At 36.7% G+C, this 72,089-nt stretch overlaps 3 protein-coding genes across 4 annotated transcripts; 2 read left to right on the forward strand and 1 right to left on the reverse strand.

Moving 5' to 3' along the window:
• Positions 1-14,825: 14,825 nt before the first annotated feature.
• Positions 14,826-25,569, forward strand: klhl20 (kelch-like family member 20). The gene is made up of 12 exons (XM_082172389.1): positions 14,826-14,982; positions 16,180-16,546; positions 16,694-16,900; positions 19,146-19,304; positions 20,296-20,390; positions 21,006-21,121; positions 21,264-21,447; positions 21,577-21,720; positions 21,831-21,964; positions 23,326-23,534; positions 23,611-23,717; positions 24,193-25,569. Exons 1-12 carry the CDS (start codon positions 14,888-14,890, stop codon positions 24,275-24,277), a joined length of 1,902 nt encoding a protein of 633 aa, XP_082028515.1. The 5' UTR covers positions 14,826-14,887; the 3' UTR covers positions 24,278-25,569.
• A 366-nt stretch (positions 25,570-25,935) lies between these two features.
• cenpl (centromere protein L) lies at positions 25,936-29,754 on the reverse strand. Its single transcript, XM_082172390.1, has 5 exons — positions 29,673-29,754; positions 28,598-28,757; positions 28,259-28,510; positions 26,923-27,474; positions 25,936-26,827 (listed from the first exon to the last, which is right to left on the reverse strand). The coding sequence occupies exons 1-5, from the start codon at positions 29,687-29,689 to the stop codon at positions 26,753-26,755; spliced, it is 1,056 nt and encodes a 351-aa protein (XP_082028516.1). The 5' UTR covers positions 29,690-29,754; the 3' UTR covers positions 25,936-26,752.
• A 190-nt stretch (positions 29,755-29,944) lies between these two features.
• On the forward strand, positions 29,945-49,221 carry dars2 (aspartyl-tRNA synthetase 2, mitochondrial). Of its 2 annotated transcripts, XM_082172387.1 has the most exons (17): positions 29,945-30,538; positions 30,612-30,711; positions 31,175-31,241; positions 31,366-31,467; positions 31,566-31,661; positions 32,829-32,952; positions 33,053-33,099; positions 35,790-35,896; positions 38,413-38,482; positions 38,913-39,092; positions 40,117-40,224; positions 40,772-40,834; positions 43,854-44,006; positions 45,396-45,614; positions 46,786-46,896; positions 47,370-47,445; positions 48,756-49,221. In XM_082172387.1, exons 1-17 carry the CDS (start codon positions 30,355-30,357, stop codon positions 48,950-48,952), a joined length of 2,004 nt encoding a protein of 667 aa, XP_082028513.1. In that variant the 5' UTR covers positions 29,945-30,354; the 3' UTR covers positions 48,953-49,221. The 2 variants fall into 2 exon arrangements, with proteins under 2 accessions (XP_082028513.1, XP_082028514.1); XM_082172388.1 differs by lacking the exon at positions 48,756-49,221 and having other exon boundaries at positions 47,310-47,400.
• The last annotated feature ends 22,868 nt before the right edge of the window (positions 49,222-72,089 follow it).

Here is a 72,089-nt window from a genome sequence, read left to right on the forward strand (position 1 = left end):
ATACAATATCCATTACAATACTACACTTGCAGTGCATACAGTATACCATTTATTCACCTTAATAATGTACGTTGTCATTACTATACTTTTTTACGTAATTGGAAAATTAGTTTACTTTGTTACAATATACTTTTTTTCCTGTAACTGCATGCTTTGGATTCAGTGTTCTCCGTTTTTTTTATGCAGTGTCCAACGAATGATCGGTAGTGTTTATAATTTTGGCTCGCTTGTTTATACATTTCAGATCATATAATTTTATGATCTGAAAACATTGTTTGATTTTGAGCATAGATAAAATGATTTTGAGCCAATTGTTTAATTTTGCCAGAAGAGTCAGAGGTTCTCTGAATGTGGTTTGAAAATGTGGTGTATGTAAATGTAAATATGTATATATTCCACTATTCTATGTCTAAAATGCAGCATGAATTGTAAAACTGCATGACTTATGTGGTTTAAATATGCATTCAGGTGTAAATCTGCAAATTTTGTGACAAATCCACTGAGCCTTATGTTATCAAGACAACTGAGCCAGACAATTTGCCATTGGTGCAGTCAACATAAAGACTTTCCGGCATGGGATAATGAGGCCAGATAGATAGAAGCAAAGCAGAGTCATAAGGCTACCACAGACTTGAAGCTCTGCCTCGATTTCCTCTGATTTCCTATTCCTGGCCATCGCAGCTCTTGTAAATCATTCTCAATTCCCTTAAACAAGCCAGTTGGATTAGGTTGGTTTAGATCATAAACATTTGCAGGGCCAGACCACCCAGGGAGTGAGACTCAGGCCTGACCGCTGCCTCGCTGCAAGCCACGGCCCGGCCGAAAGCACAACACGCTCAGTGTGGTTTGTGTTTGCGGCACTTCCTGGACACAGAGAAAGAGAGAGAGAGAGAGAGACAGAGAGAGAGAGAGAGAGAGAGACAGAGAGAGAGAGGGCCCCATCTGCCATGGAAACAAAAACACCCCCCACCCCACCAACTTATTCACGGTCAGCCACCGATAGACTGTGACATAGATAAACACACTGGGCTCCACGGGCTCCATACTCCTCTGTCCTGTGCATTTCAGAAAGCCCTTTTTCATTCACTGCTCCTGTGGAAAAAAAGAAATCTGCCATTCACAAGGCTTTACAGGATGGCTTCACAGACATAATAATGCATGTAGAAACAGAAAAGGATTCTTGTTATGACAAGTGAAGGAACATAAAAACATTTTGTGTTGTTTACAAGAGAGATTAAGGATTACATTGGTGTGGTCTTGAGTATGGTGTGCAAGTGAGGCATTGCTTGACTCAAAGTATTGGGTTAAAAGAACTGAGGAATACGCTGATTTCACGCAGCCGTTATTTTGAAATCGAAAGCGAGGCTCCGGTGGGAAGAAAACCGGAAGTGTCGCCTTTAATGACAGGAGAGTCGTGAATGCGATGGCGTATTGTTGTGTTTAATGATGTTGTGTAAATTCAAAAAATGTACATACATTTCTTTCATACTTTAGACTATATACAGTGAAATTAATTTATAAATAAAATATTTTTTTTATATATAATTCAGAATGTAAAAAAAGAAGCAGGAGTGAACTATATACATATCCTATATTGAATATTAACATCCAATAGTGTAAATCGCGGCAGCAGCTTCAGATTGGTAATCCAAGGCATTGTTGTTTATCTTTACTTCCGGGGTTCTTCCCACCGGAGCCTCACTTTCGATTTCAAAATGGCGGCTGCGTGAAATCAGCGTATTAGCCTAGTTTGACAGAGTCTGAGCACATGGTTTTCATTAATGCACAATTGGACTCTGCTGTAGCAGGTCTCCCAGTGAGTGCTAGTTGACATGGAGGTTGAACTGTGAGAATACACATTCACAGACCCATTAGCAACTGATAATGGTGCATAAATCATGACCACACAACCGCTCGGTTAGTTCTGAACTGCAGCACTGTCTGTGAAGGTATTTATGATTGTTCATTTCTAAATAACGATGAGAAAAAATACTTATATGTCCAAATGGCATGGATGTCTTTGTGACATAAAATCCAGGATTTAACTTAAAGTCAGCAATTTGCATGCATTAATCTTATTTAGGCTTAGCCTATTTGTGTAGGCCTATGTGATTATTGGTGCTTGTGTGTATGTCTCAAATAGCAGCTTTTATGACCTTCCAGCTGCAAAAGGAATATGAACCCATTTTAAAAGGGATGATCTAATCGTTCACTCTTTTACACAACAGAATGACATTATTGGCAGCTTTTTAGTGTCACCTGAAGCATATCTACTCAACTTTTTAAAAATGTCTGTTAAATACCCAGCTGTTTTACAATTTTTACAATGTCTGATAGTGATAACAAGAGCTGAAAAATGTATATAAAAAGTAGTGCTTTATCTGGCAACCATGGGAATGAAAGTGCACCTTGCAGTTAAACAAGCCAACCACATTTTTGAATTATCACATAATTATTAACAAATGACAATTATTTCTTTCCTATTAATTCGTTCCTTCATTTTATTTAAATCATTTAATCACAAATTTATCATATCACAATTGAACTGAAATCAATGAACAAATGAATACAAATGAATGTATAAAAAATACACGAATTTAGGGGTTAAATTCCTAATACATATCTATTTTTCCCTGTAATAACCAAATATCGAATAACAAATAGGCCATCTCATGGCATTTCAACATTGAATCAATGTCACCTTCCTATCTGGGAACTAATGCCATTCCAAAAACATTCCGTTACACACAGTATTAATTGAGAAGGCTATCTATTCAAATCCAACGAATGACCGATGCCATTCCCAAAACATCCCGTTACAATCTATCCCTCACAAATCAAAGCTGGCGCTGCAGTGAATAAAGTCTATTCGAAAACCGATGCCAGCCACTCCCATTTTTGTCACCTGTAACCCACCTGTAACCATAGTAGCAGTGACTAAAGTAAATTATCAAAATGGCGACGTCTACACGAGTCTAGCCAATACAGAACGTGTTGTCCAGTGCGGTTACATTCACACAGAGGTGAGCCGTGAGCGGAAAATGCGGTTGTGAGAAAATGTTTAATAACCGTATTCGGTGTGAAAGTAAACAACACAAATACAGGACTGTCAACTCTATTGTGCTGCTGTGCGTTCGTTAATTCAGTAATTGTACGTAACCCCAGCTGGCTTCCCATGAAATAGCAGTATTTTACTGTAAACATCCTGTATATTCTATTGCTCCAGCATGTTTAAAATGTTTTTGGAGTTATTTGTTGAATTGAAGAAGTCTGTCCAGTTAGCTCTTTTAGCTGGTTATTGTTCTTTAAGGACTTCATTAATGCTGGTATCACATGCTGAAAGACTGTGCTCCCCAGAGATTTGTAATTTGTGATAACGGCACCGACAGCCATCATTAACTCGCTGGCTTTAAACACAGACTTTGCAGGGTGACACCACATAAAACCCTTCAGATTCCTTGTAAAGCTTAGACCATTCTCCACTCTGACATGGGTCCGGTGTGGCAGTGGTAAGACACACATCCCAGTTGTCCCAAGCTACAGGCCAGTCTGGAATGCTGCTCCCTTCCAGAGCTTGGGCCCCACAAGTGCCAGGCTCCCTGTGCTAGGTGAGTGTCTGTGGCAGGGTTTTGACTGTTTTACATGCTGTCTGGGCTTGGCTTGCCTCATATCTCAGTTGGTTAATGATTGCTATAACTCCTAATTGTGGCCAGGGTCCAGGCAAAGAGTCACAGGCCAGACCTGGGTAATGAAAGGGAGGAGAAGAGGGCATAGGGAGAGACAGAAGAAAAAAAAACTCTAATAAAGTAATGGATTACGGGTACAAATCATAAGAATAGTGGTATAAGTAATAAAACATGGATTCATGTTGTGATATTTTCTTTTGTAAAGACTAAATATGTTGAAATCAGTTCTGAAATGGTTTGCTCTCATTGTTCTGTTGTTTGTGGCTATTTATTTGAGAAGAATTGATCAAATATTTAGGGAAAGGACAAGCTGTAGATTTAATGTCACACAAGCATTTTCATTCTATACCCTGTATAAAAAATAATTTAATATATAATACAATATTATATTATATCATATTAATAGAACTATAACATAAACAAGGAGCATTGATATGGGTCAGATTTATTACAAGAACAGTGTGTTCTTCAAAAAAAAATATATATATATTGGTTGTAAAAAAAAAGTATACATATATTTTTTTGTATTTTAATTGCATTAGATTGTTTTCATAATAATAATAATTCTTCTTCTTCTTATTATTATTATTATAATTATTATTATTTAATTTCAATAATTTTAAGTCACCCTGCTGCCCATTTGGCTGAGCCCCCCTGGTTGAGAATCGAATTTACATGGCTTTTTTGTTAAATTCATTTTTTTTTTTTTTATGTCTTAAAGGTGCAGTCTGTAAGAATGACAGCTAGTGGTCGAAATAGGTACTTCAGTCCAAATTCAAAATATCGGAGCAGCAGGAAGGAGCGCAATTGACAATGAAAGCCGAGGAGACTTACACACTGTTGTAAGTTGATGAGTGGATTTATCCGCGTTTTAATATGCTCTCGTTCATCAAGATTTTTAGATGGATACCGAGGGTTTTTAGGTTGGGTAGAATCTGCAATTTCTGACCCAGTTTGTTTGCTGGCTGCAATATGCTGTGTTTCCTGCAAACTGGCATCCCAGGGTTTCGAAATACTATTGGGTGAATTGGCAGTGGGTGAGATCACCCAGACCAAAACCATAACAGACATTCCAACACGGAAAGCACATTTCAAAGTAAAATAACTGGCTGTAGGAAGTGTTTTTCAGAGAAACGAGTATGTGAACTCTGCATGTTTCCTAAATATCTGCAAACATATTATGGTATTTTTATGCTTTAGTAGAGTGAAAAAGTTACATACAGCAGCTTTAAAATGTCACTTTTTTTTCATTAATTCAAATGTTTAAAAAAAATATAAACAATTTTTTTAATTTTTTTGTTATATGGAAATTTCTATTAATTTAAAATGTAACAAGATCATTTTTTCAAAAAGAAATGTAGGCTACATGTCATGCGGTGCTTGTTTTCTTAAACTGTTGAAAACACCACGGGAATACTCATGAGGCAAACACTCTCATCTTTTATTTGACACTACCTTATCCTGCACATTATGTAGCCTACTTAATTTTTTTAAACAAATTGCAAATCTTTATAATTTGTTTTCAATATTATTTATTAAATCTAAAAGTACTGTTTTTCACTGCACACAGTGCACATCAGTCCACCCGGTTCCTGTGATCTCTGTGTGTGTCTGCCCTGCCTGTGTCCACCCTAAACCCATCGGTCTGTGAGGTCTGTGACCACACATGCTCCCCACGCCGCTTCAAACATCCCCGCTGTCTCCAATGCCGTGCCCACACTATCTCTCTGCACGTGGGGAGCCTGCCTCCAGGCACCGAACACCGGGACTTTCTTGAGAAAAATGAGCGTCATATCTTGCAGTGGCTCATTTCGGTTGGGGAATTTTCTTTTAATTATGAATGAGGCACATCTAAGCAGTGTTTAATCACTATTTTATGGCCAACTTGGCATAGTTGCGGCATCCTGTGATATCTCCTCCCACAGTGGCTGATGAGACAGTCGCTGTTCATTGGTGGTTGACTCGCGTTTATGCATAATTGTGCCTGTTTTATCCAGCTGGACTCTATCCATCTTTTAGACTGGGCTATATCTGGAAGAAAGAAATCTATAAAGCTTTGAGCAGATTTATAAAGGTTTGATTTATCCTTGGATGACAAGACAGGGAATAGCTTGCAGATTCCACGCCAAACACAACGGACATAATACTAGTGTGGTTTTGTGATGAATTTTCGATGTGTGGTTTGAGTTTTGTTGTATCAATAGAGCATCTTTCACCTGCCTGAATATTACTCTAATGTGTCTGTAATGAATTACTCAACATGCTTGGATCTGAACGTAGAAGATGAATGAGGGAAGACACTGTGTAATGATGACAGGTATAATGACGCCCCTCAACGACAATAATTATAGATTTGCTGTTCTGTATTTTTCAATGTCTAGTGCCCCCGGGCAAAACGCTGGTGTTTTGTCCCAAACACACTGAAGGGCTTTTGATTCTCTCTCGTCGTAATTAGACCGATGAGTGTCAGAAAAGTCCTCAGTGTCTCGTTGTGGTTTAATGGAGATTTCTTCTGCGGGCACTGTGAGCGAGCTGTCAGACTCAGACACCCAGCTGGCTGTCCTGAGAAATTTACTCTGTGGCCTCTGAGCTGATATCTGGCAGCATCTCCTCCATTCTCAGAGAATTCCTCATTCTCCCTGTAGCGGCTGCCAGGCTCGGAACACTGTCGGAAACGCTGCGGCTTTGGCTGAGCGCTGTGTGAGGTCCACCTTCACTGTGTGAGCAGCCTGCTGGCAGAACAAATATGGGTGGGACTTCTTGCCACACACACACACACACACACACACACACACACACACACACACACACACACACACACACACACACACACACACACACACACACACGCACACACATCCCACACACACACAGAGGCTTTCTCAAATCACACTTTAGGATTTCATTTACTAGGCTAATGAGGCCAGGGCTCAGACTGAGGCACGGTTAAACCATCTCCTTTTCTGCACTCCGCTGTGAACCAAATGCTTCTCTTATTACTGTTGAACGTGTTCAATCCTTCTTTTGGTTGTGGATTCGGATGTATATCACAATACAGAAGAAATTTCATTGCATCTTTAAGGCACCCATCTTATTGTCAGTTACTGGTCATTTACATTTATATTTATCAGACTTTTTTTAAAATCTGAAACAAACTACAGTGCATTCAGAGTTTACATTTGATCAACTAATGCATTCCTCTCAAATGATGGAATCAAACTTTTTTTTAAACTTGCATTCCTCTGAAATAACCTTCCGATTAGCCTACATAGCATATCTGCATATGTGATGGACATCGGATCTTTGCTCGCTCCTTTGAAGGTATCTTGAGTAAAACGACTCTATTTAACAAAGCTCATACAAAAGACAACCTGTTTTACAGAATACGGAAGTTTGTTACGCATAATCACCACCTGCCTACACTCAGACAATGTGATTAGACAATGTTAACGAATAGCCAGATAGCTAATGTTTACCATTAGCATTCAGTTCTAGCTCCATTCTGACAAATAGCTGCTACTTTTCACAATCCAATTAATTCTAATGTCCCACTATACATCATTATTTTTCAATCAAATAATCTATCCATCATTACATTTCAATCAAATAATCTATCCATTATTTTTCCAACAAGTCGATTGATATCGATAACAGACTGATTACTAAGGCCTGTTCACACAAAGGATGATACCTATCAAGGTAACGATAAACATGTGGGTCTAAAAAGAATAGCAGAGTTCACACCACAGCTATAACGATAACGGCACAGAGAAACGATATCGTTGGAATCACTTTCAGAACGATTTTATCTAGCTGATGAACGATAAAAACATTGATAGCCAATCAGAATCCATCCTGCTGTAATGAGCTTGAGCATTTAAAGTGACATACAAGAATAGACAGAACGATATCATCAGCTGGTGTGGATGCTAATAGTTCTAACTCTTTATTATACATATACCTGAGCAAACATTAGATTCAGTGTCTATTTTTATGCAACTTCTCCTTTAGTGTAAACGCACAGGGTGATGTTTGAAAAGCATCTCAGGATGACGCACGTCTTAAAATAATCATACCCAAACTGTAGTAAAGCCACCCAAGCAATGTTTTCATGTTTTCACTGTGGTCGTGCACCTTTGTGTTTATTATTGAGTTCAGGTGAAGTAAGATGTCCCCGGAAGACTATTTGAGATGGAACCATTTAGGTTTCTGTTGAAATAAATGTTTACAGCATTCCAAACATTTTGTGTGAGACAGTATGTGTGGTCCTGTCGGCACCTAGTGAGAGGTGATGTCTTGTAAAGGTGTGTTTCTGCGCGCCTGCTTGTTTTACCTGTGTGTGGCTACTCATATATATTCGGGAGAGAGAGAGAACTATGTCTGAGTCTGTGTGTGTGGGAGGATGTCTGCACATGTGAGTCTCATAACTTTTTAACCAAAGTTTACACACACACACGCAATTAAAAAAAGGGGGACAAAACATCTGTTTTAGCACTTACTGTACAATTGTGCACTTACATTTTTTTTTTTTTTGAGATTTTAAATACTCAGTTTTATAAGAAGACTGTGCTTTTTTCGTTGCGAACCTTTAATTTTAGGAAGAAAATATTTTTTATATATTCATTTGGTGTCTATTTATTCATACAAACAGATAGCACATGTGCTTGCATGTATGGAAAAGTAAGAAGGTTCCATTGAGACTGTAAAAGCAACACCATAAAATGTGGGGAAGCAATTGTGTGAATTAGGAGACTTTTATTATACAAAAAAGAGAAAAAATTGCCAAGTTCCAATGAAGCATCTTGTACAACTTTGCTTCAGTAGCAATTTTGATAGTTTCTTTTTGCACAGCGCCACTTTGTGGTCGGTTTGCGTATTGCATGAGAAGCAGACGGGTTGCGATTTGCATCAGTCTGCCTGCATAGGGGCCGAGGGGCCTGGGGACTGAGGAGGGCCCAATGAGGAGGGTCCGGGGATGAGAATTCCTGCCTGCTATGGCTGGTAGCAGCTTCCGCTCACTCTGGGAAATCATTTTAACTGGAGCCATCCTGTGAATCCCCACGCGGAAATAAATCATTTTTAACTAGCCCCCTCACACACCATACTACGGCACAGAATCAGGCATGTGTTTCAGCCCTCTTGGTGTGTGTGAATGTGCACATATGTTCTGGGTCTACACATGTAGCAGTGTCTGTGAGTGTAGGTGTGTACGCAGCTGGATCTGTCTTTTATTCCACTCCCTGGAATAATGGTTCTCTCCTACGCATGGGGTGCTTTATGCTGTCTCTGAATGAACACTCTGTGCAAAAGATAGCCTACTGTATGTCTGACAGCTTCTACCCCACATAGTATTTTTTCCATCTGTCTTGGGCCTAAAAGAAGGTAGTGCAATACACTTATAAATAACACATGCATGACAGTTGTGAGGACACTTTTAGTAGCTTTCATAAGCATGCGGTCATTCGCAAAGTTCCTGCCGAGCCGTATTTAAAAGTCTCTTAGTCAATGACAAGCACACATACATGGAAACCTGTAGGGTCTGACATTACTGTTAGATGGAAAGATTTTAGATATAGTTCACTTAAAAATGAAAACTATTTACCCGCCCTCACGTCTTTCCAAATCTGTACGACTTTCTTTCTTTTTGCTGAACAAGACGATATTTTGAAAGAAGACAGCAACCACACATTTTTGGTTACCATTTACTTTCATTGTATTCACAAAAAAGTGAGACTTTTCTTAAAACATGTTCACACAGAAGAAATAAAGTCATATGGTTTGGATCGTCATGAGGTTGATGTGGAATGATGACAGAATAAAAATTTTGGGTGAACTCTTCATTTAACCTTTTACCTCAATATGATCGTATTACCTGATTAAACAAAAACAAAAAATCATGTCATAATCCAAAATTTATGATAACGTGTGTAATTTTTGTGTTTATAGTCACTAAACGGAAATGTTTTCAAACAGGTTTCCTTAGCTTTCTCTGCTTGGATCTGTGAAAACCCTTGTCTGGACTGTCTGTCCATCTCTGCCTTGCTTTTTGTCTCTGTCTCTCTCTCTGTCTTGAATGTACGCATGGGAATGAGACAAGAGCAGGGTGCAGTGGGTTTGCTTGGCAGCTGGCATGCCACCTCGCCGACTTAATGCCAGTGGGAGTGAGACAAAGACCACCCCAATTCAGTGCACCATCCCCTGTGCTCATCGACCCACTGGACTATAGTACCAAACCAATGAAACTGAAACAATGGTAGATTGACTACAACTCCAAACTGTTGAACAGTTGTATATAATAGCAAATATTAAAATAAAAGTATTGGGGTTAGTATTAAAATGTAAAATAAAATATAAAATATACAAAATAAAACATAGAAATATAAAATATATTAAAGTAACACACACACACACACACACACACACACACACACACACACACACACACACACACACACACACACACACACACACACACACACACACACACACACACACACACACACACACACACACACACACACACACACACACACACACACACACACTTACACACTTAAATATTTGCTCTGCTGAGAAATGCCAAGTTTTTGGCAGTATAAACACCAGAGTGAGTCTGTAAAATATATTATTTGCTTTAACTGACCACATTTACAATTCACAATCATCCCCAAGAGAAAGATATGTGGTATCATATATGCATGTTATTGTCCACCTAGGACTGAGTTTATATTTTTGTACAAGTTAAATATATACTTTTTGTGGGTTACTAAATGGTTCCTGATAATTCAACGCATCTTTACCAGTTTCCTTTTTCAAACTGGAGCAACAGATAGAGCTTTCACTGCTTATGCTCAGACTGAGGGCTGTCATTAGTGGAGACGGTCAGCCAATCAATGGCTCAAATGTGGTCAGTTCAGGAAGGTGGATTTGCTCGGAGTGAGTGAAGCGGTTGGGACTTTCCAGACCTGACCGTACTGATGCTGCTCCCTCTCTGCCTGACCATATATTTGGCTTATTAAAAGTAATTTTATTCAGAATTAAAGGCAAGTTATTCTGTTGTGATTCTAAAGCCTGGTTGTTGACATAAGTTCATACTACAATGTGTATGTGTGTTACAAAATATGTTAACAGTTATTGATTATACATATATACACTACTATTCAAAAGTCTGGGGTCAGTAAGATATTTCTTTTAAAGAAAATAATTATTTCATGTTGCAAGAGAATGCATTCAACTGATCAAAGATGACAGTAAAGACATTTATAATGTTACTGAAGAGTTCTATTTCAAAAAATTCTGAAAACAAAGATGTGTCAGTTCCATAAAAATACTAAGCAGCACAACTGTTTTCAACATTGATAATAATAAGAAATGTTTCTTTAGCTGCAAATATTGGAATGATTTCTGAAGGATCATGTGTAAAGGCTGTTGAAAATTCGGTTTTGCCATCACAGAAATAGATGACATTTTAATATAGCTTTGAAGCTTGAAGATCCTGCCTTTCAGCATAATGAGCCTGGTTTCACACATCTGTGACTCCTGATTAATGATTGCCCTCTGGTGGGAGACTCAGACCATGCTTTCAGTAGCTTCATTCATATGATGCCTTAAAAGAAACCATAATCTCTTTTCTCTGTTATGATCTACAGTAAACTCAGGGTTTTCAACCAAGGTCCAGGGAAATGCATGGGGACATATCTACAGTATAACATTTCTGTAACACATTTCATGACATTTTAACTATTTTAATGAACATTATCTAGTGATGTGATATACGTGTTAATGTAATATAATTTTTTTGTTTAGGCTACTTTTTTATTTATATACTTTTAAACTATTTATTAATTTAACATTTATTGTTTTTAACATCTCTGGCTCCTCTGGATATATTTCTATAGTCTTATACACACACTACCATTTGTAAGTTTTTAAATGCACCAGGGCTGCATTTATTTGATCACAAATACAATAAAAGCAAGCAGTATTATTGTGAAAAAAAGAGAGTTACAATTAAAATATCTTTTCTATTTTAATACAATTTTAAATGTAATTTATTCCTGTGATGGCAAAGCTGAATTTTCAGCATTATTAGTCTTCAGTGTTGATCCTCCAGAAAACATTCTAATATGCTGATATGGTGATAAATATTTTTTATTATTGTTAATGTTGAAAACAGTTGTGCTGCTTAATATTTTATGGAAACCGTGGTACATTTTTAAGATTTTTTTATTTTTATTTTTTTTTAGGATTCTTTAATAAATAGAAAATTCAAAAGACCAGCATTTATTTGAAGTGGACATCTTTTGTAATGTTATAAACTTTTGATCAATTTAATGCATCCTTCCTAAATAAAAGTATTAATATCTTTCAAAAAAAGAGAAAAACAAAAATATTCCTGAACCCAAACTTCTGAAGAGTAAATGTCTTATTTCTTTGATATCTTGAATTCGCCACTTTATTGTAACGTAGCTATAGCATATAGTGGAACAACCTGGTAAGAATAAGTCCTTTGCCCAATTATAACTCAGCCCTTACGTCCTCTCAAGAGTGGGCCCTCCAGGTCCAGTGGCCCCTCCCCCCCACCCAAACCTCAGCTGCCCCACCTCCTCCTCCCGCTCACCCTCATGCTCTTTTCTCCTGGTTGCCTGGGCAATGCCTAACAAAGCCATCATTTCACCAATTTCCACAGAAACAGGTGCTGGTACAATGGCCGCTTCCTTCTGCACTGAAAGAGAAGGTTAGTGAGGTTCATGGGAACTCGGGCGGACAATCTCAGGGCTGTCCAAGTGTCGTCCTTAGGCTCTGACATAAAAGAAGGCTAATTTGTTGTCGCTGTTTTCCCAGGAGGGGGGGAAAGGAGGGGGACACACATTTTTTGGAGAAACAGACCTTGTGATATCAATCTCAGAGTAGCCGAGAGCTCTTTTTCTGATGTGCTTGACGTCCAGTGTTTTGCCTATGTAGAATGACACATGTTTTATGTGTATGGTTGTAAGTCAAAGAAGCCAGGACAAAAGCAGAAGTGATGTCATTGCTATGAGATGTTTCGTTGGCTATTTGATGCTGGGATCCACCTGCATTGCACACTATTCCTGGTCTCTTCTGCCTTCCTCACACCTCAGAACTGAAATCCAGGCAGCACTGCAAAGTCTGGATATTTAGGGAAGGGGAGGATCCTTTTTGCATAGTCTTAAATTATGATTTGTGGAAACGATTTCAGAAAACTTTCACAAATATGAGACAATATTTGAAATACTTTTCTCTCTCTTTTTTTTCAGCAGTTGAAAGGCCCTTCAGGTAAAAGTGAAAAAATTTATTAAACTTATTTTGCAATATGAAGATTCAAATGAATCACATTTTATTGTATTATTAAAATTATTTGTTTTATAAACATAAATACTAAAAACATTTTTAAAAAATCAGTTTAATTTTCATCATGAACATTAAGTTTGTTTTGTTTAACAATGTTTTGATTGATTGTTTGATTGTCTTATGAAATTCAGGCATAGTAACATTTCTTCTGTTCATTTATGGCATTTGCAGAGTTCAGGCTGATTAATGCAGTGTCTATTGAGAAGGTCTTGTTTACCTCTATTAGTGGTGTTGTTTCCCCCCACATCAGGCTCCAAAGCACTGCCTCCTATGGTTCAACTTGGGGGCCACCAATGCACAAAGTAAAACACACTACAAAAGAGTATAATAAAACATGCCACTGAACAGAAACGGGGAGAGAAAGAGAGAGACTGCAGGAGAGAGAAGCGAAGGGAGGGGAGAAGTCGAGCGAGTGTGTGAGAGAGAGAGAGAGAGAGAGAGAGAGAGAGAGAGAGAGAGAGAGACTTGTAAACCTGTCTGAAAACATTCCAATAAACTCGAAGAATGTAAGCTTATTTGAGTCTCGCCTAGAATATCTTTGTCATTAAACTACACACCTTAAAGACAGACAGGCACAAACAAAGTGTAGCATATTCTTAAAAGGCATCAAGTGCAAGTTGAAAACAAAAAAACAACCCATGATCTTATAATGCCATAACACAGTTTAAAAGATGTTTCAGATTTAAATGTATAATGACCTTTAACACAGCAACAACAGGAATTTCAAAAGTAATTTTAGCAACAAAAATAACTGCACTGAACAAAATGATGTTGAATTTACTTAAAATATAAATGCACAATTTTTGCAACACACTTTTTAAGTAAAGCCAACTTGGACTAATTTTAGTTCAAATTAACAAGAAACCTTTTGTAATATGTACTTAAATATATGATTCAACATTCTAACACAATAGAATATACTAAGTAATTGCAAGTTGTGTTAACTTAACTTAACATTTAAGGTCATTTACATTAATAAAAGACAATTAACTGAGTTGAACCAACATAAAATTGAGCTATAGAATAAAACTGGTCTTGAAATGTGATTTTGCATTGACATCAATGTAATTTGTGTGACTAGGTGTAAAATTATTTAGCTTATTCAAGTAGATAAAAATAAAGAATAAATAATTATTTTAAATGAACTATAGGGAATCTACCATAGACTGTAAAGGAATCTACCCAAAAGGTCACTTATATGTCAAATAGCCACATAAAGAGAAAAAGTGTGATTTTACTGCAAACACTTGAATGTGCAACTAATATAAAGTGAAATTTGCTGAACCAAGCTCTGAAAACATTACACGTGAAGCAGTGTTATTTTATTATTATTACTCTATACTATTATGGTATTTATTAATATTTGAATTATCTTATTTTATTTCAGTTAGTTTGCCAAGTTCATCTAATATTTATGTTTTATTTCAATTAACAAAAATATTGACGTGATGAACATTCCCAAACAACTCCCAAAACCTCAAACTCTGGTTACATCAAAAATCTATTGTAACTGTATAGATAGCCTTTTTTTTGCTGTTTTGATATGGCTGGTAACAGGAGATTACGAGTTTTTTTTTTTTTTTTAAGTAACGTTAACTGTTAAATTATCCAGTTGAAGTATTTGTAAATATTATATAAATATACAGGTGCAAATACCCCTATAAAGGTAAAAATAAATAAAAATAAACTATCTCTTAATTAGAAAAATATTTCTGCCACTTCTGGTAACTTACCGCAGTCGCGGGACAGGGTACTTGTATTTTAAAACGCTTATTTCCGGTCTTGTCAGGAAACTCTCAGTCCTCGGGAAAATAAAAAAATAAAAGTGGATGGTGTCCCGTAAACCGAGCGGTTGTCTTGATATTATCTGGTTAAATCTTGACGACTTAAAATTCAACCTGGACCGATTAAATGGACAAATAAGGTGAGGGAATTATACATCTTTTGCCATAGTCCCTACAATGAGTATCGCCACCTTTGAAAAGCTATTAAAACAAAACAAATCCAGCACTTCGATAAAGCTAAGCTAGAGCTAAGGGACACTCCGTTAGCCAGTGTGTAAACAGTGAGTCTCTCTCACAGATATACTCAAAACTTTGACGTTATGTGTATTAAAGCTGTACAGTTATTTTCTTGGCTCTGCCTAAAGGAGATCTGCTAGTGCGTAAGGTTTGTAACGTTATAAGGGATACTCTGGGCCCTGTCAAATTGGTTATCATTATCAACACCACGAGAGCAATATTTCGTACTTTTAAAATGTAATTCCAACGTCCATAACATCGAGTTAGTTTGTGTATATATTTGCCTGATTGAAGTCACATTTCTATTTAGTTGCATTGTCTTAATTCAGCATTTCATTCTTCAGATCAACCATTTAACTCACACGAGTAGGAGTTGTGTTATGATTAAACTTAATTAAATAGGTTTTACACGGAAAGCACTGCGGTTAAATGTCAATATATAACACGTCTACTCAAATATTTTATTGTTAAGGAATGTTCATCACATTCCGATAGAGTCAGTGAATTAAATTGTGATGTATGCTATGGCGTGTGCTGCTGTCATATTTGCTTTTCGTGCTGTTTTCAAACTTGTTTGCATAGAGTTCAAACTGCTTGATCTCTAGATAATAATTTTTAGGTGACAAAATTTTTGGTGCAATGTTCAGATTGCTCATGCATGCACGGATGTGCTTGCAATCATGTTGGCATGCTTTGAATGTATTTTTAAGTAAGGGTTTTAATCTTTTTATCTGAATTAGGGAAGTATTTAAAGTCACCATGAAATCAAAATGGACAATTCGTATTTTTTTATGGAATTTTGCAGTATTTATTAACTGAATGATTTATCCATGCACTTCCCCTCTCTCTTGTAATGACATTTCTCCTCTGATGATGTGTTTACTGGCGTGAGGGCGAGCACATGAGATCACAGCAATAGCAAACCACAACAATCCAATCAATTCCCGCCCTATGTTTTTTCTTGTTTGAGAAGCAGTTACTTTTGGATGTACATCACAATAGTTTGTTTTCATTTAGCAGATACTTCTGTTTAAATTGACTTATTACAGCTTGTGAGTATCAAATTAGCATTACAAAAATAAATAAAATTTGTTCCTAAGGGGTACCAGTGCCCGCCTAGATACCACAGGAATGGATATCACAAGTCGTTGCACCCTGGGTGACCCCAACAAGCTCCCAGAGGGAGTGCCTCAGCCTGCCCGGATGCCCTACATCTCGGACAAGCACCCTCGGCAGACCTTGGAAGTCATCAACCTGCTCCGCAAGCATCGAGAGCTGTGCGATGTGGTTTTGGTGGTGGGAGCCAAGAAGATTTATGCACACCGTGTGATCCTGTCCGCCTGCAGTCCCTATTTCAGAGCCATGTTCACGGGGGAACTGGCCGAGAGCCGGCAGACGGAAGTTGTCATCCGGGATATTGATGAACGAGCCATGGAGCTGCTCATCGACTTTGCCTATACCTCCCAGGTATGCATTTCTGTTGCTGTATGTTCAATATTAGAGCTGCACTAAATGTTCAACTGTTGTACATTTTTATATTAAGCTCCAGTGCTTGTATTGAAGTTCAATCTTAAACTTTAAACCAGCTGATGTAAATTGTGTGGTGGCCTGCAGGTGACTGTGGAGGAGGGAAATGTGCAGACTTTGCTGCCCGCTGCTTGCTTGTTGCAGCTGGCAGAGATTCAGGAAGCCTGCTGTGAATTCCTCAAGCGCCAACTTGACCCCTCCAACTGCTTAGGCATCAGGGCATTCGCCGACACTCACTCCTGCAGAGAGCTGCTGCGTATTGCTGATAAGTTCACCCAGCATAACTTTCAGGAGGTAATGGCTGACCTCCACACACCCTCTATTGTGTTGACACTGAATGTACCATGACTTTGAACTTGAGTCTTTTTGTTTTCTTTTCTCATTTGTTTTCGCTGTCTTTGGTTGTGCAGCACAGGTCTTTAATGTCCTCTATATATATATATATCTTAAATGCAATGACAATGTAGGTAACACTTTACTAGGGTTGTGCCGATGGACGACCGACATCACAATGGAGAGCCACCATCGTGATGCCACGCCCCCCACCCTGTCAGACCAGCCCAGTCTCACGGCAGTTCGTGAAATGGTCACGTAATTTAATCTATTGATTCGTGTAAAGCCGAAAATCCGGTTGGTTGGGGTGGTGGTTGGGTCAAACAACACAGGACTTTCACCCAGGAGACCGGGGATCGTGTCTCGTGCGTCACGTTTCCTAAACCCAACCGTCCCGTTGTTGTCCCGCGTGTCATGGAAACGTAAGCCCACCCACAACCTTTTCCTTAACTTAAGGGGCCGTGTTCATTTCACGGAATTCTTCCGTGGGCCCATCACGGAATTTTCTGAGATTCTTGCAAAGCTGTATACAGCTTCTCTGCTGCAGCCTGACTGGCAGAAAGAATCGTGCTACTTTTTTTTCCCCCCTTACGTGCAACCTATTGGAAAGCCCGGATGAGTAATTAGTTGGGTTCGTAAAATAACGAAATGATCGTTTTTAAGTAGAAAAAAATATTTATGTAAAGAGATATAGTAAAATAAAAAGTGCTTACCCAACCCCCCCGACGACGATATCATCGTCCATCACGATGTTTTACTGTAGACATTGTCAACTGCCAATTTAGGGCTCATCGCCCAACCCTACACTTTACTGTAAAGTTCAATAAGTTAATTTTAGTTAATAAATTAGGTCTCTGAACAACAATTTTTATAATTTAATCAATAATTTATTCATTTTTTTGTTGAAATTAATCTATAAATCTATTGTTCACTGAATCACTGCTAATTTATTTTGTTCATAATACGTTCATTTTAATTTATACAATGTAAAACACTTTTTAAAATATCTTTAAAATGTATTCTTTCTTTTTTTATTCAGAAGAAAAGAAAGAAATGAAATGAATCCTTTAATTCAGCAAGGATGCATTAAACTGATTAAAAGTGATAGTTAAAGACATTTATAATATTACAAAAAATATATTTCAAATAATTGCTAGTCATTTAAACTTAATGTTCATCAAAGTATCCTGAAGAAAAAAAAATACATTATAAACATATTAAAATAGAAAACGGTTATTTTTAGAGACACACACACACACACACACACACACACACACACACACACACACACACACACACACACACACACACACACACACACACACACACACACACACACGATGCAAACAAAAACTTTTGTTAGAATTAACTGCGATTAATCAATTTGACAGCACTAGTTATTTTAAACTGAATTTTTTCCCCCAAAATATATTTATGTATTTTTGATAAAAAATGCAACCTTGGCGAGCATTAGAGGATTCTTTCTAAAACATTTTAAAAATCGTACCGACCTCATACCTTTGATGTTATAAATGTTGTGTAAGTATTGTCCTTGTTAGTTCAAGAGAGCTGTTTGAACTGAAGTTAATGAAGCCTTATTGTACATTGATCTTGCATGGTTTTGTTTAAAAAAGAAAGCTAGATTCAAGAAGTAGTTCTGGTTGTAATCATAAGGATTGTCACAATCCTGGAAAACCTGTACATTTCCGACAATTTAGAAAAAAAGTTGATTTCCAGGCTCGGAGAAGTCATCGAAATAAATAGTCAATATAAATGTTTTCTAAAAATACTAATTGAAATATTTCTTTGGTTTTTACTTTGAAAATTACACTGATCAGAAAGAACCCTGTATGTGCCAAGTGTGACTTCCCTGTTACTAATTTTAGCCATGGACTTAACCTTTCCTTCAACTAGTTTAGGGTTTCCCTGATGGCCATTTAACCCTGTTATTTTTGACTCATGGGAAGAACACCCATTGCTGGTATCAAATGAACACCCTCCTTATTTCTTTATTTAGTTTAATAAAGATTTAAAGTTTAATACATATTCACTGCTGGTGTTATGGGTTCAATTCCCAGGAAAAATATAAACTATATATGTGTGAAACTGTGAATGTGTTTTTACAAATAATTGTGATCTGCTTCTTGAAAGGAATTGATACCTGTTACGTGGCCTGTTCATGTTTTTAATCATTTCTACCTTTTAGGTGATGGAGAGTGAAGAGTTCATGCTGCTGCCAGCCAACCAGCTGATAGACATCATCTCCAGTGATGAGCTCAATGTTCGGAGTGAGGAGCAGGTGTTTAATGCTGTAATGGCCTGGGTTAAATACAGCATTCAGGAGCGCAGGCCTCAGCTGCCACAGGTCAGATATAAGCATAATGTGGAAGAAAATTAAACTCAAGTAGTTTTGTATATGTAGTATATCAACTTTTGGCCCTCTAGCGGTTAAAAAAACAAAACTGCACGCATTTTGTAGAAGAATATTGTTTTGGTTGTGCTTCGGCTCTGCGTGACTCTATGGATGAATATGGCTCTTCCTTATAGCTAAAAAAAAGAGAAGAGAGGTTATCCTACTGCTCATAAAACATTTACTACTAGGCTTAAGAGATATAACCAGTGAGTTTAGATGGAAAGGATCTCAAGCTGACTAGCTGAAGATGTTACTATATCTATACCCATTAATAGTCACGGTACTTCCTTGAAAATGAATTCGAGCACAGCGCTACAACAAAGAAATGACCGTTCACAATAGATAATGCTTTACAATTAACTCTGTTAAAGAGCTACATATTGCAATTAATCTGGTCAATAAAATACCCTACACCATCTCTTCATCGCTATTTCAAATCCCTCAGTTCTCGCCATCCCTGAAAAGCCAAGCCAAGCAAATATAGATTCTGTATTTATTACGAGCTCTGTCGCTTATTTTTGCCAGCAGACTCTCCTATGTTCTGCCTTTTTTTAAAACAGGTGATTCCCCAGAGGTTCGAGATTTAGCTAACTTATGCCACTCCCACACCATACATGCATCATAGTAGCCGGAGCAACTTTTTTCTATTTATGGATATGAGGAGACATGCACAGGCGAGTGACGTATGTACGCAATTTCCTGCGAAAACCATCCCGCTAGGTCTAAAATATAAACTCTCATAATAGGCCATAGTAAATCAGGGTGAGACAAAAAGACAATTTGGAAGAAAGATTGATGATGTATTATTTATTTTTTTTAAATCATTTTGAACAAGAAAAGGTTACATAGTGTACAAATTCTTCTCTTTTACATGTATATTATGTTATTATTTAGACTTAGAATAATTCATGAGACATCTCATCCGTTTTTGTCATGGCAACAGGTTCTGCAACATGTGCGTCTTCCCCTCTTGAGCCCGAAGTTTCTGGTTGGGACAGTGGGTTCGGATCCCCTGATCAAGAGTGATGAGGAGTGTAGGTACGTGTGAACAACAGTGCTTTAAATTACTTCAATAATTGTACTATTGTAGTATTTACCATATAATCTACACTGGCCACTACAGATTAAATGTACGACTTTATGCCCCTTTTGCCAGACTCCAATATCTAATAAAGAGCATAATTGAATGAACTGTGATTGTTTTAACTGCTATTGGTCTCTTTACTTGTCAGTTCATTCTTATGAAAAAGTTTTTAATGTAGTGAGACCTGATTTTTCAAAGACAAACTTTGAAAACCTTATGTTAATACGATAGCTATTTTGACATAATTGTGTGTGTATTTGATAAGCGCAATAAGCCATGAAAGAGAACTGAACTGTCTGGGTTTATATAAACTGAATATTATATTCAATAAATAGTATTTAAAACCTTTTCAGGCCCTTGAAAAGTTCATGTTTTATAGGTAATTTTGATGTAAATCTTTCCTATTAAAATATAATGTCTTACTGAGCTAACAGCCATTTGCAATCAATCTGAACCATTAAAATATATATATTTTTTTATTCTCTACTATAAAACTTTAAATGTAAAATTTCCATTCCAGTCCCTAAATTGTGTCAACACATATTAATCAACACTTCTTGCCCTTATAGGGACTTGGTCGATGAAGCAAAGAACTACCTTCTGTTACCCCAAGAGCGCCCCCTAATGCAGGGACCTAGAACCCGGCCCAGAAAGCCTATTCGTTGTGGAGAAGTACTGTTTGCTGGTGAGTGTTTTAGCAAACAGATCTTAGTTCTTATTCCACTGATTGATTTTTGTTCACTTTCCAAGATTTTCCCCTGCCACATATGATTCAAGCAGTCGTGTGATGCGAGTTCTGTTTGTGTGACTGTTGCCCTGTCTGCCAGTGGGAGGTTGGTGCAGTGGTGACGCCATCTCAAGCGTTGAGCGCTACGACCCCCAGACCAATGAGTGGAGGATGGTGGCATCCATGAGCAAACGGCGCTGTGGAGTTGGTGTCAGTGTTCTGGACGATCTGTTGTATGCTGTTGGCGGACATGATGGCTCGTCTTATCTCAATAGTGTGGAAAGGTGCTGCTTGAATTATACAAATGAATCAGCATTTATCTAGAATCTAATGAATAAATCCTCACAGAATGAAATAAAACTGTTATGGATAAATCCGAACTCTACATTTCCGCCCTCTGCTGGCTCTGTCAGGTATGACCCAAAGACTAACCAGTGGAGTAGTGATGTCGCCCCTACTAGCACCTGCAGGACCAGTGTGGGTGTTGCTGTATTAGGGGGTTACCTGTATGCTGTGGGAGGTCAGGATGGCGTTTCCTGTCTCAACATTGTAGAAAGGTTAGTATTAAAATAATAAGATGATTATTATCTAAATATCTCCATGGGCATGGCTTGCATTTTCCTTTGGTAGGGGATATAATGGGGATATAATTTCATTTTTTTTTCAGGTATGATCCGAAAGAGAATAAGTGGACTCGTGTTGCCTCAATGAGTACCAGACGGTTGGGTGTGGCTGTAGCCGTGTTAGGAGGTTTTCTTTACGCAGTGGGCGGCTCAGATGGCACATCCCCACTAAATACAGGTAAATACAGGAAGATGTAGAGGCAAAACCCAGTAACATTGGAGTCAGACCAAAGTGATCAGATATTGCTATGATTGCAATTAATATTTGATGTGTCTTCTGTACTTCTAAGAATAAATGCAGCTGAGGAAGGTTTTGACAGTTTCATGTTGGCAGTATCAGATGCAATCCAATAAAAGACAATTACTAAGTTTTAACTTGTCAGTTCAGGTAAATGTGTTATTGTTTAAAGTTGCAGTAGTTGTCTAGACGATATCAGTACCAAATATGATATGAATATAAAATCAATATAAAATTTCTCATTACCACAGATAAATTAATAAGCTATTGAATACAGTCCCTTTTATAAGTCAAATAGGAATATAAATATTTATTATTTTCAAGAATTGCTCAAGTAAAAATTGTTTCAAGTTTTTTCAAATAATTAAACAGTTATTAATAAAATAAGAAGCAAATTAATGAATAATGAGAGGTGAGTAGTTTTCCCTTTTTTGTCAATATTGCTCGATTAATAATAACATGGTAATAGACCGGTTCATAGATGACTGTAATTACATTTAAAGGGATAGTTCACCCAACAATTAAAATTTATGTCATCATTTACCCATCAACTGTTTGGTTACCCATATTCTTCAAAATATCATCTTTTAAGTTCAACAGAAGAAAGAAATGCATACATGTTTGGAACATGAGAGTGAGTAAATTATGAATTTTCATTTTTGGATGAACTATCCCTCTCCAAGTTGACATTTATGACCATTTCGTTATTTGTATTTTTTTCCGTTTAGTATGAAATTGCTAAAATGCTAGTGTTTTTGTGCTGACTTTTTTTTTTTTTTTTTTTTACAAAAACTTCTCAAATGTTTGGGTTGAGTATGATTTTTTTTTTTTTATTATAAAAGAAATCAATGCTTTTATTCAGCAAGCCAAGAATAAATAAATTGATCAAAGGTGACAGTAATTAATAATGTTACAAAGGATTTCTATTTTAAATAAATGTTGTTCCTTTGACCTTTCTTTATGAAAAAATCTTGAAGAGAATTCCACAAAAATATTAAAGAGATTTCAACATTGATAATAATAAAAAGTTTCTGGCTGCTGAAAATTCAGCTTTACCATCACATTTTTAAATAACTGTTTTCTAGTTTATTATATTTTAAAATGTAATAATGTTTCACAAAAGTACAGTTTTTATTGTATATTTCATCAAGTAAATGCTGCCTTGGTGAGCATGAGAGACTTTCAAAAACATTTAAAGAATCTGACTGATCCCAAACATTTGAACAGTAGTGCTGATTGCTGAATTTCAGATATTCTAAAGGAAATGCAGAATGTTTATTAACAGTTTTTTTTGTTGGCAGTGGAGCGGTATAACCCGCAAGAGAACCGCTGGCATACGGTGGCACCCATGGGGACCCGTCGGAAACACCTGGGCTGTGCCGTGTACCAGGACATGATCTACTCTGTGGGCGGCAGAGACGATACCACAGAACTGAGCAGCGCTGAGCGATACAATCCCAGAACCAATCAGTGGTCCCCTGTGGTCGCCATGACATCCAGAAGGAGCGGGGTATGTGATTCTTTGATTTCGTTTCAACCTCTTATAAAAGAATTGCCCAACAAACAAATTCTCTCTTTTGTTCTAGGTTGGTTTAGCAGTAGTAAATGGCCAGTTGATGGCAGTTGGAGGCTTTGATGGAACCACATACCTGAAAACTATAGAAGTCTATGACCCTGATGCCAATACGTGGAGGTAAATATGCACCGCACCGTTCAAGAGTTTGGGGTCAGTAAGATGATAAAAAAATAAAAAAAAGGTTTATTCAACAAGGACGCATTAAATTGATCAAAAGTCATAGTAAAACGTTTATGTTTTTTTGACTTTCTATTCATCAAAGGATCCTGAAAAAAAAAAATGTATCAGCTTTTCATTACAATGATTTCTGAAGGGTCACGTGACATTGACAAATGGAGTAATGGCTGCTGAAAATGCAGCTTTGCCATCGCAGGAATAAAATACATTTTAAAATATATTAAAGTAGCAAACAGTTATTGAAAATTGTAATAATATTTCATAAAATCACTGTTTTACTGTATTTTTGTTCAAATAAATGCAGCCTTGGTGAACATAAGAGACATTCAAAAACATTAAGACCCTAAATGTTTGAACCTGAATCACTTCATATGTGATTTGCCAGTCACTAATTGTTTTTTCCCACTCCCTTAAGGCTCTATGGTGGAATGAACTACAGGAGGTTGGGAGGTGGCGTTGGTGTAATAAAAATGACACATTGTGAATCACATATATGGTAACAACTACAGTATCCATCTCACAGATGCCTCACCATAGCTCGTTCCTCATAGAGACATTGTGCATCATGCAAGAGGAAATCCTGGTTAAAAACTGAGTATTGTCTCCAGTTACTGAGATGGCAAACCAAAGGTATACCATCTCTGGAAGCTGCTCTGAGGAGACTCACCTGTGCGGTCATAGAGCATCACTCCATTTTGTTTTTACATTTGGTTTCTCTTTCGTACTTGAGCATAGCCAAAGGCAACGATTTGAAGAGAGAAACAGCAGCCGGAAAAAAAGCATCAGCCAGTGCGTTTGTTTTTATGGATGGAACTCGGCTTCTGTCGGTCTGTTTGACTGCATTGAAGAATGACAGCAACCTGAAACACATTACTGGGGATTGGTGTGAATGATGCTTGTGTTTCCCTGAATTGGATGCACTGTGATTTCTTTAACTTTAGTTTTTTTATGAGTTGTACACTGAGCATTATCTGTTTCTGCATTCTTACCAGATGTAAGCAGATTAGTTGATCTTTTGTTTCAATCCTTGGTGTACTGAAAATGCAGTTCCTCCCTTAAACATTGCAATTTAACGAAGGCTGTTGCAGAAGAAAAGAAGTTATTTTTGAAGCAGTCAAAAACAGGTTTGACGTATTATCAATTTGTTTACTTTTATACAACCGAATGAATCAATGAATCAGTCCTTGCACTTTAATCCACTAAGATTTTTTCTATTGAAGTCTGTATTTTTTTTTTCTTTAAAATATTGTTGGATGTATTGCAGGGTTCCTCAAATCCAACCCTGGAGGGCCAGTCATGCAGAGGTTAGATCGAACTCGCCTACCTGCAATTTTCTAGTAACTCTGAAGACCTTGACTAGCTTGTTCAGGTATGTTTGATTAGGGTTGGAACTCAACTCTGCAGGGCAGTGGCTCTCCAGGACCGGATTTGAAAAACCCTGATGTATTGTTTTATGCAAGTTTGAGGACTAAGGTAAAAAAAAGTTTCTGAAATTTCAGAACAGGTTTCTAGTTTTAGCAGCCTGCACGTATGGTCAGAAATGTAATGTTAAACTTGTTACTGAATATGAGATGAATCTCTTTGAAATGTACAACTGCCCTTTCATTTTTTTTTTTTTTTACGAACACTAGTTTTCCCACAGGACAGTTATGCGTTCTATTTTGGTGTTGAAATACGGTTACATAAAGTATATCTTCCATGATCTTACCTTATTTAATTTTAAAGATGTTCAACTGTCTATACATTTCAAAACTTTTAAAAGTTGAAATAAAACAGGAAAAAAATATTAAAATGCTTTGTCGATTCTGAAATTAACAACTGATCAACCCATTTAATGAGGTTTAGATCAGTGGTTCTCAACCTTATTGACTCTGCGTACCTCATTGTATGCGTACCAACCTGTAGGGCGACCGCAGAGGAAAAGTTCCTTGGTGTTGCTTTAATTTTAAAAAAGTATTAAAATATTAATATCTTTAAAAATAAATGTCAATGTGTTGATGTGTTTAACTTATTAGCATAAATTATTTGAAGTTAACTTTAGGTTGAGAACTACTGGTTTAGATTCTTCAAATCTAGATTAGTAAAACGTGTTCATTTAAACCAAAAATGTGTTTCTCCTCATACAAATTGGGGATTTGTTAAAATATAAATAAAAAAATTCAACTTTAGATCTGTGCTTTATTGTAAGACAAAAGGTTGCTCAATTCAAAAACATTTTATGCACATCCTAGGTAATTTTCTGATGTAAATGTTTAAATGAAGGATGTCTTGAGTGCAGATGAATCAAAGTAATATCCAACAACAAAAACAATTACACAATTTTAAATCCAAAATAACTTTTAACTATCCTTCCAACAAAAAATCTGCTTGCAAGTTCTACCTACATACTTTGTAAAACATTATACATTTCGACTGTTAGATGCTGACATTGTTGGCACTGAAAACAAAACTTAATAGGATAATTTCAGAAACCATAAATCCTGTCAAAACATAAACATCCAAAAATCAAGCCAGCCGCAACTCATAACAAAAAGATGACAACTGTCCCTAAGTGTTTTACATATTTTTAAGGGTACAAAATGTTTGTATTAAATATCAACATATGTTACAATATACTAATTACAGATATTAACACATTTGTGTTAACTATTTATAAGCACCTATACATATAGTAGTAATACATTTACAAAGTTGACAATCAAATTTATTTGTGATAAATGAGTTGTATCACATTAATATTAGCCTTATGGACTGATATAAATGTTATTTGTCTTGATAAACAGTCTTAGGAAAGAAAACCGGGATTCAAAAGCAGAATAAAAACAAGTTAAATTTTAAAAGCTGGAAAACAGACAGACATTTTACAGCACAAAAAAATAAATATGAGACGATAAGCCTTAAAAGATATAAAAGTTTAGATGTCATAAAAAAAAACAGCAACAAAAATATATTTACAAATCTAAAATAGAAAGATATTAGGTTAGCATTTTAAGAAGGGCACATTCTGTCAGGAGGGTAAGTAAGGTGGTGATGTATTCACTGTTTCCGATCTAAAAAAGAGAAAAATAGTTTGAAAAAAAAAATCATAATGTAAAGATATAACATGCTAAATATACAATGAACAGATAGGACACATAGTAATTACCTTGATTTTCCCATCAAGCTGTGCTGATCCCAGAGCGGTAGATACTTTTACAAGCGTACCAGCAGACAGGTAGATCTTGAAGTGTCTGAAGAAATGAGTCTCCAGCCCATTCATGAGAGCCTGGACCTCTTTAATATCGATCCGGTCATCTGTACTCTCCTCTGAGTGAATACTGTTCCACAGCTCCCATGCATCCTGTGGATTCACCGTGTATGAGACATCCAGGGGTGGCTGTGTCGGAAGGCTCCAGGCCAGTTTCAGATACCTGATATTGCAGGTGGGATGGCAACCAGTCCACAAAGCAGCCAGCCAATTGAGAGTGGTGGAGTTTAAAGCCAAAGAACCAAAGTTGCAATCAAAAGCCCTCTCGAACCAGGATTTAACCAGGGTCGTAAGAGACTCCGGTCCACTCGTGCAAAACAAAGGCAAGCTGACAAAATCTGAAGGCAGCGACCTCAGGTACTCTGGATCCCCATTGACGCACGTGAGCCAACCACGCCAGACAACTTTCGGTGCATCTGCTGCAGCGGCAAACACCGGTTTGGATTGGATCTGAGGGAATAAGAAAAAGAAAAACAGCATGAATGCAGTGTATTTATACACTATTGTTCAAGAGTTTGTGGTTGGTGAGAAGTTTTAATGTTTTTAAAGAAGTCTCATATTCATAAATGATGCATTTATTTGATAAGAAAAAAAAAAGTAAACAGCAATATTGTGAATTACACGTTTTCTAAAATGTAATTTTTTCCTGTGATGGTCAAGATACATTTCAGCAGTCATTATATGCTGATTTGGTGTTCAAGATTTTTATTTATTTATTATTATTAATGTTGAAAATGGTTTTGCTGCTTAATATTTTTTTTATGGAAACCATAATGCATAATCATCATGATTTATTGATGAATAAGTTCAAAATAATGCCATTTATTTGAAATTGAACTCTTTTGCAACAGTAAAAATGTCTTTACTGTCAAAAATGAAAATTCTGTCATCATTTACTCACCCTCAGGTTTTTCCAAACCTGTTTACATTTCTATGTTCTGGTGAACACAAAAGAAGATATTTTGAAGAATGTGGGAAACTCAACAGTTCTGGGGCACCATTGACTTCCATAGTATTTTTTTCCTACTATGGAAGTCATTGGTGCCCCAAAGTGGCCTGGTTACAAACTTTCTTCAAAATATCTTCCTTTGTGTTCAGCAGAACAAAGAAATGTATACAGGTTTGGAACAACTTAAGGGTGAGTAAATGATGACAATTTTCACTTCTGGGTGAACTAGGCCTATCCCTTCAATTTTTTAAAAACAACAACAAAATCTTATCCGGTTAGACTTACCTGAATGAAAACAGTCTCAGCATCCTCATCTGTCTCCGCCAGTCCAAGAACTGCAGTAAATGTGACCTTAAATCCCGCCTCTAATCCGACTTCAACTGCAACTCCTTGCTGTTTCTCTGCTATGATGAAGGCTGAGAGATGCTTGGAATATGATGTCAGCTGTGTATGTCTGAAGCAATGCAAAGGAGTGACATAGGACAGCTTCCACTCATTTTTCACCAGAAGAGCAATATGTTCAGGGTCAACCTTATTCTGTAGAAAGAATAAAGAGATTTGTCACTCAAGCTACTCATGTCAGAAACAGCATTTTTAGATGGAGTCATTTCCATGGTCTCTTACAGTGATGATTTGGGATTTGGCAGCCCCTCTACTGGTTGGGATCTTCAAGACTGTTAAATGTCCTGGTGTTTGCCAGAAATATGAGGGTGCTTCCACACAGCTCCGGCCATAACTTTTGCTTCTACGAGTTACTGGTCTGCTGGCAGGTGTACCGACGGCACTGCATGGGTAAAAGATGCAACAGAAATGGGTTATTAACACAGACTATACTACTACTAATGGGACATACAAAGTTCAATCCCTTCAGTGTCATTTAATAAAATGTTAATTGCTGGTTTCACAGACAGGGCTTAGATTAAGCCAGGATTAATCAGGACCTTAGTTCAGTTAAGAGGTTTGTTCTCACGCCTCAAGCAGGTTCGGTTGAGCTTCTGTTTATATCCGCTGATCGATGTTTATATGTGAACAAAAGCCTAAATTCAATCCGTTCATCATTATGTAAAAGTGACCGAGTCTCTTCAGAGAATTTCGACTAAATCACTCAATTCATATGAATTAGTTTTACAATCTCTTTATGAACTTTTTGAAGTGTTAATTGCGTAGCTGTCTATAAACATGTACAGAAAGCTCTCAGATTTCATTAAAAAGAGCTTGATGTGTTCCGAAGATGAACGAAAGTCTTACGGGTTTTGGAACGACATTAGGGTGAGTAACGTTAGGCTTATTAATGACAGAATTTTTATTTTAGGGTGAACTAACTTTAACCCTTTAAGTAGCTTTTATAAACGTGCCTTTGAAAAAAATAAACATTACTGGTGTGCATCTTGAGACAAAAAAAATGGCACTAAGATTTAAGATATGTCAGTGCAAGTTGCTTTCAGTTAAAACAGCTCAAACATGCACTTTAGTCCGGGACTAGCCTTAAGCATTGTCTGTGAAACCGGAGCTATCATCTGTCATTGTCAGACAATCGCGACTATTACTAGCAGTTCGCTTCCACCACTAGCTGCTAACTACGTTACAAGATCCATTTTCATCGTATTAAGTAGAATGCTAAAACGTGTTGTGTTTTAAATAAATCATTCTGCGTGGTAAATTTCTTTTTAAGACAAACTAAAACTTGAATCCACCGTACCTGCCTCTCTCCTCCATGATGAACAAAAACACACCGAGCCAAAAAAAAAATCAGGAAGAGGATTTGAACATCCCGCTTTCCCATCGTGCAACGGGGCGGCGCAGGAACAATAATCGATTGCTGCTAGCGAGGGAAAATATATAATATATTTCTACATTTAGTTGACTTTAGACCATATTTATCAAGATCAGTAATTGGCGGTGATCAAAGTAAAAGTATGGCACATAAATGTAATATAAGTAACTAGTTGCCATGTTACAATCGATTAGATCTAGTTTGATTAGTCGTGTCAAAGTATTCCATGCGCCTAGCTTCATGTAATACACGGATACACTTCGCAACTGTCGTAATTCAGAATGGCATTGAATATTCGACAGGATTTATTTTGATTCACTTATTGTTATACGCCATATTATCCTACTATTATATGTATTTGTATTTTGTAGATTGGCGTATGTACAAGATTAACGAAAGGAAAGAAAAACAAAGGTGACCGTCAGTGTTTCATTAACTGCAAAAATGTAACTGGATTTATAGAACTACAACCGCGTACACAAAGAAGACATGTACAAAACATGTACACAGTCAAGTGGAATAACAGCTCTGAAATGTATATTTTCTTTTGTCAAAGAGAATAAAGGTTAAATGTAGCCAGAGACACCAAGACCTCTCATAACGGACAATGGCAAACAAATACAGATTATTTTTTCTTAGATCAGCCCAGCAGGTGTTGAGGTGTGTGTACAGCACGAGATCAGTAACGTTACCTTTCATAAATCAAATTTACTCCACAAAACCATCTCTTCCTCCAAACTCTTTGGCATGGGCTTATGAATTCTCCAGATCCTGCTCTACTTACACTTCAGGTAATGTGACCTTGAACAAAACTTTGTATAAATTGCCTTTTTTTTTAAATCTTTTTTCTTCTTCTTCTTGTAGGTCAAAGCAGTTTTTCACAGAGAAGCCACACATGTGGAGAACTGTGCTCCAGTCAAATAGATGAAGAAGTTACTTTATGTGGCTGGATTCAGTACTTGAGGTTTGTATGGATGCTTGTTTCCATCACAGAATAGAAAAAAGGTAGTTGCGACGTTTTATCTCAAATTCTGACTTTTTTTCTCTCACAATTGCGAGTTTATAGCTCAATTCAGACATTTTTTGTTCTCCGTTTTTAGAAAAAGCGTCAGAATTGTGATATGTAAACTCAGACTTGTGGGGAAAAAAAGTGAGAATTGTGAAATTTATTCCATGGGTTAAACAAAGTAGCAAAATAGTAAACTCAGAATTTGGATTTTTTTTTAAAGTAAAAATTGCGAGATGTGAACTCAGAATTTGCCGGGGGAAAAAAGTCACAATTGTGAGATAGAAAGTCACAATTACCATTTAGTTATTTTGTTCTGTGGCAGAAACAATCTTCCATAAGTTTGAGACACAATGCTTATTCTTTTTGAATATCACTGGGCCACATCACTATAACACATTCTCTGTTCTTGACGCATTAGGCAAGATCTTTTTGTGATCTTGAGAGACTTCAGTGGATTGGTGCAAATTCTTATCCCACAGGATGAGGTAGCAAACCAATTCTCTTTCTTTTTTTGTGTTTTATAAACTAATTCTGATGCTGTCCACATGTTGGTTTATTTGTTGGTGTTTTCACCGTAACATTTTTCTTTTGACACTTACATTTTTTTAGTCTAAATCTGAACTGAAGAATGCTTTTCTTGGCCTCACGGTGGAGTCGGTCATCATGGTCAAAGGACGTGTCAGGCGTAGACCAGAGGGACAGGAGAATAAGGTTGTTATGCTTGTTCAATTGCACATAAAGAGAAAAGTCTGACACTGTACTGTTCAGTGTGAAATGTGTGTAAAATTGTCCTTTTTATTCAATATTAGACAATGTCCACTGGAGACATTGAGGTCTGTGCTGAGAGCATGAAAGTGCTGAATACCTGCCGAAAGCTGCCGTTTGAGATTAAAGAATTTGTCAAAGTAAGTAAATATGATAAAACAAAGTGTTGCATGCATTACTTTTTTAAATAAAATTTTGCCTGCAATATTTCTAGGGTGAATCTCACAAAGAACAACATATCATTCATAAGGAAAAATATGTGCATCACCATTAAAAAATGTTGGTTCCTTCAAAAACGTTATTTTAATGTTTTTGAAAGAAGGCTCTTATGCTTAACTATTCTTCATTTATTTGATCAAAAACACAGTAAAAACAGTAATATTGTGGATTATTATTACAATTTACAATAACTGTTTTCTATTTTAATATATTTTAAAACGTAAGTTATTCCTGAGCTGAATGTTCAGCAGCCATTCTTCCAGTCTTCATTGTCAAATGATCCTTCAGAAATCATTCTAATATGCTGATTTGGTTCAACTTCTCAAGAAACATTTCTTTCTATTGTCAATGTTAAAAACAGTTATGCTGCTTTATATTTTTCGTAGAAACCGTGATAGATTTTTTTCATTTTTTTTATAACTATATCAAATTGTTTTGTTTTTTTAATCAATTTACTGCATCCTTAATGAATAAAATTAATAATTTATTTTTAAAATCTTACTGACCCCAAATGGTAGTGTTTGTTTTGCAGAAAAAAATCTTATTCAATCAAAAACATATTTTTAGGATTTTTTGTTGTTGTCATTTTTATAACCATTAAACAAATGTTTATTGTAATACAGTAATTGTGTCTTGTCTGGAGACAGTGTTTTAATTTGTATTGCTATTATTATTAAAATTAGTGTTAATTAAAGGCAAGACCTATAATGCAATTATTATTATTTTTGGCATTTTTTTGTTTCTATTAGCTTAAGCTAAGGCTTTAGCCTACACCTTTTTCAGTTATTATGTATATTTTGTCATTTATCATGAAAAGTTGTCTATGAGGAACGAAAATGATTTTTTTTTTATTGATTTTTTTAAAATTAAATATGGCCCTGGAGTGTTTCTTGACAGTGTTTGATAGTCACACTCTGTCATTTGCTGTGGAATAGCCAATGCATTTAATTTCAGATGGATGTTATTTTTATTATATGAGGTTCATTGACCAGCAGTGTTTGTGATCCAGACAAAAATTGTTGTCCAAGTAGCATAAAAAAAATCCATTGATACATTTCATCTTAATTATTTTTTTGTTTGCCTTGAAGAAATCAGAATCCCTCAGGATGCAGTATCGTTATCTTGATCTTCGGTCACCCGGGATGCAGTACAATTTAAGACTGAGATCACAAATGGTGATGAAAATGAGGGAGTACCTTTGCAAGTTGCATGGTGAGGATTAACAGTGGAATTTTCAAACTTGTGCAATACAGTACATTTGCTTAGTTAATGTACCCCAATACTCACTGAGCATTACCTGTCTTTTCCCAAGGATTTGTGGATGTGGAAACACCAACGCTGTTTAAAAGAACACCTGGGGTAGGTATTTTTTACGGAATGAATTAGTTTAATTCGTATAACCAAAGACTTTAGATATACAAAGACGGTACATTTATATCACTTACGAATGGGACAAAGTACAATATGCAATATGGTGGGATAAGTCCCATCCTCTAAATAAAAGAGTCAATCAGTACTTGGTTAAGTCATCGAGTCACCGCTGCAGCTGTTAGAAGTTTCGGCATAGAAACAGTCAGTGTTCTGAGACTGCTAAGGACTGCACATGCGCATTGGCTGGTCTAGCATGAAAAATAAGCTTTTTTTTTTATGCTATTTGAGCAACATTTATGTGACAGTCCATGTCAGATGTTGTTTCTGATTTGAAATATGTTATTTAAATGTGGCAGTTTTTGAGATTTCAGGATTCCCCTATTCAAATAGATAGGATGCCTGAAATAGCTGCCCAGAGGCATTGCAAAAAATGGCTGCCAAGTGAACAGACTTTCCTTGAAAGGGACTTTGCCAAAACTTAAGACCATTTGCTAATTTAGATACACAGTATTTTGTATCTCATAGGAATCTATGCTGTGCTACTCTGCACATTGTTCCAGTATGGAAATGTTCAGAAAATTATACATACAAGTTACAACAGCTGTGCTTGTGATTTGGATGCACTCCAAGTGATTTCAGGAATTAAAAAACGTGGCCATGAGCACTAAGAATCTAAGAGTGTTTATTTATTTCTTAACTTCCAACATTGTAAATTGCACTTATAATCAAATAACACAAAAACAAATATAATACTTACTGAGCTAAATCCAAAAAATGAAAGAGAGAGTATTGTGCAAAATGTAGCTTGACATACTAAGCATAAAAACATTTGTAATTGCAGAAACGTTTCATTCATGATAACTTTTTTTACAATGCTTCTACGGTGACTCATGCTTCTGTTTCTTGTTTTCTGCAAGACACCCCTGTAAGGCTTGCCCAAACAACAAACTACAGCTGGTGCAAAATATTGCCAGATCATTACCCGAAATTTTGTGAGCAATCACATCACTCTGGCTTCCTGCCTCGGGCTTTGTTGTGCTAAGAACTTATACATCTGTTTCAAAGTTTTATAACTTTTAAAGCTTTGACACATATGTATGATCGTTTGAATGCTACCCACTTTATCCGGTGTTACTGGAAACTTTAGGTTGTGGAATAAATTAATCATGGCTGAGTGAGAATAGTGAGTGAATGTATACAATGGGATCGGTACTAAAAGCATTTATTTAATTTTTCTAGCTTTTTTTTACTTTTCACGCATAATGTGTGTATCATGATCGACACACTTAAAAATGATTGCATATTTCAACATTGATATATGCATAACTACAGTGTTTTTTTCTGTACTGTTGTCACTTTCATTTCAGTGCATCACAAGAAAGCATAGATAGATAGATAGATAGATAGATCATTAACCCTCTGGTGCTCCTCATTTGGGTGTAGCACTTGTTATCTTCGTGGTCAGAAGTAACTGGTCAGTGGTCACCTGAAAATGAAACTTCCTCCAGCTTTACCCCAGTAAAACCAATGTAATTTATTTGTGTTTAATAATATTTTTTCTTTTGTATTTTGAGAGGATTTGATGGTACTTATTAATATTTATGCAATAATTATGGTACATTTTTGCTAAAGAAAATTATTAAAAAATCAATTTTTTTAAAATATTTTTTCAATTAATGCAGTATTTGAAGTCAGATTAGCGCCATCTGTTGAGAGAAAATAAAATAAAACATGTAATTTCATGGTGTAACCCCTAGATGCCTGTACAGCTCTCTACGGAGAGGCTTGTGAATTCTCTAGTAGTTTTTGGACAAAATTAAGATGTGGATTTGAATGTATTTTTTTGAAATCCTCAAATAATACTTTTTGTCAAGGTTTATAAAAAAAGAATAATCATTTTGATGTGAAGTGTACATGTTTTTGCATTAGGCTATTATTACTACAGTCAAACCTGAATACAGAGAAAGCATTTTGTTACACGTAACATTCAAATTCAATAAAAAATTTACAAACATTACCAGGAATGCTTTATCACAGCTTAATCCATCTGGATTCGATCTCATTTCAACCTCTTATTTCAGTCTTCTGATTCAATTATGCTGCATGGTAATAGCCCTACCAGTTCATTTGTGTTTATAATTGTGTATGTATGTGTGTGTGAGTGGGTAGGTCTGTTTTGCACTATTGATGTTTTAGAGTTTCACCCCTTCATTGCTGAGCACTCTTTTTCTGCATTGTGGCCGATTTGTTGATTGTACATTTTTGTCGATTTCCCATTCATTTCCAATGGTCGGTCATTTTTGACCGAAGAGCACAAGTGTGACTATTTGTTTTACGACCACTGCTCGAATCATTCCCAAATTTTTGTGTGTGTGTTCACATTCCAAATTCCATAAAAGTCACAAAGTTTCGGACCATTCCGATGAAGCTGTAATCTTTTTAAAATTCAAAACAGAAAATGTTCCAGTCAGAAATGACCGAAGAGCACCTTAAAACACTTTAAAAAATATTTTTCCATGCTTTTTCTCACCCCGTGCTACATTATTATTGCTTCTCTCTTTTATATTTCATAATGTGACTTTCATTTATCAGATTGGCTTGGGATTTTCTGGCTGATTTAGTTCTCAGTCAGAGGCAGGAATACACACTGTTTATTCAAGTGTAACTGTGTTTTTCAGGGTGCCAAAGAGTTTGTGGTGCCATCTGGAGACCCTGGGAAGTTCTACTCTCTTCCACAAAGCCCACAGCAGTTCAAACAGCTTCTTATGGTGGCTGGCATAGACCGGTAAAAATCACATTTCATATCACAATTTCTTGCCTTTTTCTAATTCCTTTATATTCATAGATTGTTGTCAGATGCTTGGCACATTCACTAAACTGCTTTCACTGAATGACAGCCCCTTGAAAACAACTTTTGGCCAACATACTCTTGGAATCAGATGGTATTATTCGTAGCTTTTAGCAGCTCTGGAATTTGCAGGACTACATTTGTTCCAAACAGTGACATGTTTGCGGCATGTACAGTGTGATATGCTTTAGAATGCAAGGACACGTTCATTTTAAAACTCAAATGATGCTTCGCTGTCCAACCAGTGAAACTCTAAATAAGATGTTGGAGCCCAACAAGTGTACTATAACATCGGTTCCCAACAGGGGCTCAGCGAGCTCTGTGGGGGGTCGCGCCGTATTTTGAATAGTTTTTTTTGAGCAATGAGCATTAAAAGTCCTTAACTTTTTTCTGTTCAAAATTTACAAAATGTATAATGAGCGAGTTCATCATGAATCCATTTTCCAAAACGTGTTTTTGTCTTATACTGAACTACTATGGTGTACCTATAATAAGTGTTTACATTGGGACTATTTCACACTGGTTCGGATCGCTGCCGCTGCGGCGGAGTAGCCCAGTACCTGCGTGACTCGTCATAGATGTACACAGAGAGAGAAGTAGTTCCGGCTACAAGGTTCTTCCGAAAGACGCATTATTCTGTTAATAAACGCAAGTTTATTATCGCTCGCTATAGCGCCAAAAGCGTCAAAAATAAAGCCTCACATTGATAAAGCCTCACAAATAACATGCAAATATTGAGGTCCTAGACATCAGTCATTTAGTAATAGCCTATATTCCTTTTTTTTTTTACCTACACACCAGTGTGAATATTTTTGTTATCGCATTTCAAATAGGGCCAATTTATAGGCTACTCATCGGCTTACGTTTTTAAATTACAAAGGGCCTACTGATGTTTTGTTGTATTTTCAATATTATAGGCTATTATTTGTGCATAAACATATCTGGTTATAGTAAACATACCGTTTGTTTGAAAACAACAAATTCTGTCATCCTTGCTGCAAGCTTACAAGAGCGATAATATCATTAAATGTGAAGGGGGCCCTAAAATATGTTCTTGGGAAAAAGGGGGTCTCAGACAAAAAAAGGTTGGGAACCACTGTACTATAATATGTAAACTGTTGTAATGAGCATAAGAAGAATGTTTGATCTTCTAAAAAAATACACAGTGATTGTAAAAATTCTATATATAAGCAATATTTTTTTCTAAATAAATTAAAAGATAAAACACTGAAAATGTAAATCAATGTGTTTATCAATATATTGCTACAATATATTTACTAGAGAAATGCTAAAGAGTATTTATATTTAAATAAGTTATTATTGTTTTTTATAATTTATGTTTTTTTATATAAAATTTCAATAAATTAAGATAGTGAGATGATGGCAAATGTAATATGAATGTAAATTTGTAGGTTCATCTTTTATGATTTTTTATTTATTTATAAATATACACTACTATTCAAAAGTTTAATTTGATCAAAAGAGACTGAAAAATGTTACAGAAAGTTAGTTTGAAAAGTAATTAAAAAAAACACTAATTGTGTTACTTAGTTCCTTTTTTACTTTTTACTTAGCTAAACTTTTTTGCTTGCTTGTTTATTTTTAATAAAAAAATTGATTCTATTGAAAATTATTCTTTTAGAAATTATTTTTTTCAAATGTATCAGCCTAAAGGCCCCAATATACCCACAGCGAAGTTCTTTTTCTTTCTGAAGTTGATGTAAATGTATCATGGCTTACAACATTTTCTAACATTGACAATAATAAATGTTAATATTAGAATGATTTCTGAAGGCTCATGTGACACTTAAGACTGGAAGAATAGCTGCTGAAAATTCAGCTTTCCATCACAGGAATAAATTACATTTAGCAATATACTGAAATAAAAAAAATATGTTATTTTAATTTGTAAAAATATATCATAATTTTACTGTATTTTTGGTCAAATGAATTAGCTGTGGAGAGCATAAGAGACTTAAATCTTACCAACTCCAAACATTTGAATGGTAGTGTAAATTATTTATGAATTTATTATAAATATTAAATAATTTTTCTGAGTGCACCTTTTAAATACTTCAAAAGTTCTTTGTGAAATAAAGTTGGAGTGAAATCAGGCGAACAAAAATGCGAGAGAGGGTGGCAACCACCCAGAACACACTAGCATTGTGTTAACATTTTTATACTGGCAAGCAACTCTGTCATTGTCAAATCAGAAAATGCAAAAGTCTAGTTTCTATTAGATTTTGAAAAATGATAATGACCACAATAGAACCATTTTCATTTAAATTTTGGCAGCACGTCTCTTTGAATTAATAGTTGCGCTAAGCCAGGACTGCAGGCTAGTTCTATGAAAAGTCTGTCAAAGGAAAATGATATGCTATGCATGATTTAAAAATGTCATTCAATATTTGGCCCACAGTCACTTACGTGCTGGTTATCTCCTGCAATCTCAGGTACTTTCAGCTCGCTCGCTGCTACAGAGACGAGGGTTCCAAGCCTGACAGACAGCCTGAATTCACACAGGTAATGATGTGCTAAAGGTTGGGAGGAAACATGTAGCACATCTGACGATATCTGTGAAGCTGCGGCTCGCTTCTGATGTAGATGAATATTGAGTGTTTTAATGACGTGACTTGCTCTAACTCCCATTCATGAGGGTTAGAGCTGCTAATAGGCTCACTCATGAACCCCAAAAGACCATTTTGGTTTTGTTCAGACAGGCAGCAAAAGTTTTTTTTTTTTTTTTTTCTTCAAGTCAAATCCGATTAGTTGTTGATGATCTGAATTGCAAAAAACAAACAAACATATAATGTCTTAAACCCGATCCAAACTGCATTCAAAAGTAAAATCAGGTTTTATACACTGTCTAAGCAAAAGAATTAGATTTGAAAAATGAATCAGATTCATTTGCAGTGTGACTTATTTCTCTCTTCTGTGTTGACACATCTCTTAGGTGGATATTGAGATATCCTTCGTAGACCAGGCTGGAGTCATGAGTTTGATTGAAGGCTTGGTCCAGTACTCCTGGCCAGAGGACAAAGGACAGATTAATGTTCCCTTTCCCTCCATGACTTATGAGGAAGCCATGAGAGACTACGGAGTTGACAAACCAGACACTAGATTTGGGATGAAGGTGACCGCACTTTCTTTCTTTGTACACATCATCCTAGATTGGACGTAAGACATCAATGAGGTTGTTTGCATGCTGGCCGTCCTTGGCGTCACGCTGTGCTGGCATCCTGTTTCCCCACACGTCACAGATTTTCATGCGGTGCTCAACAATTAAAAATGAATCTCTCGTGATGCGTTCTTTTGGACCGTTGTGCGTCCTGAATGCATTCAGTTCTGCTTGTAGATTTTGAGCCCTTTGCTGAATCAGTGATGTTTTAGCATTTAGAAAAATAAGAGATGAATATTAAATACACTACTGTTAAAAAGTTTGGAATGAATAAAAATAAATGAATACTTTTATTCAGCTGGATGCATTAAATTGATTCAAATTGAACGTGAAGACATTTATAACGTAACATTTTTCCTGAGAAACAAAGTATTACAGTTTTCAAGTAGATTTTAAACAACTCAACAGTTTTTGGTTTTTACATAAATTTTAAACAGCTCAACAGTTTTCAACATTGATAATTGTAAGAAATATTTTTTGATGACCAAATCAGCTTATTAGAATGATTTCTGAAGGATCATGTGACACTGAAAACTGGAGTAATGGCTGCTGAAAATTCAGCTTTGCCATCTTATAATTAAATTACATTTTATATTAAAATAGAAAACAGTTATTTTAATAGTAATAATATTATACATTATTACTGTTTTTCTGTATTTTTGATCATATAAATGCAGCCTTGGTGAGCATAAGAGACTTCTTTCACCCCAAACTTTTGAATGGTAGTGTATGTATGTTAACGACATTTTCTTTTATATCTTTACTTTTCTATTTGTTTGTTTTATTTAGATTTTTTAAATACACCTATCTTTATTTCATAAGATATTATTAAAGTTCTAAATTTTACAAGTTAATTTTAAATGTTAAAGTAAATTTGCACAAATTATCTTGTTAATACATTCTCTTTGTGTATTGCCTTCTTAAGGCTGATGTAATAGTTGTGGCCTGAGTTAATTCTGATGTGTTTTCTTGTATTCAGCTTGTGGATGTCACCACGGCATTCCAGGGAACGCAAATCGAGTTCATCAAAGATGCACTTCTTGAACCTGGTGGCTGCATTCAGGCTATCTGCGTCCCAGAAGGAATGGCAAGTATAGAATTTGGAGATTCTGTTACTGATGCCCCAATACTGAATCAACACCATTTAATCGACAGCACAGTGTAGTCTGATTTCCAAACAAAATAATCTTTTGAGTTTATTTCAGTGATTCAAAACTGACAGTGCAATTAGTGTAGCCTGGTTTACAAACAAACAATTATTATCATAGGCATACTATAGTGATTCAGGTTAAGACAAAAACATGTTTTGGAAGATGGATTCATGATGTACTCACTCATTATATAAATTTAGTAAATTCCTTAGATCTCTCATTCCTTGTCATCGGGAAGGCACCACACCAGAAATGTGTTCCTTTTAATTCGTATTATACTGGAAATCAATGAACATAATCATTAATATAAATCACATTATTGTATTTAATCACTTATAAGATGACATTCTTTAAAAAGTTGTTACTGAATGTGTTGAGGATCACAATTTCTGCCATTCATATTTCTATGAGAGGCCGATCTCTTCCCCCTTATACTGTCTCTGGAACAGGTGAAGCGAACTGTGTGTGACATTTCTTCCACAGAAACACCTGAAGGGCAAAGACTTAGAGTTCCTCAAACAAGCAGCCAAGGCACAGTATGGTCAGGTGAGTTTTGTGTCTGTTTGCTGATGGAACACTACCAGCATTCAGTGTGTGCACATCATGGGAGGTCTCCTGAAATATTTATCTGAAAGTAATCAATAAGTCAGGATGATTTGGTGGTAAAACAGTCAAATGTAACACACTCCATAGTTACCCTGAGGCAAGTATCGACCTCACTAGAGTGTCATGTGTTGAACGTGTATAAGTGTGGCCGTCCATGGAGTCTTATAAAAGGAATGTTTGATGTATTTTTTCCCTCCACCGCATATGAAGTACATTCACAATTCTTAGCTTGGAATGATTTGTATATTATAAAATGGTTTGATCAAATTTTCATGTTAATTCATGTTAAATGCTTTGTACTGAGATATAAATTAATACTAATTTGCATTTTGTCTCAGTCTGCTCTTGTTAGTGATAATGCTAAGCCAAGAATTGCTATTGCTCATCCCCTATGAGCCATTTCAAGTGGATACAAAACATATCACACAACCAGTGTAGCCAAACCTATTCCCAAATGACTGACTATTATGATTTGTTTCTATTTGGTGAATCAAAACCATGAAACGTGATCAGTGTAGTTCAAATGAAACCCAGATGATTGACTCATGAGTCAACCTCATGATGCCATTTTTTTGTAGTGGATAAAAACGTTTAGCACAACCAGTGTAGCCCGACTCCCAAATGACTGACTCTTATGAGTTATTTTTAGTAAATCAAAACCATACAGAACAACCAGTGTAGTTGACTGACTACCTGGATGAATGACTCTGATGAGCTGGTACTTTTTAGTAAATCAAACAACTTGCAAGCTGCAAACTGCAAACTGCAACTTACTGTGTAATATACTTAAAGGTGGTATCAGTGATTTCAGGCCCAAAAATATTTTTATCACATTCATCTAATCTTTCCTAACGATCCGCTAGCTGCCCGCCCCATAAGCAAATAAACCAAAACAAATAGTGTTCCAACCAATCACCGACAGGGGGAGGGTGTTGTGAGGTTTTGAGGCAGCTTTTTCTTCATCTCTGACTTCGCGTGCAGCCGTGCACAAGCACAAAACCTCACTACACCCTCCCCCTGTCGGTGATTGGTTGGAACACTATTTGTTTTGGTTTTGAGTGTTTGGCTAAACCATTTTTTTTTTTTGTGCAGATCTCAGAGCCTAGGCTGCCTACAGAGACGCGTTTTTTTGACGGCATGCTTATGGGGCGGGCAGCTAGCGGATCGTTAGGAAAGATTAAATGAATGTGATAAAAATATTTTTGGGCCTGAAATCACTGATACCACCTTTAAGGCTTGTGAGACTTAAATCAGTGTAGTTTTGCCAGTAGTATCTTATAAAACAATTATTGATCAAATATGCTGCCATATTTTTTGTTTGTTTAGTATTATTTAACATAACCCCAAACTTGAAGTGTATAGTAATATAGTACATTTAATTTAAAGGGTTAGTTCACCCAAAAATGAAAAAACGAATCATATTTTACTCACTCTCATGTCCATAAGCCTTTTGTTCATCTTCAAAACAGAATTGAAGATATTTTAATGAAATCTGAGAGCTTTCTGTCCCTCCGTTGACAGCTACGCAACTACCACTTTGACTTTTTAAAAGTTCCTAAAGAGATCGTAAAAACGAATCCATATGAATTGAGCGGTTTAGTCCAAATTTTCTGAAGAGACACTATCGCATTATATGATGAACAGATTGAATTTAGGTTTTTATTCACATATAAACACTCATCATCAAACATAAACAGAAGCTCAACTGTTCTTGCTTGACGCACAAGAACTAACCTCATTGGTTCTTGCAGAAGCTCAAACATGCTGCGTAACACTCGAGACTGAACCTCATTGGTTCTCGCACTTCAAGCAAGCGTGCTTCAGCTTCCATTTACCATAACTGATGTGACATGACTTGAAGTATGGTAACCCATACTTGGAATTTGTCCTCTGCATTTAACCCAGTGAGTAGTGAACACACACACCACACTGCAAACCGTGGACACACACCCGGAGCAGTGGGCAGCCATTTGCTTGAGAATCGAACCCGCAACCTTCGGGTTACCAGTCTGACACTGTCTGACTCGGTCTGTGCATTTATCAATGTTTATATGTGAATAAAAGCCTAAATTCAATCTGTTCAGCAGAGAAAGCAATCATGTCTCTTAAGAAAATTTGGACTGAACCGCTCAATTAATATGGATTCATTTTACGATTTCTTTATGATCAGAGTGGTAGATGCGTAGCTGTCAATGGAGGGACAGAAATCTCTCAAATTTCATTGAAATATCATTAATTTGTATTCTAAAGATGTACGAACTTCTTACGGTGTTTGGAACGACATGAAGGTGAGTAAATGACAGAATTTTCATTTTTTGGGTGAACTACCCCTTTAATATCCTTCCTAAAAAGTACATCTTGATAATTTTTTTACTGAATAAACTTAAATCTAATTCTTGTCAAAAGGGGAACGTTGTGTTAATAATAGTCTCCTATAAAAGTCAAGAGTAATGATGAGGGACATAACTTTTTAATGTTTAATGTGGACACCACTTCGGGTGACTCAAGTTAGATTTTTGGCTCGTTTTACTTTTTACTATGATGCCTTACTTCTCTCTCTCTCTTTGCTTCCTGTCAAGTCTCTACTGTCCAATCAAATAAAGGCAACTTAACAAAAATAAATAATAAAAAAAGAAAAATGTTATTTAAAACTTATGATAGCTGCTTAGTTTTCCCACTGAAAACACTATATATTCTTTTGTCTGTATGTATAAATGTAAAGTGAACTTTGAGCTAGTGTTCTTGGCTTGAACTAAATGGCATAGTCAAAGGTGATTCTCCATTGCTATCCATTTTAGTTCAGGTCTTGGCTTGGTTTATGTCTGGGAAACCAGCCCGCAGAGTTCTCGAGACTGATGATTGCTCAAGAGTTTGTGCCCTATGCTGTCAATGGCAATTGAATATGGTCCGGTGGAGGAAATGGATGATCATTGCTGTGCTTGCACCGTGTGTCGTACAGGAGGTGAGCGTGGCTCCAGTAAGGGCAGATGGTTCACTGAAATCCCCTCTCAACCGTCTGCTCTCGGACACGGCCAAACAGCAGCTGCTCCAGATGGCCCAGGCCAATGCTGGAGACCTGATCTTCATCACGGCCGGACCCCGGGAGGACGTGGTGCGTATCCGCCTCCATTTTGTTCCCTGTCTTCACAGATTGATATAACCATGTTGATTCAGTTTCATAGAAACATCATGAGAGCTCAGCGAGCATATATTTAAATAAAACTACAGTTTTACATCAACAAGTACATCAAGACATTTTGCATTGGAGTAAATAATTCAATGATCAGCATCCCTATTTATGGTCCTCAAGTACCTTCCCATCAGTATTTGTACCCTAAAGTGATTGATGACTAGGGTTTTTTTTTTTAGAAAATATGGCTTCAGAGGAGTGCTGACATGATCTAATCACTTTTAAAAGAATAGTCATCTTTTCCATGCCTCAGCTCTCGTTCGGGGCTGGTGCAGATGGTGAGCTTGGCACAAAGTGAGACACTGTTTAGTCACAAAGCAGAGAAGTGGGAGATGGCTAGGGATAACTGGTGAGCTTTGTGTGCTGAGGTTGTGGGATGAATGGTGATGCTAGCTCAGAAAGCAAGAGAAATGAGAGCTGAGGGAGATCTTTCTCCTCAAATATAGTTTTAGAGATCTTGGCATTCATTAACATGTACCTGCCCCTAAATGCATGAATTGTTTTTTTTTTTTTTGCTGTTCCATGAATGATCAAAAAACTACTAGTCAGATTTTTTGATTTTTAAATTTTTTAAATGACAAATCCATGGTTAGAAGTGACTCTCAAATTTTCTGTAGCATTTCAGTGTGCGTCCTAACGGCTATCATAAAGTTTCTGGTTCTTAACCTGAAACATTCATAATCTTTTATGTATCTCAAAGGGATAGATCAAACAAAAAATAAAATTATTTTATCATTTCCTCAACATCATATTGTTCCAAACCTGTATGACTTACTTTCTTCTGTAAAACACAAAAGAAGATAGTATGAAGAATGTTTCAGTGGGCTCCAAAATAACACTGGACCCCTTTGACTTTCATTGAATGGACAACATTTTTTATAAACTAAAACTATTAATTTCAGTTTTCAGTAATTAAAATAATACTGAAATAAAATATGAATATTAGATGAAAAACCTAAACTTAGGAAACTTAAATGAAAATTAGACATGTTGTCAACTATCTGAAATAAAGTTACTAAAATAAATAAAATTAAATAAAAATAAACCTATATAGACCCCCCCCCCCCCCCCCCAAATAAATAAATAAATAAATCTAACAAAAATTAAATGCCAAAAGCATGTAAAATTACTAAAACTTAATCGAAAATGAAAATAAAAATATAAAAATAAAAGCTAATTCATGTCGGTGATGCAGGTTCGAACCTATTACCTCTTTCTAATAATTTCTTGTCACTGTTCATATCTTGTCACTGTTGACTGTTGTGTTTAGCTATAAAGTAAAAAATGTAAATTAATTTTGTCATGTTGTAGCGTCCTCTGCTGGGGAAGCTGAGACTGCAGTGCGCTGAGCTGCTTGAGCACTACGGCGTGCCTGTTCGTGACCCCTCTGTCTTTCACTTCTTGTGGGTGGTGGACTTTCCCCTCTTCTTACCCAAAGAGGATGATCCAGAGATGCTTGAGTCTGCCCACCATCCCTTCACGGCTCCAGTCCCCGAGGACGTCCATCTGCTCTACACTCAGCCCCACAACGTATGTAGTGTCACATCACAGAAAGTGGATCATCACAGATTGTCTTTTTTAACCTTACAGAATCATAGCATTGCATTTTGATGGAAACAGGACAGGACAGGACAGGACAGGGCATCTTGACAGTCATGAAGATTAAAATAGTAAATAATATACACTATTATTAAAATTATTCTTCTGATAGCCAAGCTGAATTTTCAGCAGCCATCAGTGTCACGTGATCCTTCAGAAATCATTGTAATATGATTTGGTGCTAAAGAAACATATCTTATTATTATCACTCTTGAAAACAGCTGCTATACATTTTTGTGGAAACAGTCATGCATTATGTTCAGGATTCATTGACATTGATGAATAGAAATTTAAAAAATAACTTTTTATTTTAATTAAAAAAAGTTATTTAGTTATTTTAAATAACTATAAATGGTTTCACTGTCAAATTTAATACATTTAATGCGATCTTGCTGAATAAAAGTATGGTTTCCTTTAAAAAACACTTTTGAAACCAAGTGTGCGTTTTTTGTAGTTTTGCTGTTCTCTAAAATTTGCTCAGTGATGATTGTCTGATATATGAGTAAATCAATCTTTGGAGTCATTTTATTCCAATTAATTAGTCAAATTGGTCTAAATTACTCATTAGTGAGTTAGTCTTAATCAAAACAGTTAAAAAAAATCCTTATCCAGTAGTCACAATAATCACAAAAGGGTTGATTGGTTTTGTTACCAACCAATCAAATGAACCGACTTCTGACATCAAATGAAGTTTCAGATGTGATTAGCATGAAATCATCATTGTTCATCGCAATGTATTGAATAGTGACATACAGTAGGTTCCAAAAGACATTAAAAATGTGATCTTTAAAAAAAAGAAAATTTAGACGAAAATACATGTAGCATTAGATAACATCTGGTAGAATTTGTAATGAAAAATTGTGTATTAAATGAAAAGAACAATACAAAATAGAAGCATTTTTACTGGTGGTCTCAGGCATTTAGACCCCACTATGTATTTTGATGTGCATTGTACCGTGAGGTTGTTGTTGACACCCAGCACTAGTTTATGCTTTTATCACTTTGTAAGTCTACAGTCATGAGCCAAGTTTATCATAGAGGAAATGTATGATCTCGTTCTGAATTCCCCACGCTTCCCCTACCTGTTTATCTGCTTTCTCAGGTGCGTGGCCAGCATTATGACTTGGTGCTGAATGGCTGTGAGATCGGAGGAGGTTCAATTCGTATCCACAATGCCTCTCAGCAGCTGTATATCCTGGACACGATTCTCAAGGTAATGGAACAAGAGTGAAAAATTACATAGCAAGCAAAGTGCATCATTTAATGCTACTCTGACAGCGAGTTAAAGCACCTATAATAGATGTGTCCAGATACCCGACTGCACCATTTTCTTATTTGTGACTCTTACTTAACACCCCCGCACCACCGACAACCCGTTCGGTCGCTGTGGCAACCCATTAAGCTATATTTAACCGTCTTTTAAGAGCACAAATGCTTTGGATCTTAAGAGCCGGGGAGAAGAAACATCACATTAGGGTGTTTTTACCCAAGTTGAGTGTGCTATCATAAGATTTGTATCTACAAAGGAAATCTTTTTGAAGGTCCATTTACTCTCTTGGCACTAAAGTAGATGTATGGATCTGTACGATTTACACATGCTGAGACTATGAACAATTCCCTTTCAAGCTGAAAAGGCTGTGAACAAGGTCCACTATGTCTTTTTTTTCCATGCTGTCTGTGTTAAAGGAAGACCCATCACTTCTTTCTCATCTATTGGAGGCTCTGGACTCCGGGGCCCCTCCTCACGGTGGAATCGCGTTAGGTGAGTGAGCATTCAATACATGCTACCTTGGACTTTCGCAAGGTTGTTGGGTACCACTGTGACGAAAGGCCTTGTTGATTACATTCTCCTGTTGGTTAAAGTGGAACGGTCATGCTCAGAAACTGAAATTGCTTGCCCAGCCAAGAAATTTTGGCAGCTTTGTTTCAGTTTGAGACTGTAAACTGAAGCATGAAGTGCCCTTGATCATTCGAGAACTTCTGTTTGGGTTTATTTCTGTGTATGGCAGAACTAGAGCTGTTTTTACAGCTTGCATAACCTGTGATACACAAAATTACCATGTTCTTGTTTACATTATAAAGATTAAAGAGTATAAAATATGTCTTTATGAGAAATATGTATAATTATTAGGGATACACTGATTTAAAATTTGAATTATTTTTATGTGACGGCCAATAATGGTTCAATAGCAGATATTATAATGATATACTATTTTGTTCCAAAAAACACACACAAAAAACAATTAGTTGTTTTAAATGCTACAAATGAATTTAGGCATTACAATATTATAATGTACAGTATGACAAATGGATATTCATTTTGAGATTCGGTAAATATTACATTTACAGTGTTGTTTAATTATGTGTTTTAAAGATTAAGTTAAAGTGAGCATTTGTTGTCAGCAAATGTCATTTAATTGTAAAAATACGGGAAATGAGCATGCATGAATAAATAAATTAAATATATATTATTAAATATTGTAATATAAATACACTACCATTCAAAGTTTTGTGGTCCATATGATTATTTTTTAAAGAATTTAAGATTTTTATAAAATAGATTCATCGATGCATTAAATTGAACAAAAGTAAAAAATAAATATATTTATAATGTTACAAAAAAAATCAATTTTTAATACATGCTGATTCTATGAACTTTCTATTCAGCAAAGTATCCTGAACAAATATATCATGGTTTCCATAAAAATATTAAAACAGCACAACTGTTTTCAACGTTGATAATAACAAATTGTTCTTGAGCACCAAATCAGCATATTGGAATATTCTGGATCATGTGACACAGAAGACAAGTAATGGGTGCTGAAGATTCAGCTAATATTTCACAATATATATATATTTTTTGAGCAAATAAATGCAGCCTTGGTGAGCAGAAGAGACTTCTTTCAAAAATATAAAAAATTCTCACCAACCCCAAACTTTTGACTGTTAGTGTATATTAATTATATGAAAAAATTACACATAAAAAATCACTATGCATAATCAATAATGTAACATTATTGAAAAGTTGTGCATTCCTAATAATTATAAAATTCCTATTTTTCTTCTGAACAGGGCTGGATCGACTGGTGTCCATCATTGTAGGAGCTCCCAGTATCAGAGATGTCATAGCTTTTCCAAAATCCTTCAGGGGTCATGACCTCATGAGTCACGCTCCAGACTTCGTCTCTGAAGAAGATCTGAAGCCGTACCATATTTCTGTGGTCTGGCCAAGTAAAGATACAGGGGGTCAGGAGGACAACTCAATGTAAGCACTAATATGTGTATTAAGTTCAGTGTTGCCATCTGTGCCCACGCTGGTGATGGACTTCAGAGCAGAAGCAGCAGGATCACTTCCTGTCCTGAGAGAATTGGGCACCATCTTTAGAGTGAAGGCCATGTCTGTGTCCTCTACATCATGAAACTCTTCTCGTCTGCTGCTTGAACAGATCAGTCATGTATTTTCTTATCATATACATGCTCTGTAATTAGTGTTTTCAACTGTAAATTTTTTTATTAAATTTGTTTTCGTGAAAAAACAGAGAGAGCATGGCTGAATATTTCAGTAGGGGGCAGTGTTGTTCCATTCCATCTGTTTACATTGCTTCTCCCCCCTCTCCACATGCCCTGTGTTGAAGTCAGCATGCATCATATCCTACATTTTTTCCCCCACCACCAGACATACCAAATAAAGCTACATTTCAGTTTTTTTTAGCGATGCCTTATCTGCAAAAGCAGATGCTCATTTTTCATGCCCAGGTACAGCTACTCATTACAGCCAGTGTTGTTTTAAAACAGACCTGTGAGCTGGCCGCCATGCTGTGAACACAGTTCTTTGTGTATGACATGCTGTTTTTGCTGCTCTTCCAATGACTTTTCCTTAAGTACCCACTCTATTTACATTACCATGTTTACCTGGAAGTACCTGCCCACGTTCGGTACGTTTCTATTAGTGCTTTAGAGACAATTTCAGTACCGAAGCTCAGCTGTTTGATATAGAGCTCTTCGTCTAGGACCGGGATCTGAACTACTGGACTATTGACCCTCAAAACAATTTTAACATTCTGGTTTGCCCTTTTAACCTGTAGTCCTCTTAAAAGGGGATAGTTTAATTGTTATCATTTACTTAAGGTTCCTAACCCGTTTGATTTTCTTTCTCATGTGGAACACAAAAGAAGATATTTTCAAAAACATTTCAAGTTAGTGATGCATCAAAATTTCAGCAACCAAAAATACTCGCCTGAAACGGCACAAAAAAGATTTGGAGGGCTGAAATCAGCGCTTCTCAGATGACATTGTGACCTCTTCTATGTTATGCAAACAGCATGCATCAGTTACATTACGTAAACATGTTAGCAGTGTGTAGCCACTTCATTGTGCCTAAAAATAACGTTAGAGTTGCAATAAGTGAAATTTGTTCAGCTGAAATATAGAGTTGCTGAAGAATTTTGCTACGACTGGTTTAATTTATTATCTGAGAACATGACACTCTGAACTGCACATGGAGTTTAGTTCCCCAAATTTAATCACCAAATCATTGGCTAACTGTAAAACTTTTGGTGTTTTGGTAAAAAAAAAAAAAAAAAATTGGTGGATTACTAGTACAGGTTTGGAGCAACATAAAAGTGTGTAAATGATGAGCATTTTGGGTGTTCGCTATATGGCACAATGATTTATATTTCACAAATAAAACGAGTATGTAAATATGCAGCTGTAGCCTTTTTTGGTTATCCTAAGTTTGGTTACGCGTGCAACACAAAACTGCAGCGCTTGCATTATAATCAACAGGCCTGTCTACACCGTTAACTGATGGCCTATTTCTATTTTTAAACACACTGCAGCTACTCAAGCTATTTTATTTTGCCATCCAAAATAAAATGTTTGAATTGCTTGTGTATTGATCGTGTAAAATCTTCACAATCAGTGCTTCAATCTTTCAATCTTTATTTATGTTCAAGTAACTTGACCTTTACATCAAAGCAAGTGCGATTTTCTGATCTCTTAATGGAGCTGCTACTTCCCTGATCTGCAAGAAGACAATTGCAGCTTTCAAAGAATACGATCTCAGGCATCATTACTCCACTCAGCATGCGGTGCAGTCTGTTAGGTATGAGTCTGAGATGAGCTGCTCAACTCCAAAAAGATCTAACCATGCATCATTAATTGTATATAGTTAAAATCCATAGTTGTAAAACCCTGTTGCCTGGTTTCACAGACAAGGCTTAAGCTAGTCCCAAAATAAAGTGTATGTTTGAACTGTCTTACCTGAAAGCAACTTGCACTGACATATCTTAAAATGTGTCAGTGCCATTCTGCCCTACAAAGGCAAAAGGCAGCAACTTCATTTTTGGTCAAAAATGAGTTACTGATATTTTTGGGACATTCAAGACCTCCTTTATCATGTGGATAAGTATCTTGAGTCAAATCCGTTGTTGTTGTTTTTCCGAGAAAATAATGGGTTGTCTTAACAGTAACTTCTAAAAGCACAGGAGAAACCAAGGCAGAACACCAGTTACCCTTCTTTGCCTTTTTTTTTTTTTTTATGCTCAAATTGAGTTAGGATACTCTGCTATGTTTTGCCTTTGTTTAGAAGTCACTGTGCCATCCTGGAGTTATGGTATTCTGCCTTTGATTACTGTTAAATGACTGTTAAGCTAAGTCACTGAAGCACTTCTGACACACACGATACCTGAATAAAAAGTGTAGGTAAAGCAAATAGTTGAGTGGTGGTTTTTACTATAGCGTTTAAGGATGGCCCATTGCTCTTGGAAGGGAAATTATGGTTGAGATGGCTTTGAAACGCAGACATCAAGGTAAGAAATTGTGTAACACAAAAGATGCATTAGACAAACAAATTAGATAGATCGCACTCTTCTTCATTTAGCTGCACTTTGCAGCAGACACACCGGCACGGACACCGGCACTGTCACGGACACGAACACAAGCAAGGACACCGGAATAGAAACCAACACGCACACCGGCACGTACATCGGCACGGGCACCAACACGAAATCCGGCACGGACACCAGCACAGACATCAACACGAATTCCGACAAGGACATTGCCACGGACACTGCCATGGACATGGTCACGGACACCAACACCAACACGAACACAGGCACGGACATGGACACGGACACACCAGCACGGACACCAGAACAGACGCCAGCATAGACACCGGAACGGACACCGGCACAGACACAGGAATGGACACCGGCACAGACACAGGAACGGACACCGGCACAGACACCGGAGTGGACACCGGCACAGACATCGGCATGGATATATACTTTTTATATAGTGGAAATATAATCTATTGCAAATTTCACTCAGTGTAATTTACACTTACACAAATAGCCGCTGCATTAAAAAATGCACGCACAAGAGAAAAGAAAGCTGCCTTATGAATGGGCCAGAATGGCAATGGTGGGCCTGGCACGGACTTCGGCACGCACAACTGAACGGACACTGGCACGGACATTGGACACCGGACACATTTTGGAGGCCTGCCTGAGCAATGCTGCAGTGAATTGAATGTCTAAGAAACCTACCTGATCACTATCAATAGAATTAACTGGCTATCTCCGGTCAACTCCATTCTTATCTTTTTTTTCAGGTATGCAACGCATCTACTTCTCTGGTTTGTCTCTAATTGGCCTACACAACCAAAAAATGGCCCATGTTTGTGGATAATATACACAGAAAACATAAAAGTCAAATAAAGGACAATGAAAATTTCTTCTGGATAAGCCATGTTGTTTTGCAGTACATGACTTTCAATGACGGAAAGGTAATTATAATGTATTCCACCACAAGACATTTTTAGGCCTCCCTAATTTGTTCCTTTATAATTCTTCCTGTTTTGTAATCTCAAGGGATAGTGCTCTGTGGAGAATAAACCAAGCGATTTGACGGGAAGACCCTTTAGGTAACTTGCTAACATGGTGGGGGATAATGAGCTCACTGGCTTTATACCTTTTGTTCCAAATTACTTTTTTTTTTTTTTTTAAAGCACTCAGACGATGGAAATAATTGGCTTGTTCTTGTATCTGTTCATCAATAAAGGAATATAGGTTGCCTTGCCAGTGAGATTCACAATATTTATTTCTGAAAATGTGTTACTCACAGATTTTTTTGGTATTTTTGTTGTTTTCAACCAACAAACTATTAGCGATTGTTCATGTTTTGGTCTGCAGTGTAAATGGAGTTGCATGTAGGCTATTCAACATATACAGTGGGGAGAACAAGTATTTGATACACTGCCAATTTTGAAGGTTTTCCTACTTACAAAGCATGTAGAGGTCTGTCATTTTTATCATAGGTAATCTTCAACTGTAAGTGACGGAATCTAAAACAAAAATCCAGAAAATCACATTGTATGATTTTTAAATAATTAATTTGCATTTTATTGCACGACATAAGTATTTGATCGCCTACCAACCAGTAATAATTCCGGCTCTCACAGACCTGTTAGTTTTTCTTTAAGAAGCCCTCCTGTTCTCCACTCATTACCTGTATTAACTACACCTGTTTGAACTCGTTACCTGTATAAAAGACACCTGTCCACACACTCAATCAAACAGACTCCAAACTCTCCACAATGGCCAAGACCAGTGAGCTGTGTAAGGACATCAGGGATACAATTGTAGACCTGCACAAGGCTGGGATGGGCTACAGGACAATAGACAAGCAGCTTGGTGAGAATGCAACAACTGTTGGCGCAATTATCAGAAAATGGAAGAAGTTCAAGATGACGGTCAATCTCCCTCGGTCTGGGGCACCATGCAAGATCTCACCTTGTGGCGCATCAATGATCATGAGGAAGGTGAGGGATCAGCCCAGAACTACACAGCAGGACCTGGTCAATGACCTGAAGAGAGCTGGGACCACAGTCTCAAAGAAAACCATTAGTAACCCAATACGCCGTCATGGATTAAAATCCTGCAGCGCACGCAAGGTCCCCCTGCTCAAGCCACTTCATGTCCAGGGCCGTCTGAAGTTTGCCAATGACCATCTGGATGATCCAGAGGAGGAATGGGAGATGGTCATGTGGTCTAATGAGACAAAAATAGAGCATTTTGGTCTAAACTCCACTCGCCGTGTTTGGAGGAAGAAGGATGAGTACAACCCCAAGAACACCATCCCAACCGTGAAGCATGGAGGTGGAAACATCATTCTTTGGGGATGCTTTTCTGCAAAGGGGACAGGACGACTGCATCGTATTGAGGGGAGGATGGATGGGGCCATGTATCGCGAGATCTTGGCCAACAACCTCCTTCCCTCAGTAAGAGCATTGAAGATGGGTCGTGGCTGGGTCTTCCAGCATGACAACGACCCGAAACACACAGCCAGGGCAACTAAGGAGTGGCTCCGTAAGAAGCATCTCAAGGTCCTGGAGTGGCCTAGCCAGTCTCCAGACCTGAACCCAATAGAAAATCTTTGGAGGGAGCTGAAAGTCCGTATTGCCCAGCGACAGCCCCGAAACCTGAAGGATCTGGAGAAGGTCTGTATGGAGGAGTGGGACAAAATCCCTGCTGCAGTGTGTGCAAACCTGGTCAAGAACTACAGGAAACATATGATCTCTGTAATTGCAAACAAAGGTTTCTGTACCAAATATTAAGTTCTGCTTTTCTGATGTATCAAATACTTATGTCATGCAATAAAATGCAAATTAATTACTTTAAAAAATCATACAATGTGATCTTCTGGATTTTTGTTTTAGATACCGTCACTCACAGTTGAACAGTACCTATGATAAAAAATACAGACTTCTACATGCTTTGTAAGTGGGAAAACCTGCAAAATCGGCAGTGTATCAAATACTTGTTCTACTGTATTAGTAATCAAATAAATACAGCCTTGGTGAGCATAAGATACTTATTTTAAAAACTTACCTATCCCAAACTTTTGAACGGCAGCATCCCGGACTATACTAGCCATGATGTGTCAGTAGGCTATCAATTAAAAAATCTCTAAATAGACCTGACGAGCACATTTCCTGTGAGTATATAGCTAAAGACCTTCGTCAGGCCAATCTGCCCTTTCAAAAATGATGCATTTTCTTTTTATGTCAGTCAGTTTCAGGATTTAATGTAGCCTAAGACATACATACATAGCATAGGCTACTGACATTAGGCTATGCTTTCTATTTGATTGGTCGCTGTTCATTCCCAGTGGTGCTGAAAGTCTGCATTATTTGAATAAGTAGAAACTTTAAACTTCGCTATGCTATTGTCTTTCATATAATACGTTTCAGATGATTGTGTTATTGTGTATTGTATAGTGTGACTCGCTATGCTATTGTCTTTAATATAATAAGTTTCAGATGATTGTGTTATTGTGTATTGTATAGTGTGACTGCCCAAATTAGACAGGAGATAGCCTGGGTCGAATATTCATTATTTTATTTTCAATGGAAATGAGAGAGAGAGAGAGCTGAGAAAGAGCACAACCACCTATTGGGTTGAGACGTTCAATGTCCTGTAATAATAATACGTTAATTTTACAGCCTTTCTCAAACTTTTTTCAGTCAGGGCACCTTTCAAAAGTGCATAAAATCTCAAGGCACCCCAGTGTAAAATATAATTTAAAAACACTGCATAACCCAAATGTAAATGCAAATTTTATATATATATTTATCTTGAATTTACCATTTTATTAATCCGATCATATGTTTAACCCTTTCACACGTAAATTTAAAATATTCTGGCTGACCCGCCAGCGTGAGTTTTTCAAGGTGACCGTTATTTAGATTGTGTCACTTTATGGTTTCCATGGTGACGCGTCATTGCTTGTCACGTGACACACCGCAGCAACAACAGAGCTGAATGAATGATGATCTGGGGTGCGTTTCCCGAAAGCATCGTTAGCCAACTATGGTCGCAAGTTCCCTCGTTGCCAATAGAGTTCAATGGACATTGCGATGAACTTGCGACCATAGTTGGCCAACGATGCTTTCGGGAAACGCACCCCTGCTTTTATGTCATTTTTCCTTTTTTATTAAAAATATTCACAAATGTGTTAGATAAGGCATGAAATATCTGATATTCCGATTGTCAAATATATGCAAGTGGAAGTGTTTTGTTTTTTGAACACAATTATAACATCGCGTTAGTTCAGCTGTATGCGCGATGGGCGCCGCCATCTTAGTTTGTGCCGCAGACGCAGTTCAGAGAATCGGATCTGTTGGATTTACAACAAGTGAATTCATCCACTTCTCCCGAAATACATAAAAGTAAGTGGCAGGTGAACTGGGAGAAGAATAGAGTAAACTTTAAAGTTACTTACACAATGTGTAGGCTATCTGATATGAATAAAACTAATTATAATGGAAAGGATTATTATTGCCTCTTCCTTTGACATCAGTGTGTATTTTACAAACTCTAAATGTATTGTTTTTTTAGTACTTATGTCTGAAACCTAAAACAAACATTATGTGGATGAAAACACTGAAAAGTTGTGATATATGACAGCTGAGCGCGCCTGTCTCTGGCTCAGCGCCAGCCAACGCGCGAAAGCACATTTGAATTTAGCAGTTGATCACGTTATGCACTGACCGTTCTAATCACACCGGTGCTCCAGGGACCAGCCTAGACTGATCACACCGGTGTGAGCGTACGTGCGAAAGGGTTAAAAAGAAGAAGAATGTATTTATGTAAATTCAAATATATTTATATATGAAATGTCCGATTTAAAAAAAAAATGTTTAGCCCACATAATTTTTTGGCGGCACCCCTGACACAGTCAGGGGGCACCCCAGTGTGCCGCGGCACCCACTTTGAGAAAGGCAGCGTTAATATACCATTTGTTTTGTGAAGAATAAAAATATCGTACTCGAGTCTACTCCGAATATGGGACTAGTCCACTGGTCTATATATAATGAGATTCTAAATAGATCTGTGGGCTAGTCAGATTCAGGAAATCGACTGTTTTGGAGTCGACTCCCCATAACGACTGCGCATGTGCTCAAAGATCCTCACCACATCACACGACGACACGTGGAAGACGCCTGTCCCAGCTGGAAAACTAGGTACGTACTACGTAGCTAATCTGATTAATAGTCATTAATATGTATGGTCAGTCAAAAATATATTTGATTTTATATCAAATAAATGTTACAGATAAAGTACTAACTAAGGTTGGGTGACGAATATGTGTTTCTATGGTTTAAGTTAATCAAGCAACGTTTAGCGTTTGCGGTAACGGTTGATTTTGTGGTTTGTTGAAGTGGATTAGGTCTAACGTTACACCTTTAAGTTCTAACAAACTGTTCTTTAAATTTAAAAGAGTAAATACTGACGACAGACTTGCTGTAAAATATTACGAATAAATTACTGTAAACGTGCACACATGCATTATAATTCAACGGTTCTTCTTCACTTATCATCATTTATTGTTTTAACGTTACCTCATGAATGCCCGAATGTCGAAACACATGTTTCCATATCTAAAACGCTCATGAGTCTGTAAAACAACATTTTACACCGTTTAATTAAACAGCATTATGGCTGTTATATATATATATATATATATATATTAGGGGTTTCATCAACTAGTCGACTGTCACAACCACTAGTCGGCGCTGTCGGCCCTAATCGACTAGTCGGAAAACAAAATGGCGTCAGGCGCTGAGGTACCTATGCGTCCAAAACGGTCAAGGTCATGGAGTGCAATGTCGCATTTGGTGCAATATAGATGGACCAAGGGGCAACATTCTGATCTGAAAAATGAAGCCTACCCGGAAGTGCGAAAAACTGCAATACATCGAAAATCCGCTAGGGGAAGGTCCCAAAAGGGAGCAAATGTCCATAGCCCCCATGTTAAAATGTCCGTTTTCACAGCATAAAATCATGTTTTTACAGGTTGGTCCCATGGACTTTTATTGGATTTTTCGATAGGTTCCGAGTGCCTGACAACGGCGAGGGTAGTGAATTTTTTTTCTAACTCGTTAGTTTAGATAGTATTTAGATATAAAATGTATGACAATAAGGGCGTGGTTAACTTTGATTGACAGCTTGATTGACAGCTGAAAGGCAGCGCCACGGAGAATGACAACATAAGAAGCGCCATTTTTTAATACAGTTGACATATAATACTACTGTTTCTGTATCATGAAATGTAGTTTTAAGAGTTTTTCAGGCGAGAATGTAGTTGTTTAAAGCTCAAATCTGTGGTTTATTTATAAAGATTTATGAAAATTGTATCCAGTTGTGAGATCCAGCGATGACCGGGCGCTCGGCACGATGTACCCCGCCTGGAGCAGCCTTTCATCGGCTAGACGTTTTGAGGTTTGCCGCGGACTCTGGCGTCTCTGTAGTGGTTAAACATGAGATATAATTCGTCTTGTCTATATCTAACGGGCGATTTTTGGTCTCGTGAATCTATAATTTGTTCCCTGGGCAATCGGTTTGGCTGAGGGGAAGTTTCATAACTTTATAAGCTATATTTAACTTGTACCGTTGTATGGTTAGACTAGATCGAGCGCATGACTTTTTATGTTTGACTGAATTGTTTGCTTTATTTGTATAGCTTCTTGTAACTTTACCTTTTACTTATACTTTTATAATAGCTAATATTGATAAAACTGAAATTTAACAAAAAGAGACTGGGTTGAGTTTTGTCATTTTAAATTTGAATACAACGAAGATGATCTGTAATGTTGTTTACTGCAACATCTGTTGTTTAGTACAAATGCACATATTGCCTGGACCATATTAAAATGTTTAATATTTTTATATTATATTTAAAACGAAAAGAGGCAGGTTTGTGTTTTATATTTCGTTTTGTTATAAATAGGCAAACGTTATGTGCAGTGAATATAATCAATACGCGTTGCCTGAACCACATTTGTGTGGCTATAATGTTTAAGATTTCTTTAAATGAAAACGAAAAGAGTTAGTATGTTTTAATACTAACTTTAATAAAAAGTATGTTTTATAACATATTTCGTTGCCTAAAATATACACAGAGATAACCGGAGTAGCAGAGCGAGCTGAGTGACGCGCGCTGCGTCAGAAGGTGGGCGGGGTTAGGGTTTCCCAAGATTTTCCAAGATGGCGCCGCCCATACCCCCCATAAACGGCTTCAAACCCGTTCTTCAGAAAGTCTATGGGTGACGTCACAGACGCTTTGTCCATATTTTTTACAGTCTATGAGATGGACACGCAAAACGGGACACATTCAGAATTAATAAACATTTAGTAAACTACAGAACAGCGCGAGTGGGAAATGGCGCACCTCACACGGGCAGGGCTACGAGAACGGACACTGCACTGGTGATATAAAACGCACACACACAGGTCTGTTAACTTAAGCCATACTTTTAAGGTTGTCTAATATTTTTCTGACTAACAAATTACTGACACAGTAGGCTAAAGGGTAGATTTAAAAAAAGAAAAACGAAATTTAAATAAAGAAAAAACAAAATTTAAATAAAGAAAAAACGAAATTTAGGCTAAATAAAACAAATGAAATTTAAATAAAGAAAAAACGAAATTTAAATAAAGAAAAAACGAAATTTAAATAAAGAAAAAACGAAATTTAAAAAAAGAAAAATGAAATTTAAATAAAGAAAAAACGAAATTTAAATAAAGAAAAACGAAATTAAGTTAAATTAAAAACGAGATTAATTTAGATTGATAATAACGGGTAAAAAGACTAATACATTTTGTTTCTATTATTCTATTTTCCACAATGTCAAAGCAACGCAGCTTAACCGAAAACACAAGCTCAGGCATGCACTTCGGTCCATACAAACTCCGCTATTCTGCACTCTAGCGGTTCGAGCCGCGCCTGAATCGCGTGTCTCACGCAGGCAGTGTGCAAACTCCAACCTGTTAAGCTGAGACGCTCACGCCACGCAGCCAGTGTTGTCGCAGGTGATACAAAAATATAGTGGTTCAGTATAACCTACATCAAACTTGTATCGGCCTATATGCTTAAATGATATTTGCTTAAAGATGCAATGAAAAATGCACAGTTAAAATTATATGCAAAAAATATGTCGTGATGTTGACAATGTTATTGTCTGAGCCTGAGGCTAGCCATGTGGCAATGCTTATCTGCAACGTTCGCTGATGCGCGTGGTGTGGCAGTTCATAACAAGAATGTTTTAATTACAAGAATGTTTTAAATGAATGCTGCTGTTTTTGTATTAACACAAGAATAACTGATGAATTTATTTATTATGTTATTTCTGAATTTCAAACATACATTTCCAATAATTCACCAGAACTCCTTCCTCTGTCTTCCTTAACAATGCTCAATGCGTTAATGCGTCAATTTAATGAATAAATAATTTAACGACTAGTCGTCGACTGTTATACAAAACTAGTCGACTAGCAAAAATCAGTAGTTGTGAAACCCCTAATATATATATATATATATATATGTAACTTAGAGCGAGGCGGTTGTTATAGCGAATACAACCCCAGGCTGATCAGGACCCAGACGCGAAGCGGAGGTAGCAGCTAGCCCGCTTATTACATGGCTACCTACCAAATAAATCAATAATTTGACACAAAATATTGATTTTAAAAGGACTTTATTGATTTAAAAACGATTGTATTGCTTCCGCTAAAGAAATTAGTCCGTTCTGTCTCTACGGTTAGAATCCTGCGTCCATAGCAACGCTCTGTTTTTCATGGCAACGGTGTGTTATACTTAGCAGCGGTCTGTTATCAAGAAATAACAGATTGGATTCTACATTAGAATTCAACCAAGCCATGTAATAAATATATTTGTAAGACATTTTGGACGTACCTATTAAGAGTGCTCCTATATTTGTTTTCCTTATCCCTCACTTTTTTCCCCTTCCGCACCAGTTCAGTTCTTTGGCTACAGGACCAAAGACCTTGGAACAGATTCTCCATATTGTTTTTTTCATGGTGTGTCCTCCACTGATGGATAATCTGTTCACCTTAAAAGATAAAAGGTAATATCAGAACATTACAAACAAAACACAAATAATATACTGGAAACAATTTGCTTCATTACAATTGTTAAACCTACAAATGTCAATGATTCTTACCATCTTTTGCATCATCCCTCTTTCAGATAGGCTAATTGTCTTTCTAGATTCTCTAGTTCTTCCATGAATGTGAGAGGAAAGACATCATCCTCACTGTCCTCACTGTCCACCACCAGCATTGGAACATTGGAACGGCTGTTATCTGCAAGGGACTGGACCACTGAAGTCAGGTGATTGATCTTCATGTCCAGTTCATGTAGTGTCTCCAGAATTGCCCTCTCAACAGCTGCAATACAGTAGGTTTATCTGGGAGAGTATCTTTATTAAACTTAAAAATGTAAATTTAACGTACGTTTACATTGATCAGAGATGCAACTCCATCGTCTCACACCAGAAGCACCTGCAAGCACCAGAAGCACCTGCAAGCACAAAAAGCTCTTAACAGGGTTCCTACACATTTTCCATTTCAAAATTCCATACTTTTCCAGCCTCAAATTTCCAAACCTCTCTGTAGATTTTCAGACCATATGCCCCATTATGCTTATTCGAATTTTCCCTTTGATGCAATGTGTAATGCAGCTTTCTGCAAAGTTATGAAGACGAAAGAGCACGTGATAAATAAAGTTATTGTTTCTCAAAAGAAAGAATTGACCCTGAACCGCCTAAACAAGTCGTCAGGAATTCGAATCTTACTTCCGTGACGGCTACACGTCACTGGATAACACATTTGCCTTACACCCACCTATGTTTTACGTTGTCCGCCCGTAAACAACTTGACCCGCCCTCAAACACTGTAGCTGGTTCGTGTTGTGTAGTTATGTCGAGAAGACGCTGTTTTCTGCTCTGCAAAAGCAAATTCTCTTTGTAAACGCTTTCAAAGGATGTGAAGAGTCTGGTTAAAATTACCACAGCGATACAACAGCAGTATAACCTTTTGACGAATGCTTCTAAAATCTCCATGAAGTCTAAAAATGAGGTTTACAAAACGCTTATCCATTAAAGACGGGACAGTACCCACTTTATCACTAATGGCGCTTTTCCACTACACAGTACCAGCTCGCCTCGCCTCGGCTCGACTCGACTCGACTTGGCTCTGTTTGGTTTTCCACTGTGCTTCCAGGTACTTTTTTTCGTACCACCTCCGGTGAGGTTCTAAGCGAGCTGAGGCGATACTAAAATGTGACGTGAAAACACGGCAGACTGCTGATTGGTCAGAGAGAATCGTCACTATTCACTGCGTCATCATTGCACGCGCCAGACGGAGTATCCTGAATAAAAAACAGCAAAAACAAAAACATCCAAAAACAGCATACACTCGATTTCCTCCATTGTCCTGTGTGTGTGGGTAGCGGGTGCGTCTCGCGTAAAAGATTAAGTCACGGCAGTTTCCTGCGGCGTCGCTATGACGACCAGGTACTATTGTGGAGGTACTATCTGCAATGGAAAACGGAGCGAAAAGCGAGCCGAGCCGAGTCGTGATTAGTCATTCGGCTAACATGTGCACTATTATTAATACAGTTAATGATACAGTTCCTTGCAATGGATTTTTGGGTTGAATTACTAGTTCTTCCAATGTTTCATCATCAGACTCGTGCTCGGATTGATATGGTAAAATCGACGTCATAGTTACTGTCTTTACAGTGTGTACAATCGCTGAGGACTGAGGAAGCCTCAGAGCTGGAATTCAGTTATGGTAATAATAAGACACTATAGGGCTGTTACCCTAGGTTGGGCTAATCAAATTAAATCATTTACACTGAAAAATTACAATTGCATTACAAAATGTTAGGAGATTGTTTTAAATATACAAATAAGAAACGTTTGAAAGAATGATCCTTTTAAACATAACACTAAACCGCCAGCAGGAGGCAGTAGGCAACCCGTCTTAATGAGCGAGTCATTGATTTATTCATTCAAACGATTCGTTCAAACGACTGATTCATGAAGGAGACCGGTGTTTATGAATGGGTCATTGAATCTTTGACTCAACCGATTCGTTCAAAATGCTGAATCATTCAGTAAAGAAAAAACACGGCTGAGTGTTGCTGTGAGATGCGTTATGGTTCTGCTGTGATCTTTGTTTGGAACTATTTTCGCTGCTGAAACAGAACAAAAACAGTCAATATTGCATCTAAAATGTAAGTGACTTAATTTGAACTGTTTATTGAACTGCTGTATGAAATCAATGTCACATTTTCACTGGTGAATCTGATGGTATTCATCTGCAGGCTGCAATCAAGTGCATGACAATCACAGAAAATCGCAGAATTGAATCTCTAAAAGCATAAAAAACGTTCTTGTCCTATGCTGCATTATAGAAGTACGCGATTCTATATATATATTCGACATTATAGAATATATATAGGATATTCAGTAAGGTTTAGCGATGAATAGTATGCCTCATGCTACAGTGTTATAAAAGATAACAGGGAAAGTTCAAGGTTCAAGGGAAGGTTCAAAAAGGCAATAGAAAAAAAAAAAAGTTTGATCACTTTAATAATGTCTTCGAAAGCTAACTGTAGCCTCGTAGTCTGTAAAGTCTCACACAAACAAATTAGCTTTAGTCCACTGGTGTTTTCGGTAGTTCTTAGAAGATGAACCATACAATTGGTTGGTTAGGATGCAAATATTCAAATATACCCCATAGGGAAAAGGCATGAATGTCTGTAGTCATACAATTGTGTTTCCCAAATGATACTTGACACTGTAACAAGTGTAGCGGTGTTGACATGAAGTCAGTGATGTCAGCTGCATTTCTTTCTAGCAAAAGAGATTGAGTATTTGTCCTCTGTCCTTAAATCCATCAAATTGCATTGACTTGAATAATAGATTGTCTGTCAGGCATCCTGATGTCATTTTTTTTTTTGGTCAATATTGAAGCAGCTTGTGTGTTGTGGTACGCTATGGGAGTTGCTGCTCAGTACATGCCTGCTGAATTATTCTGAGCACAAAGATAAACGCATCCAAAATGTCTAATTTGGAGGCATGCAGACTGGTTTGGTAAGGAAGCTTGAATGTTGATCAATGGGAGCTGTGTTGCTAAAATAGAAAGAGGATCAATAAAGTAAGCAATGTTTGCTTACAGAAGCTGCACAGTTTTGCGGTACAGTTTGAATATGTCAAAAAGAGACCAATGGAGGTTTTTCTTAATTTTTTTTGATGATTTTTGTTTGATTGATGTGCATTGTGAAGGTCACAAGACCTTGAATGCTTGTAGACAAGTACTCTAGCTGGAGAGTGCTTGTTCTCTAGCCATACTAGGAACCAGCCACTTTCCATTTGTAATGCACAACAAAAAAATGAGATAGAGCTCTGAAAGCCTAACCTCATGGGCAACATCCGTTTCAAGTGCATGTTAAATTTATTCCCTCCTGCTATATGTGAAATTTTGCTTGTAAATTTAAACTGATAACACCTACAGCCTTTTACCGTTTTTCTCAGTTTCAGTCCCAAATTTATAGTGCTCTGAAACTAGCAAGGAAGAACATTTTTAGGGTCGGTTCACACAGAACGTGTTTTTGCTGTTAAAACTGCGAGACGCAGGTCAGTGGAACGGAAAGATATATTCCACGCAAAGATATTTGCGTTCCCACGCAAAGATATTTGCGTTCCCACGCAAAACCTGTTTCGAGCTCGGACAGACACGTCCTGTTTAATGTCCCGTTGGCAGTGTTTCAGAGCTCCGTACGTTAATGGAGCGTTTCATAGTGTTTGAACTTGGACTCAAATATAAAGAAATGCGGTCAGTGCTAATTAATAATTATAGAATAATTTATAGGGGTGAGAATCTTTTGGAATCTCATGATTTGATAAAAATTTATTCGGGTCATGATTCGATTCTTACAGAGCCCCTAAAGGGACGTGGTGGTGTGAATTTTTTGGGATGGGAGAATTTAATTTTTTTCAAATCTTTTGCGTTCCCTCGCAAAACTTTTGCGTTCCCCCGAGAAACTTTGCGTTCCCACGCAAAACTTTTGCTTTCCCTCGCAAAGTTATTTGCGTTCCCACGCAAAACCTGTTTAAAGCTCGGACAGACACGTCCTGTTTAATGTCCTGCTGGCAGAGTTTCAGAGCTCCGTACGTTAATGGAGCGTTTCATAGTGTTTGAACTTGGACTCAATTTCAAATATAAAGAAATGCGGTCAGTGCTATAACTCAAGGAGTTCAGTGAAGTTGGCAATATTCACATAGCTATTCGAACTTCCCTATTCTTGAGCTAAACGTTGTTAAAACACAAACGACACCTATTTACAATCACAGTAACCTAGACAACGAGCTACAACCCAATTCTCATCAAAACGAGCTATATAATATTAATTTGTCTCTAACCAGACGAATGAGAGACAAGTCCAAATAAGGGGCCGTCTGTAAAGTGCAAATCCCAAAACCCTTCTGCACATTTTATATTATTGAGCATATTAAATAGCTTCACTTTGACGCACTGTATTACTGGCACCAAAATCAGTTCACACATCACTGCTCTCCTGCTGGTTATACTACATTACTTAGTTTGATAAAAATTATTAAATATTAAAAAACTTATTTATTATTAAATAAAATCAATAACTTCACCCTTTTTAGAAAAAAATATAAAAAAACTTCACACTGTTATACAGTGTAATGCTATCAAATTCAGTAAGCAAATATAATGCAAAAGCTGCGTACAGTAGCCTACCAATATAATTTGTGTAAAGAATAGGCCTACTTATTTATTTATTTTTATTTATTTTTAACATTATATTTATTGGGTTTTTTTCTTCTTCAAAAAAAAAAAACGATACAAAATACAAATTGAATAATTCTTTCCATATCACAACCCTATATCACACCCCAAACCTCCCTCCCACAGTGCCACTAATAAACCATAAACAGATTAAACAAGAAAAAGGCATTTAAAGTCATATGAAATTTAGGTATTTTGTCCTGTTGTTGTTATACCCATGAGTCCTACTTATTTTTTATGTGCAATTACTTCCCAACTAAGTGTTGTAGGCCTATAACCAACATTAGAGCAGTGATGTGTGAACTAAATTTGGTGTGTTACAGTGAAGTTATTGAATATTTTTCATAATATAAAATGTGCAAAAGCAGTGTAGTATGACAAGGGTCACCATTGATGTGTAAACTTAATTGGGTGGCACTACAGTTTGTAACATTGAAGTTAATGACTATTTTTGTATTTTTGAGTTGATGCTGTAGTCGTTTTTTGGGTTATATTGCACTTTGCAGACGGTCCCTTTGAACTTGTCTCTCAGCCGCCTGCTCATAGAGATCCATTTAGCCTGTATTATAAAAGCTTGTTTTGATGATAATTGGGTTGTAGCTCGTTGTCTAGGTTACTGTGATTGTAAATAGGTGTCGTTTGTGTTTTAACAACGTTTAGCTCAAAAATATTGATCCGGGAAGTTCGAATAGCCTATGTGAATATTGCCAATTTCACTGAACTCCTTGAGTTATAGCACTGACCGCATTTCTTTATATTTGAGTCCAAGTTCAAACACTATGAAACGCTCCATTAACGTACGGAGCTCTGAAACACTGCCAGCGGGACATTAAACAGGAAGTGTCTGTCCGAGCTCAAAACAGGTTTTGCGTGGGAACGCAAATATCTTTGCAAGGGAACGCAAAGTTTCTCGGGGGAACGCAAAGGTTTTGCGAGGGAACGCAAAAGATTTGGAAAAAAACATTTCTCCCATCCTAATTTTTTTTCCACCACCACGTCCCTTTAGGGGCTCCGTAGAAATTGGACTCAAATATAAAGAAATGCGGTCAGTGCTTAACTCAAGGAGTTCAGTGAAGTTGAACATAGCTATTCGAACTTCCCGGATCGATATTCTTGAGCTAAATCTTGTTAAAACACAAACGACACCTATTTACAATCACAATAACCTAGACAACGAGCTACAACCCAATTCTCATCAAAACAAGCTTTTATAATATAGGCTAAATGGATCTCTATGAGCAGGCGGCTGAGAGACTAGTTCAAAGGGACCGTCTGCAAAGTGCAATATAACCCAAAAAACGACTAGGCCTACAGCATCAACTCATAGTCAAAAATACAAAAATAGTCATTAACTTCAATGTTACAAACTGTAGTGCCACCCAATTAAGTTTACACATCAATGGTGACCCTTGTCATACTACACTGCTTTTGCACATTTTATATTATGAAAAATAATCTATAACTTCACTGTAACACACCAAATTTAGTTCACATATCACTGCTCTAATGTTGGTTATAGGCCTACAACACTTGGTTTGGAAAGTAATTGCACATAAAAAATAAGTAGGCCTATTCTTTACACAAATTATATTGGTACTCTACACAGCTTTTGCATTATATTTGCTTACTGAATTTGATGGCATTACACTGTATAACAGTGTGAAGTTATTTAATATTTTTTCTAAAAAGGGTGAAGTTATTGATTTTATTTCAAAAAGAATCGTAAAAATTACACCTTATTTTTTTTTTTTTTTATCAAACTAAGTAATGTAGTATAACCAGCAGGAGAGCAGTGATGTGTGAACTGAATTTGGTGACAGTAATACAGTGCGTCACAGTGAAGCTATTGAATATGTTTAATAATATAAAATGTGCAGAAGGGTTTTGGGATTTGCACTTTTACAGACGGCCCCTTATTTGGACTTGTCTCTCATTCGTCTGGTTAGAGACAAATTAATAGCCTATTATAAAGCTCGTTTTGATGAGAATTGGGTTGTAGCTCGTTGTCTAGGTTACTGTGATTGTAAATAGGTGTCGTTTGTGTTTTAACAACGTTTAGCTCAAGAATAGGGAAGTTCGAATAGCTATGTGAATATTGCCAACTTCACTGAACTCCTTGAGTTATAGCACTGACCGCATTTCTTTATATTTGAAATTGAGTCCAAGTTCAAACACTATGAAACGCTCCATTAACGTACGGAGCTCTGAAACTGCCAGCGGGACATTAAACAGGACGTGTCTGTCCGAGCTTTAAACAGGTTTTGCGTGGGAACGCAAATAACTTTGCGAGGGAACGCAAAAGTTTTGCGTGGGAACGCAAAGTTTCTCGGGGGAACGCAAATGTTTTGCGAGGGAACGCAAAAGATTTGAAAAAAATAAAATTCTCCCATCCCAAAAAATTTTCACCACCACGTCCCTTTAGGGGCTCCGTAAGAATCGAATCATGACCCGAATAAATTTTTATCAAATCATGAGATTCCAAAAGATTCTCACCCCTATAAATTATTCTATAATTATTAATAAATTATTAAATCAAATTAATAATCAAATTAAATAATAATATAAAATAAATTATTGAATAAATCACATTTTATTCTCATTCTTGTTTTTAAAAAAACTGCTAAACAGGTCAGTTTAACTGTATAATAATGAAATGCTAAAGGTTGTTGGAATTTAGTATGTGTGCTATTATGGGCCGAATATAACTAAATTCTCAGAAAACAAGTGAAATTTGAAACTGAATAAAGGCCATATACTGAACCATGAAAAATAAGAGTGCAGAACATTTAATAGTCCTCCGGTGTGTCATTCATTTCAGTGCAAGACCTGGTGACAAAAGACATTTTAGGTATTTGTTTTAAAGCTTTAGGGATTGGAGTGTCCCCACCGACCCGCAATAGTTCCCAAGCATCAGAGAACAAGCTTGCTGGAATCACTTACTCCATTCACAGCTGGTGGTCTAGTCATGCTACGTTTAAGGCGAGACACCCCAGATGAATAGGGTAAAAATAACTATTTATACAGTACCAATTGTTTACATATACATTTGCAATACCGTACTTTAACTGTAATATGCAATTACTTTCCACTGCACTTTTACTCGGATAGCTTCTGTCCAAACTTTATTTGCACTACTTTAAATCCATTGTTATACTGCTCATCTTAGCCTAACTTATTACATATATCTATCTGTAAAACTCTGTTTATAGTAATAGCCATCTATATATTATGCTCACATTCTGTTTATAGTAACAGCCATCTGTATATATATTCATAGTACATATACACCTGTATACTCTGTTTATAGTAATAACCATCTGTATATTATGTTCATTGTACAGATCTATCTGTAAAAATTCTGTTTATAGTAATAGCCACCTGTATATTATATTCAGTACATATCTAGCTGTAAATTCTGTTCACAGTAATAGTTATCTGTATATTATATTCATAGGACAAATCTAGCTGTAAAATTCTGTTTATAATAGTATTTAACTCTATATTTATTCAGTAAATATCCATGTCCTGCACTTATGGAACCACTGTATATCCTGCACTTGCTGCTATTGCACTTCTGGTTAGACCTAAACTGCATTTCGTTGCCTTGTACCTGTACTTGTGTAATGACAATAAAGTTGAATCTAATCTAATCTATTAAATATCACCATTCTTCACCAGTTGATTGATTACAACAATAATTGCAAACATTTTTTGTTTTACAAGTTTTCTGAAATGTTATGTTTAAATATGCAAATTAGGGGTTATCTAATTAAATATGCACTAATTTGCATACATTTCTAGAACGAAATTCTGAACATTAGATAAAGTCAGGTTCAGAATTCTTGTTTAATTTTTTTATATATTAGTCAAAGGGTTTTACAGAGGGGATTTTGGATATCTCTATTTATCACAAATTATAAAATACTGTCAACAGCCAAAAATAGATACATTTTCGCCATTTTTTGGGGGGGAATTAAATGATGTATAAAATCAGGAAAATTATATATGAACAAACCCCTCTGTAAAAACCTTAAGAATATAGATAAGGATAAAACTGTAAAGTTTTGTGTATGTAGGCCTAAGTGGAGATTTCTGGTTCAATGTAGGAGGAAAAACTCATTTTGAGAAAACGGCCTTTAAAGATATATACTATAGTTGAAATCTACTGACGCAAACAGATAAAGTTCTCTAAAAGATAGTTAAAAGTGTATTTTGGATGTTTTCTGTCCACTAGTCTGAAAAAACACTTTTTGAAAAGCCAAAACCCCCCAAATCTCAAAATTGACAAATGGATGAAAAAACACTGTTTTTGCCTGTAATGTCTCGCCTTAATTTTAGAAAGAGCACATTCTTTTTTTGGATCGAGCCAGCATCCAAAGGCATTCATCTTAAAGCAAAGTCAAACTTTGTTATTATGAGATGGAGCTGTAACTATAGATGTTTTCGCTTAGGTGAGGAACTGCTGCTGTTTTTATTTTCAAGCCATTACATTACAAGCTCAAGTTTTAATGGGGTCCTTAAAATTTAAGTGTATAATTTTTGTGATATTAAAATGCTTTCTCCTCTGCTTTATTTTACCCCAAACTGTTGAAATACTGTGGTGCTGTCTCCTTCCAGACACAGCAGGTGTACATGATTTCACCAAGTACAACATGTTCCTGGATCAACATCTTTCAACATCTCTGATTTTAGGGATAACTTATAGGTGTAGGGATACAGACTAAATTTTCAGACAAGAATTTTGTTCCAGGATCAACAAAATCTGTTGATCCAGGAACATGTCTTACCTGGAAAAACCACAGTGACCAAACACAGCAACATATTTTTAAGCAATGCTGTGGCAGAACTAGGGCTGCAGCTATCGACTATTTTAGTAATCGTGTATTCTACCGAATTTTCCATCGATTAATCGGATAAAAAGAACTACGTTACAAATCTTGTGAAATGGTGCACACTTGTGTTCCCAGATGAACGTTATTGGAAACCTAAACAGCACATGCAGAGACTGAGTTTGAGTGGAGAAGCGTTTACTGTGTACGGAGCTGAGTTTAACATGTAATCTGCACGCATGTTAATAATTAAAGCGTCGTGCTTCAGTCGGGGGGAAAAAACGTGCGAATATTTATTTAACTGAATTGCAGCCTTTGTAATTTCACAATAGCACTATGCTCTTTTATCATTTTAAATGGGTTTAAATATACCGCGTACAGCCTAGAGTGGAACGCGCCACTTCTGGTATTTTGCCGCAGACTGGTGCATAGATATACACTAGATGTCGCCTTAAAGACATTCGTTCCAATGAACTGCCGTAGACAAGGCGACATCTAGTGTGTATATATCTATGCACCAGTCTGCGTACACGTCAGATCAGATCACTTCGACATGGCTGTGTATAAGAGGTAAAAACGATATAAATACTGTTCGTTTTCTCACACAAACCGCTCGTTTCGTGTCTTAGGCCATCAATGTGTACTTACGATGGGGAATTGTTTAATTTGGACGACGGGGAATTGTTTTAATTTGGGACTCTGTGCATGCTCTTTGAGGCGGTGACCATAGACCTGCATTATATGACTGACAGACAAGAACGGTTTGACCTAAAAATATCAAAATTGAAACTACTGCGGAAAAAAAGACACCTACATCTTGGATGCCCTTGAGGTAAGCTAAAACATACCAAAAATTAATTTCAAAGTGAACTATCCCTTTAATGCAATATACGGTTAGCCTACAGGCTCAATATTCAATCCAATAATACTAGGGGTGTGACGATACACTTAGCTCACGAAACGAGACCATGCACAATATTGGGTTCACGAGACAATATTTTAACACTATTTTTAAGAAATCTTCAATGCTGGAATATAAGACTGTAAAGTTATTTAATTAGGTGAAATCACTAAATGAAAAACAATGCAGGTGCATTTTAAATTGTTTTAAATAATCATCTTGTAATGTCATGTCAGTTTTACTTTAAGTATGAATTATCATATGCAGTAAAAGACAGGACAATTAAATGCAAGCACTGTAAAAGGTTTTGCCACTAACTCATCTGTCATGTTGATCGTGAGACAGCTTTTCACCTCGACAAGAAATATCGTCACACTACATAATACCCAAAACATTGTCAATTTCTGACAACCACAACTGCCGTTTTTTTAACCATACATTTAACAGGATATTTGTCATAATAGTATTATAGTTGTTTATAGACTGATCACTAATTGTGTTGTTTCTCACTGATGGTTAAAACATCCAATCAATCAGTCAATCAAAAAGCACTTTAAAAACTATAAAAGCATGCCAAAGTGCTGTACAAGAAAAAACTATTTCATACACAAATGAGTAAAACATAAGACCCCCGCCCCCAATACCAGAATCAAGGCACTGTCATTAACACCCCATACCACATCAACATACATGTCTTATAGTGCAGCACATGACAAAATGCTCATGCAAAAAATTCAGGACATAGTTGGGTTATCCAGCATTAGATGTGAAAGTGTTTCCAGACTAAGGTAGCACAAGCTTATCATAGACATCTACTGGATATTTGATTAGGGACTAAGCTCTGGGCGGTATGGTTTTGCATGCACAATTATTCTTAGAGGAAAACTGCTGTAATTTGTGCCAAGAGTCTGACCAGGTGACTAAATAACAAAGGGTGACTTTGTTCTGAAAGTCATGTAGCATCAGATTAATGTTAATTTGTTGTCGA

This window comes from Leuciscus leuciscus (genome assembly GCF_965113295.1).
Source record: "Leuciscus leuciscus genome assembly, chromosome: 6".
Taxonomy (NCBI): domain Eukaryota; kingdom Metazoa; phylum Chordata; class Actinopteri; order Cypriniformes; family Leuciscidae; genus Leuciscus; species Leuciscus leuciscus.

Excerpts from the sequence above, each read along its gene's own strand:
- klhl20 (XM_082172389.1), top strand. The coding sequence starts at position 14,888 with ATGGTGTCCCGTAAACCGAGCGGTTGTCTTGATATTATCTGGTTAAAT. Across the intron at positions 16,901-19,145 it reads CCCAGCATAACTTTCAGGAG|GTGATGGAGAGTGAAGAGTT; the intron begins GTAATGGCTGAC and ends TCTACCTTTTAG. Across the intron at positions 21,721-21,830 it reads TGTCTCAACATTGTAGAAAG|GTATGATCCGAAAGAGAATA; the intron begins GTTAGTATTAAA and ends TTTTTTTTTCAG.
- cenpl (XM_082172390.1), bottom strand. Across the intron at positions 27,475-28,258 it reads CTGAGACTGTTTTCATTCAG|ATCCAATCCAAACCGGTGTT; the intron begins GTAAGTCTAACC and ends TTATTCCCTCAG. Across the intron at positions 26,828-26,922 it reads AGCTTGATGGGAAAATCAAG|ATCGGAAACAGTGAATACAT; the intron begins GTAATTACTATG and ends TCTCTTTTTTAG.
- dars2 (XM_082172387.1), top strand. The coding sequence starts at position 30,355 with ATGGCAAACAAATACAGATTATTTTTTCTTAGATCAGCCCAGCAGGTG. Across the intron at positions 39,093-40,116 it reads ACACTAGATTTGGGATGAAG|CTTGTGGATGTCACCACGGC; the intron begins GTGACCGCACTT and ends TCTTGTATTCAG. Across the intron at positions 44,007-45,395 it reads CCGGACCCCGGGAGGACGTG|CGTCCTCTGCTGGGGAAGCT; the intron begins GTGCGTATCCGC and ends GTCATGTTGTAG.